Raw genomic sequence first — 60,228 nt, forward strand, 5'->3', positions numbered from 1 at the left:
AACAGCAAATGCATCCAACGAGTTTGTAGTCATACGCTTGATGTAATCATTGCGTGCTAGGAATATTGGACCAAATACTAAACTTTTGACTACTTTAATACACATATAAGTGAACTAGCCCCAATACTTTTAGTCCCCTAAAATGTGTATGGATGAAAATACAATCCAATAAAAGCTGTCAGTCTGCACTTTAAACTCATAGTCATTGTATCATTTCAAATCCAAAGTTATGGAGTACAGAGCCAAAACAACAACAAAATTGTCACTGTCCCAATACTTTTGGAGCTTGCTGTATGTGCATGAGACGTGCATGTATTAGAATGGCTCAAAGTCATATCACGACCACATCAAATCATTTGGTCCTTACAGTATAGTAATCCAAATCGTATCAGAATGGTTTACAAAATGGTTGGAGGTCAAAATGGAAGTGATATGGCTCTCCGTTCGGTTCAAATATATAAAGCATGTTTTTGTTTGTTTGGACCAAAAAAAATGCACAAACGAAAACAGAAAAATAGAGGGCCTCGCGGCGTCGTTCTAGTTTGTTTTTGTTTTCACAGCACAGCGGAGTCAACGAGGGTTCACAAGTATCTGTGAGGCTGCGCTGTCACATTTCATTATGTCTCTCTCGTCCCCTCTCTCTCTCTCTCTCTCTACTGTACTCCCCCAGTAACATCAGGCGTTCTCTCTCTCGTTCTCATCGCTCTTTCTCTCTCGTTCTCTCTCTCTCTACTGTACTCCCACAGTAACATCAGGCTTTCAATTCAATTCAAGGGGCTTATTGGCATGGGAAACATATGTTTACATTGTCAAAGTAAGTGAAATGGCTAAACAAAAGTAAAATAAACCAAAAAATGTGAACAGTAAATATTACACTCACAAGTTCCAAAATAATGATGTCTATATACAGTGTTGTAACGATGTGCAAATACTTTATGTACAAAAGGGAAAATATATAAACATAAATATGGGTTGAATTTACAATGGTTTTTTTCCTCACTGGGTGCTCTTTTCTTGTGGCAACAGGTCACAAATCTTGCTGCTGTGATTGCACACTTGATATTTCACCAAAAAGATACTCTCTCATCGTCACTCAATGCCTAGGTTTACCTCCACTCTACTCACATCCTACCTTACCCTTGTCTGTACACTATGCCCTGAATCTATTCCACCATGCCCAGAAATCTGCTCCTTTAATTCTCTGTTCCCAACGCACTAGATGACCAGTTCTTATAGCCTTTAGCCGTACCCTTATCCTACTCCTCCTCTGTTCCTCTAGTGATGTAGAGGTTAACCCAGGCCCTGTAGCCCCCAGTAATACACCTATTCCCCAGGTGCTCTCATTTGTTGACTTCTGTAACCGTAAAAAGCCTTGGTTTCATGCATTTTAACATCAGAAGCATCCTCCCTAAGTTTGTTTTAATCACTGCTTAAGTACACTCTGCCAATCCTGGTGGCCTAGTCGTGTATGAATCCTGGCTTAGGGAGGCCACCAAAAATTCAGAAATTTCCATCCCCAACTATAGCATTTTCTGTCAAGATAGAGCCGCCAAAGGGGGCGGAGGTTGCAATCTACTGCAGCGATAGCCTGCAGAGTTCTGTCATACTATCCAGGTCTGTGCCCAAACAGTTTGAGCTTCTACTTTCCAGAATAAGTCTCTCACTGTTGCCGCTTGTTATCGACCCCCCTCAGCCCCCAGCTGTGCCCTGGACACAATATGTGAATTGGATTGCCCCCATCTATCTTCAGAGTCCGTAACTGTTAGGTGACCTAAACTGGGATATGCTTAACACACCCCGGCCGTCCTACAATCTAAGCTAGATGCCCTCAATCTCACACAAATTATCAAGGACCTACCAGGTACAACACTAAATCTGTAAACATGGGCACCCTCATAGATATTATCCTGACCAACCTGCCCTCTAAATACACCTATGCTGTCTTCAACCAGGATCTCAGCGATCACTGCCTCATTGCCTGCGTCTGTAATGGGTCCGCGGTCAAACGACCACCCCTCATCACTGTCAAACGCTCCTTAAAATACTTCAGCGAGCAGGCCTTTCTAATCAAACCTGGGCCCGGGTATCCTGGAAGGATATTGACCTCATCCCGTCAGTAGAAGATGACTGGTTGTTCTTTAAAAGTGCTTTCCTCACCATTTAAATAAGCATGCCCCTTTCAAAAAAATTTAGAACTAAGAACAGATATAGCCCCTGGTTCACTCCTGACTTGACTGCCCTTGACCAGCAAAAAAACATCCTGTGGTGTACTGCATTAGCATCGAATATCCCCTGCGATATGCAGCTTTTCATGGAAGTCAGAACCAATATACACAGTAGTCAGGTTAGCAAAGGCTAGCTTTTTCAAACAGAAATTTGCATCCTGTAGCACTATCCAAAAAGTTTAGGGACACTGTAAAGTCCATGGAGAATAAGAGCACCTCATCCCAGCTGCCCACTGCACTGAGGCCAGGAAACACTGTCACCGCCGATAATCCACGATAATCGAGAATTTCAATAAGCATTTTCTACGGGGGTAGCCATGCTAGGGGTAGCCACGCTTTCCACCTGGCTACCCCTACCCCGGCCAACAGCTCTGCACCCCCCACAGGAACTTGCCCAAGCCCCCCCCTCCCCCGCTTCTCCTTCACCCAAATCCAGATAGCTGATGTTCTGAAAGAGCTACAAATTCTGGACCCTTACAAATCAGCTGGGCTAGACAATCTGGACCCTCTCTTTCTAATTATTATCCGCCGCAATTGTTGCAACCCCTATTACTAGCCTGTTCAACTCTCTTTCGTATCGTCTGAGATCCCTAAAGATTGGAAAGCTGCCGCGGTCCCCCCTCTTCAAAGAGGAGACACTCTAGACCCAAACTGTTACAGACCTATATCTATCCTGCCCTGCCTTTCTAAAGACTTCGAAAGCCAAGTTAACAACAGATCACCGACAATTTCGAATCCCACCGTACCTTCTCCGCTATGGAATCTGGTTTCCGAGCTGGTCATGGTGCACCTCAGCCACGCTCGAGGTCCTAAAAGATATCATAACCTCCATCGATAAAAGACAGTACTGTGCAGCCGTCTTCATCGACCTGGCCAAGACTTTCGACTCTATCAATCACCACATTCTTATCGGCAGACTCAACAGCTTTGGTTTCTCAAATAACTGCCTCGCCTGGTTCCACCAACTACTTCTCAGATAAAGTTCAGTGTGTCAAATTGGAGGGCCTGTTGTCCAGACCTCTGGCAGTCTCTATGGGGGAGCCACAGGGTTCCATTCTCGGGCCAACTCTTTTCTCTGTATATATCAATGATATCGCTCTTGCTGCTGGTGATTCTCTGATTCACCTCTACGCAGACGACACCATTCTGTATACTTCTGGCCCTTCTTTGGACACTGTGTTAACTAACCTCGAGACGAGCTGCAATGCCATACAACTCTCTTTCCGTGGCCTCCAACTGCTCTTAAATGCAAGTAAAACTAAATGCATGCTCTTCAACTGATCGCTGCCCGCACCCTCCCACCCGATTAGCATTACTACTCTGGACGGTTCTGACTTAGAATATGTGGACAACTACAAATACCTAGGTGCCTGGTTAGACTGTAAACTCTCCTTCCAGACTCACATTAAGCATCTCCAATCTAAAATTAAATCTAGAATCTTCCTATTCACAACTAAGCCTCCTTCACTTATACTGCTAAACATACCCTTGTAAAACTGACTATCCTACCAATCCTTGACTTCGGCGATGTCATTACAAATTGGATGTAGTCTATCACAGTGCCATCCGTTTTGTCACCAAAGCCCCCATATACTACCCACCACTGCAACCTGTATGCTCTCGTTGTCTGGCCCTCGCTTCATATTCACTGCCAAACCCATTGGCTCCAGGTCATCTATAAGGTCTTCGCTAGGTAAAGTCCCACCTTATCTCAGCTCACTGGTCACCATAGCAACACCCACCCGGACCACGCGCTCCAGCAGGTATATTTCACTGGTCATCCCCAATGCCAACACTTCCTTTGGCTGCCTTTCCTTCCAGTTCTCTGCTGCCAATGATTGGAAACGAATTGCAAAATCACTGAAACTGAAATTCCCTCACTAACTTTAAACATCAGTTGTCAGAGCAGCTTACCGATCATTGCACCTTGTACACAGCCCATCTGTAATAAGCCCACCCAACTACCTCATCCCCATATTGTAATTTATTTTTGCTCTTTTGCACCCCAGTATCTCTACTTGCACATCATAGTCTACACAGCTACCACTCCAGTATTAATACTAAATTGTAATTATTTCGCCCTATGGCCTATTTACTGCCTTACCTCCCTAACCTTTCTACATTTGCACAAACTGTATATAGATTTTTTCTATTGTGTTATTGACTGTACGTTTGTTTATCCCATGTGTAACTCTGTGTTGTTTTTGTCACACTGCTTTGCTTTTATCTTGGCTGGTCGCAGTTGTAAATGAGAACTTGTTCTCAACTGGCCCTACCTGTTAATAAAGGGTGAATAAAACATTAAAAAAACTCGCACATCATCATCTACACATCTATCACTCCAGTGTTAATGCTAATAGTAATTATTTCGCCCCTATGGCCTATTTATTGCCTTTCTACATTTGCACACACTGTATATTGAGTTTTTCTATTGTGCTATTGACTGTAAATTTGTTTATCCCATGTGTATCTGTGTGTTGTTGTGTTTTGGCACACTGCATTTGCTTATCATTGGCCAGGTTGCAGTTGTAAATGACAATTGTTCTCAACTGGCCTACCTGGTTAAATAAAGGTGAATAAAAAAAATATGAGTTTATCAAAATTGGATTTGTTTATTTCTCAAATTCTTTGTTGGTCTGTGTAATCTGAGGGAAATATGTGTCTTTAATATGGTCATACATTTGGCAGGAGGTTAGGAAGTGCAGCTCAGTTTCCACCTCACTTTTTGTGGGCATTGTGCACGTAGCCCTGTCTTCTTCTTCTCAATAGCAAGGCTATGTTTTTAGTCTCTTACTCTCTCTCTCTCTCTTCCCTCTACTATTCTCTTTTTGCTCTCTCCCTCCCTTTCTCTCTCTTTTTCTTTCCTCTCTCCCTCCCTCCCTTGTCGCTCTCTCCCCCTTTATCTCTTCCCTCTCTCCCCTCCTTTCTTCCCTCTCTCCCTCTCTCCCTCCCTCGCTCTCTACTGTACTTCCCAGTACCATCAGGCATAAAAGCTGTTATATCGTATTCCTCCCATTCACTTCTTCTCATCCTCTTCTCTTCTCCGCCGTCCCTAAAACACTCACTCTTTCAACAAACCCTCCTTTCTCTTTACAAACTTCCCCTCTCAACTCTTCAGACCTCTCTCCTGCGCTAGCTTTAGCTCTAACTGAGCCATCCCCTCCTCTCCTCCTCCAAGCCTCTCTCCCCCTCCTCCTCCCCTTACCCCTGCCAGTTTGTCTTGTGTCCTGTCTGCCCTGGGGGGTCGTGACCCCATTGACCTTTGGGTGACTTCTGCTGGGTAGCTTCTCAGTCATCTGCAGCTGTGGTCCTGCCAAAATCGGGATAACCTATCACACTGTCATCACTGTTGAGAGAGGCAGGGGCGGATCAGGGCAAGGCATGGCAGGTGAATTGTGTGTCTGTGGTGTGTGTTTGTGTGTTTATTCATGTCCACATGTGTGTGTGTATGCGTAATGATTACTTATCAACAGACAAATAATATAAATATAAAATATAAACTAGCTGACAGAAAGTGAGTGAGTGCTACGTATTACAGTGTAAATGGGAAGTATTCAGATACCTTGACTTATTCAGGTTCAGACCCTCCCTCATCAATTTACACCCCCCCCCCCCAAAAAAAAGCAAATATCACATTTACATAAGTATTCAGACCCTTTACTCAGCTGAAGCACTTTGGCAGTGATTACAGCCTCGAGTCTTCTTGGGTATGACGCGACAAGCCTTGCACACCTGTATTGGAGAGTTTTCCCATTCTTTTCTGCAGATCCTCTCAAGCTCTGTCAGGTTGGTCATTGCTCCACAGCTAGTTTCAGGTCCTCTCCAGAGATGTTCCATCGGGTTCAAGTTTAGGCTCTGGCTGGGCCACTCAAGGACATTCAGAGACTTGCCATGAAGCCACTCCTGCGTTGTCTTAGATGTGTGCTTAGGGTCGTTGTCCTGTTGGAAGGTGAACCTTTGCTCTAGTCAGAGGTCCTGAGCAATCTGGAGCAGGTTTTCATCAAGGATCTCGCTGTACTTTGCCCCGTTCATCTTTCCCCCGATCCTGACTAGTCTCCCAGTCCCTGCCACTGAAAACATCCCCACAGCATGATGCTGCCACCACCGTGCTTCACTGTAGGGATGGTGCCAGGTTTCCTCCGGACATGATGCTTGGCATTCAATCCAAAGAGTTCAATATTGGTTTCATCAGACCAGAGAATCTTGTTTCTCATGGTCTGAGAGTCCTTTAGGTGCCTTTGGCAAACTCCAAGTGGGCTGTCATGTGCCTTTTACTGAGGAGTGGCTTCCGTCTGGGCCACTCTACCATAAAGGCCTGATTGGTGGAATGCTGCAGAATGGTTGCCCTTCTACAAGGTTCTCTCATCTCCACAGAGGAACTCTGGAGCTCTGTCAGAGTGACCATCGGGTTCTTGGTCACTTCCCTGACCAAGGCTCTTCTCCCCTGATTACCTCAGTTTGGCCAGGTGGCCAGCTCTAGGAAGTGTCTTGGTAGTTCAAAACGTCTTCCATTTAAGAATGATGAAAAGCCACTGTGTTCTTGGGGATCCTCAATGCTGCAGAAATGTTTTGGTACCCTTCCCCCAGATCTGTGCCTCGGCACAATCCTGTCTCAGAGCTCTATGGACAATTCCTTCGACCCTCATGGCTAGTATTTTGCTCTGACATGCACTGTCAACTGTGGGACCTTAAATAGACAGGGTGTGCCTTTCCAAATCATGTCCAATCAATTGAATTATCCACAGGTGGACTCCAATCAAGTTATAGAAACATCTCAAGGATGATCAATAGAAGCAGGTTGCACCTGAGCTCAATTTTGAGTCTCATAGCAAAGGGTCTGAATATTTATGTAAATAAGGTATTTCTGTTTTATTTTTTGCAAACATTTCAAATAAACTGCTTTCGCTTTGTCATTCTGGGTATTGTGTGTAGGATTGATGAAAAAAAGTATTTAATACATTTTAGAATAAGGCTGTAACGCAACAAAATGTGGAAAAGGGGAAGGGTCTGAATACTTTCCGACTGCACTGTATACTGTACATTGACGTACTCTTCCCAAACAAACCCGTAGCTATCTGGGGCATTAGTCCTAGTTTCATGACTATGATAAGCCAGCCAGCTGCAGTTGGCAATCACCAGATGCTCGCCTTGTGCCCTGGTCCATCCATAGCCTGCTGCCTCCATACAAAGCAATAAACAACTTGTAATCACACACACACCCAGATGACAGATGCTGGGTGGAGTGTGTGTGTCCTCAATCGGCGCATCAGATCGTTATCCCCTACACCCAGTGAGTTCTGTATTATCACCACAGACTATCAACACACAGATTCTGCTGCTCTTGTGGCTGCACTGTCCCTGCCCCATCCCCCATCCCTCTGTATCTCTCTCTCTCACTCTTCCTCTATCTCTCTCTATATCCCTCTCTCTCCCTCTTGCCTTCTGCCCTCTCCTACCCCCTGTTTCTCTCTCCATCTATATCTCTCTTACTCCCTCTCTCTCTCTCGCTCTTCCTCTATCTCCCTCTCTCCCCATCTCGCTCTCTCTCTCTTTCTCTCCTCTTTCTCTCTGTCTATATCCCTCTCTCTCCCTCTTGCCTTCTGCCATCTCCCACCTCCCATTCATCCCTCCATCTATATCTCTCTTACTCCTCTCTCTCTGTCTGTCTGTCTCTCTCACTCTTGGGCATAAGATACATTACATCTGTGCTTGTAAATAGACGTATAACAACACGTTGATATTAGGGGTAAATCTATGGGCAGGGCCGGGGAAAGGGCGGGATTGGTTAGGATTCCAGATGATTGAGTAATGGAGAGATTTGAGGATAAAAAAATAAAGTTGTTTTGTTGTGAGCAGTCTGAATACATCAGTGGGATGGATGTTGAAATGATAGTTCAGCGATTGACACGTTTAGATATTTGTCAAGGTAAGGAAACCAAATATCGAAAAACATGTAAAATTGCTGAACTATTTCTTTAAGGCTAGCTGGCCCAGAAAAGACATGATGGTGATAATAAACAAACAGTTCATAAAGTTCATTTTCTCCAACAATGCAACTTCTCACCCCTGATGTTGAGTCCACATGGTATCCAATGAGTGAGGTCATAAACAAGACATGGTAGACCTGTTATTAAAAATAGAACATGAAAATGGGTTCATTTTCAGTGTCCTACGCATCATCCCTGAGCCATAGGCTACATCAATGACTTATTATAATAACAATATTATCTGTATATTATTAACTAAAGAATTATCCATCGTAGCCACGTTTTTTTTCTAGTCCAGTAGTAACATATCTCATTCCATTGAAGTCGGTTCTGAAATCGCCAGATAGACACCCAGTGTTGATTCCGAACGTAAACATTCAAGCAGAGACAGTCGCTAATATATGTTTTGCAATATAATGCCAATGTTCAGACTCTCAAAAGGACGTACGAACCCAGTGTTTAAAACACGTGCTGATCAAAAGCAATCATATTTGCAATATTTTACAAAGATCGGTGTGTCAGGATGGCCGAGCGGTCTAAGGCGCTGCGTTCAGGTCGCAGTCTCCCCTGGAGGCGTGGGTTCGAATCCCACTTCTGACATTTCCTTTTGCGCTAATTCTGAGAAAAGAGATCGAATGATAGTGCTAATTTCTCGTATTTTTTAACCTCTATTCGTTTCATTGCACAACATTTATTCGTGTTACATAATCAACATAAAGATGAGAAATCAATCAATTAACATTTTGTCTTGTGCAATAACTATTGCAATAATTGGTGTAGACCAATATCTTCACCAGGCTGTCTGAATAAATGTTTGTATAGTTATAATCTTATAATTCGTTTATTTGAACATATTGATGTAAAAAGTATTTTCCTATATATATATTCTTCATGTTTCAATAAACAATATGTATAAATAAATAATTATACAACTAACAAAAACATCTGAAAGCAGCAACAACATGTATATTTATTTTGCAGCAATCAATGTAAATAGAGTCTTATTTCGTATGCAAAAATATTAGATGAGTTGGTCGAATAGCCTAATTGTAAAACTAAACCATTTTATGGAACTTCTAGAAATTGGCCATGGACAACCTCTAACAATTGTTATAATGGCACGCCTTTTATCAACTACAAAGGTGTAGAACCATGAATAGTTCTGAAATAATTCTGAACATGTTTTATCAAAATATTTTCCTCATAATTTCCCCCAACGTGTATAACCTTGTGATCCTTCCAAAGCGATATCATTTTCTTAAATTAATTCCATGTTGGTTATGGCTTTAAAATAATGAATCGAATGTGTCACAATGGTTTGCTTGATAAAAATAGATAATGCTCTAATGCATGGAATCAGTCTTCACAACGATTCAAAACGTTCAAATGGAGCGAAATAGAACGGTGGATGGGTAGATTTTTTCGATTGACATTTTGGCGCACAACAGGTAAGTGTAATAGTGACTTTGTGACTATATTCAACTGTGCTAGCCTTTCTTTGTGTTAAATGTTACCAACTCATTAGTGATTCAGGAAAAACATAATATACCAGTTTTTAATAACTAGCCTACAGGCAGGTCAACTAAGGTTAGGCCTACACCTCAATACGCTCTCTCCACCTATTTGTTCCACCTATTTGTTTATGCGCCCAGTAGTGCTCCACAAGTCTTTCACTGGGATAATGTCCCCTAGCTAATGCCAACAGACAGCGATGATATTATGTGACAATTTCACCTTTACCACCCTGCTGTAATTGATGTAACAATGTGCCACGTATCCACGGTGGCCAGGAAGGGTGGAGTCACTCATAATGCCATCGTGATCAAAATCACATTTATCAAACCATAAATGTTTGTTATGGATCTAGAACCTATGTGTTAAAAAACAAAAACATTTTGGCACATTTACAATGGTTTATAGTGTAAGAGATGAGGTAACGCATGTTTGATAAATTAAAAGCATGAGTGTTTCATAGATGGTCATAATGTTTTTTCAAAGGTAGCCTATTGGTGTGTCCCACTCCTCTAGTTTTTCTGTTATATTTGTGCCATGGTTATTGTGGGTCTGTTTGTAAAGTAATGACGTTCACAATACGTTTTGTTTCAATGTAGCTACGCTACCCAAGCCGCTGCAATCCATTCTAACAAAAACCTCACACACAAAAAACTCTACCGGAGAGAACATAGGCTAAGTGCTGCAGCGTCCCACCATACCCCTCTCTCAGGATAACGAACGAGACCACCCAACCAGTTTTAAAGTAGCGCCATGGGTCAGTCTATCAGTGCTGGAAAATCATTTTACCGCTGAAAAGTATGACAGAGTCAGTACGGTTCTTTTGGGGTTAATTGTTGCTGAATTCAGTCTTTCCCTTCACAATGCTGGTATTTATTACATGTTGTTTTATTATTAATCCGAACATCAGGGCTGGAACTGAGGTCTCTGCCCTCAACCAGATATAGGCCTGGTCCCTGTGAAGCTGTATGCTGCTAAAAACAACATTATCCACTCTAGGGATTATGAATAAATAACAACGGGGGAGAATAGTCTGAGTAATTGGTTGTGTGTGTGTGTGTGTGTGTGTGTGTGTGTGGTGTGTGTGTGTGTGTGTGTTTGTGTGAATAATTGAGAGTTCCTCTTCCCAATCTATGTCATGTCATTTCCAGGATGATTTTTTAAAAGTTTTTAATGGCAGATCTCTGTTAAGACTGCAAACAGAGGTCAAGGTCTGTGTCCCAAATAGCACCCTATTCCCTATCTAGTGGACTACTTTTGACCAAAGCCCAATGAGTCATGTAGGGAATAAGTTGCCATTTGGTTCGTACACAATATGTTGCTCTACTGTAATATGAAGATACCAGGCATGGTTTCTCCTGACAGACACACTTTGATTTTACTGTAGATTTACAAAGACAGTGTCCCCGTTAGAGATGTCAACTGGAGGAAACAATTTCTTACTGAGGCTGGGGATACTTCAGGTGTTTAGTGGAAGAAGGTGATCTTTTAAGGACATGCAGAGATGTCACTGATGACAATGTTAGGATGGAAGAATCCAGTGTAGTTGTCCTAACCTTAAAACGTGGACCTGTGTGGCTCAGTTGGTAGACCATGGTCCTCACCAATACCAAGGTTGTGGGTTTTGACCCTCATGGGGAACCAGAAGAGGGGGAAAAAAAATGGATGCACTCACCACTTTAAATCGCTTTGGATAAGAGAGTCTGCTAAATTAGGGTTTCTAGGTCTGGTTTTTGCCCTAATACTACACAGCTGATTCAAATAACAAAGCTTGATGATGAGTTGGTTATTTGAATCAGCTGTGTAGCGCTAGGGCAAAAAACTAAAACTCACACCCAGGAGGGGGGACCCAGGAGGGGGGGACCCAGGAGGGAGTTTGGGAAACCCTGTGCTAAATTACTGAAATATTGCACAATTGTAGTTTTTTCACTACTGGTATGAGTATGTGTGAACAACTCCCCATCTTGTATCACTTCAAGGCAAGACTTTCGGTTCTCTTTTCTACACACTGGGTTTGTGGGAACTGGGGTGTGTGTGTTTGTGCTGGTCAAAGGCGGAGTAAGATCTTGAGTCAGAACAGAACAAGGAGACTGTTGTCAGGGAGTCAGAGAACCAGACGCTACAACCAGAGGCTAGAACCAGAGGCTATAGAACCAGAGGCTATAGAACCATATGCTATAGAACCAGAGGCTATAGAACCAGAGGCTAATAGAACCAGAGGCTATAGAACCACAGGCTATAGAACCAGAGGGGAAAGACCCGGAGGCTAGCTGGGTAATCATGTCGTTCCAAGGGGGAAAACAGCACCGCTGCAGGTGAGACTGTCACGATTCAGGGGTGTTATTAAATTGGTATATCAACCATTCCAAATTCCATACCTTACTTACAGCTTTTGTTGTTTGAAATAGGTCTGCACTGGAGGGTAAATGAATGTGGTAGTGAGAAAGGTGCATGGACTTATTTAGACAAATACTTAAGTGACTATCTGATATTTCATGTGAATTATGTAAACATTTGGATATCCCTAGCCTTGTGTAAAGCTTTGCTTGATGACGACAAAGCCTATCCATTATTGCAGGTACTGTATATTGCTAATGCGCAGGCCAGTCCCATAAACTACTGTATAGCCTATGTTCCATTTCAATGTTTTGCATAAAGTAGCATGTTAACCTTCTGGGTAGGAAAGGTGTTAATAATGCTTCCATTATTTATAATCCTGGGTGGTTATGGAAATGGCATGGTTCAGATCCCTGTTCAAAGTGAGACTTCCGGAATCTCTTCCTGTATTCTCACAGAAGGTGGAGCTTCCTCTTTAGGGTCTGTAAAGTACTACAGAAGTAAAACATCTTCATTTGATCACCCTTTGCAGGAAATGTTAAACTTGTAGTGTATTTGAGGTTTAAAAAGGCTTCTGACGTTTGTAATTTCCACTTTGAAATTTCAGACTTGATTTCCCATATGAAAACTGTATCAAGCCATACTAAAATGCCCATTCATTTAATCCACATAATAATTCACATTGCAGAATTATTTTACTGCTGTAGCAAACTGGCTCAAATTAAGATCCTACATGTAACGGCTGTTGCAGGGAGTAGACCAAGGTGCAACGTGTTGAGTGCTCATCATGTATTTATTTTAACTTTATTTTAACGCAACAGCTAAACAGTTCTGTCAGGTAAGCAACACAAAACAGAAAATTAACCACCCACAAAACCCAAAGGAAAACAGGCTGCCTAAGTATGGCTCCCAATCAGAGACAACAATAGACAGCTGTCCCTGATTGAGAGCCATACCCGGCCAAAAAAAACTAAGAAATACACAAAACATAGAAAACGGAACATAGAATGCCCACCCTAGTCACACCCTGGCCTAACCAAAATAGAGAACAGAAACCCTCTCTATGGCCAGGGGCGTGACACTACATCTGTAGTGAAAACCTGACTCATTTGGATTCTAATGTCTGTCTTCCTCATTTATTAACCACTTATTCATGATTCAGAGCTGTAATAACTGTACATTTTGTTTCTGGAATGACTTATTCTCAATTTTCTCAGCTTCTGGTGGAGAAAGCAGTTGCTCCTCTGAGATGAAGGAGATATTCAGGTATCTTCAATAGCATCTGTGATGCCCTAGTGTTCCTCTATTGAACCCCCCTCCCCTCCCAATGATCTTATACTAATAACTCCAAGTACTTTGTTTATTTACTTTCTTATGCAATAAAAAGTAAGTAAGATGTGACCTGATTTCTCTGTTCATGTGTCTGTTTGTTTGATCTGTCCTGTAGTGTGAGATTCTGGAAAAGCAGAGGGATGAGGCCAGTCAGAAGCTGTCTGAGATAGAGGAAGGTGAGCTGCACCAATCAACATCCTTGATTATATGGTGGGAGCTCAGCTTTCCAATGAGCTTCCGTAATGAGAATAAATGCGCACATATTGTAGGAGTCTATTCATCCAGCAGCGCTCTCTCTCTCTCTCTCTCTCTCTCTCTTCACAGTATCCTCTCAGCTGTTGAAGGAGATGGATGTTCTAGAGATGCAGTTCCAGATTGAACGCTCCTGCAGGGAGAGTGCAGAGGCCCTCGCTGTCAAGGTGGGGTGTATTATGGTTACTGTAGTTCATCATGCGACAGCGTTGGAACTCCAAAGAATGTCTCAGTGATGTCATCCACTAAACCAGTCAGTGTCCCACTTGGGTGTGCAAGTTTTGTGCCAGCCCATTACTAACACAGACGAGTCAGCTAATGATTAAGGGCTCGATGATTAGTTCATAAATTGAATGACTACTAGGCGGGAACGAAAGCCTGCACGCCCTGTGGAATAAAGAACCCTGCTCTTAACAGATATCTTTCTCCTTGAACACAAAGGTGATCAAAGAGAACAAGGTTCTGAAGAGGAGAAGCCAGGCTCTGCTGCCACTCCTCCCTAAGCTTCCTGAAAACATGGCCACCATGACCTTTGACCTGGAGTCTGACCAGGTGGTCGACCCCAACCCTGATGGGGACAGCGGTGAGGAGGCTGTGCTGCAAGAACAGGCACAGATCAGAGGTATAGAGACACTGAGATCCACCATACACAACAACTACCATCCTGAACACATACTGTATAACCTATGAACATGAGTGAGAGATATCAGTATACAAGGCATTAGAATTGAGATTTGAAAGGATTGTTTTTGTACTTTTACCCGACCGACCAAGAAAACGTAAAGAGACATAAGATACCTGCTCATCTTCCTCTCACATTTTCCTTTCTCCTTCCTTCTCCTCCTCTTTCGCTCTCCCCCTCTCTCTCTCTCCCCTCCCCCTCTCTCTCTCCCCACTTTCTCGCTCTCTCTCCCCCCCCACCCTCTCTCTCTCCATAATGGTCAGAGCTGCAGGCCTCAGTGGAACAGCTGCTGGGGGAGAAGATGCAGTTGTGTGAGCAGGTCGATTCACTGAAGAGAGAGCAGAGCCAGCTCGAAGAACAGGTAGCTAGCAGTGTGTGTGTGTGTGTGTGTGTGTGTGTGTGTGTGTGTGTGTGTGTGTGTGTGTGTGTGGTGTGTGTGTGTGCGTGTACTAAGTAAAACTTTATAAGTATTAATTGTTTCCTACTCTTCTACATGTTCCACTCAGTTGGCCCTAGAGATTGGGGTGAAAAGGCCATACTGAAGAAACTGTCCAAGCAGAACAAGAACATGAATAAGATGAAGAGAGGTGAGACCCCACTCAGACGCATCAGTGTTCCTCATGATAGACGCTCTATTCACCTACATACCAAAGTCACATTCAATGTTTTATGTGTATGTGGGTCCATAGTATCCCAGCTAGTGACAGAGGAGTTCACAGAGATCAGTCAGAAACTGGAGCTGGAACAGGGCCTCAGAGAGCACGCAGAGGTCTTCGCTCACCAGGTATACAACCCTGTGTTTCTGTTTGTGTATTTCTGCGTTTTGTGTACATGCGTATGTGTTTCTGTTTTCTGTGCGTATGTGTTTCTGTTTTCGTGTGTGTGTGTGTGTGTGCATGCGAGTGTGCACCCATCTCACACTCCTATAGGTGGCATGCCATAGGAAGACAAGGAGAGCAGTGGCCTCAACCAGGGCCCGGGGGCAGTCCTAGTGAATGGAGGAGCATTGGACAGAGGGAGGGCAGGGCTACTTCCTCACTTCCTCATTCAGACCCTCACTTCCTCATTCAGACGGGGGGCATATTGTGGGGCGCGCGGGGAGGGGGATGGGGTAGATACCCATTCATTCTGTATTCATTAAAGAGGACAAATTAGCCAAACAAATACAAAGAGGTGTGAGAAGGGAGGGACACAGGCAGGCTGGTCACTTTGTAAACGAGAAACACACATACACACACACAACTCACGTTTCCCCAGCTGGCCCTGTTGTAAACAAAGGTGGCTATCTTTTCCTTCTTTTTTTTTACGGGCGTCTAGGAGGACAACAAAAGTAGTCTCCCCTCTTAGAGCCCCCCCTGCTTTATAATGAGCACCCATCACGGCGGCAGTTTGAGAACGGGAACTATAGCTTTAAACACAACCACGCCTTTAGCTTGACACTTTACATTGAATGCTGGCAATTGTCGCCTTTGTGCACGCTGTTCGCTATTTACCAGACAGGCACATAATGGGACGCCTCGCAGGGGTCCTTACCTGTGAAAAGGACCCCTACTGTTCTGAGACAACCACACAACTCAGCCCCCTTTACTCTTAATGCAATGCAAAGCATTATTTGTTTGATGGTGTGTGCGCGTGTGTGTATGAAGCCTCTATTTGTCTACTTTCACATGTTTTGAAAACACACTCCCCATTCATAGGTCTTCTTTCTCCGCGTGTGTCGTGCTGCATAATAATGATGTGGGCCTCAAATAGGAAATAACTTAGCTAAGCTTTGTGTGTGTGTGTGTGTGTGTGTGTGTGTGTCTGTGTGTGCATATTGTGTGGACACCAGCAGCCCTTTTCCTTGTCAAACAGCACTCCCTACTTGGTCCCTAGCTGTGTGAAAGTAGCCTTGTGCTATAGGGACTTTAGAGTGCTTACACCAGGGTAATTGGGAGTAAATATGGGACAGGTTGTTTTGTTAACTGTAATGATGATGTGTAGTCAAACACACAGATGACTGCTGTCGCTACATCTTCACTGTGTTCGACCTCATGGGAGCCAAAGGTGAAAGTGACTCACTGACTTTCAATTCCTAAACTCACTGTCTCTGACTGTAACTATTTTGTTAAACCTAGTTTCACTATCATTTGACCATTTACAGCTTCATACCACAGCTTTATATATGCTGCTGGAAGAGAATTTGTATGGGATTCCATATTCATTTAATTTGACTTCATACCGCCCTTTACACTAGTCAAACCTCTGATGACTGTATGCTGGTCATAACTCTTGTACAGTCCAAAACAAAATATGCCAAAGCAAATGAATGATTGACAATTGATTGATTCATTGACTGACTGATTGATTGATTCATGATTGATGGATTGATTGACTGACTGACAGGTGTTGGTGAAGCAGAAGGAGACCCAGAGGCAGAGCATGGTGCTGCAGCAGAGTTCAGAAACCAGTCTCCAGCTCCAACAGGCTCTGGAACAGGTGGCCCACATCAGCAGTACCCTACAGGACATACAACACTACTACCGAAACCAGGTAGATGGGGGTTGTGTGTGTGTGTGTGTGTGTGTGTGTGTGAGAGTGTGTGTGTATGTGTGTGAGAGTGTGTGTATGTGTGTGTGTGTGAGTGAGACAATGTTTGAGTCTCTTTGAAACTTCAGTATATTAGGCCTCCTGAGTGACGCAGTGGTTTAAGGCACTGCATTGCAGTGTTGCAGTGTCACTACAGCCTGGGGTTCGATCACAACCGGCCGTGACTGGGAGTCCCATAAGGCGGCGCACAATTGGCCCAGCGTCATCCGGGTTTGGCTTTACTTGGCTCATCGCGCTCTAGCGACTCCTTGCGCCTGCAGGCTGACTTCAGTCGTCAGTTGAATGGTGTTTCCTCTGACACATTGATGTGGCTGGCTTCCGGGTTAAGCCATGTTTCGGAGGATGCATGACTCGACCTTTGCCTCTCCCGAGCCTGTTGGGAGGTTGCAGCGAGAGGCAAGATTGTAATCACAAAATGGGGAGAAAAAGGGGGTAAAAAAAGAAACTACAGTATATTTGTTGGCATATAATACCTGAGTAATGCATCTGAATAGGTTACATTTAAATGTATAGGTCTAGGCCTCCCGAGTGGCACAGCGGTCTAAGGCATTGCATCAAAGTGCTTGAAGCGTCACTACAGACTCAGGTTCGATCCCAGCCGGTTGTGACTGGGAGACCCATGTGGTGGCGCACAATTGGCCCAGCATTGTCTGGGTTAGGGGTGGAATTTCCTTGTCCCATTGCGCTCTAGCGACTCCTTATGGTGGGCCAGGCGCCTGCAAGCTGACTTCAGTTGCCAGCTGGACAGTGTTTCCTCTGACACATTGGTGCGGCTGGCTTCCAGGTTAATCGAGCAGTGTGTCAAGAAGCAGTGCAGCTTGGCAGGGTCGTGTTTCAGAGGACGCATGGCTCTTGACCTTTGTGGTGGAATTATTGTAATCAAAAGGAGAGACTTTTAAGATTTCTTCAAAACAATCAAACTTCATTATTTAATTACTGCAGTAATGGAGCTGGTTGGTAATCACCCCTGGAGGTAAAAAAGAAGAACTCAAAGAGCTGGTTTGAGCCACAGCATTTTATAGCAAAGTCCATCCTCCTTCAGTCTACATGACACACAACAGATGTATGGAATGGGTCACAAGGTTAAGATTTGTATGAAAGATACTTATAATATATCATACAGACAGTATCTGCTGTAAAAATGTGTCTGGCCCCCAACTCCAGGGAGCCATCTCTCCCTGGTACCGTATAGAATAGAAACATTAACTCATGCTCTGGAATGCGGTATCCCCAAAGACATTGTAAATCTTCCAAAGGCCCATCCTCAGTAGAACACACATAGATGAGTGTTCTAACAACCGCTTATTCTGTTGAATAAAACAACCATTTAATTCAATAACAGCATTATAACATAATCTTGTAATTTCCACCATACCTTCACCTCTCTCGAGTCCGTAGGGGAGTTGCAGCGATGGGACAAAACTGTAACTACCAATTGTGGAGAAAAGGGGGTAAAATTACAACAAAACCCAAAAAAAGTCAGTAAGTCTAATACATGTCACTGTACATGACTATCAAAGGTGAAACCGACCCAGTATGCTCTGGAAGAGAGCAGTGTTCTATCTGAGCTGCAATGTGTCAGAGGCCAACTGGAGAGCAGTGAGGAGGAGAGGAGGACCACGGACACCCAGCTCAGGGAGGCTCAGAACACTGTCACCCAGCTTCAGGGGGAAGGTACATTTACAGATGTAGTTTGGTCACAGTGAGCATAGGACACTGATGCACAATTCAAATAATTAATTACCGTAATTTCCGGACTATAAGCCGCTACTTTTTTCCCACGCTTTGAACCTCGCGGCTTAAACAATGACGCGGCTAATATGTGGATTTTTCCCGCTTTCCAAAAAAAATACTAATAAAATACACATTCTGTGACGTGCTCAGTTTTTTGGCGGCATGAAGCTTTCATTAGACCAATGACATTGCCGAACGGGTTAAGGTCAAACAACTTTTTTGTTTACTGTTTAGATTAAATCGAGCGCGCTCAAACTTCCCATCATTCTGATTACGGTAGTCATTTTGTCACCTTCATCATGGCAAAGACACGGAGAAATGCATATGATGCAGCTTTCAAGTTGAAGGCGATTGATCTGGCTGTTGGAAAAGGAAATAGAGCTGCTGCACGGGAGCTTGGTCTGGAGCAATGACTTTCTTGGTAGGCTACTGTTTACTGCAATTTTTTTTTTTTGTTACAAGCCGTGTTTCATTAAAGCCTATTTATTTTTGTTACAAGCCGTGTTTCGTTAAAGCCTATTTATTTTTGTTACAAGCCGTGTTTCGTTAAAGCCTGTGTAAAGTTAATTTGTTTCAATGTACCGGTAGGCACCTGGGGCTTATAGACATGTGCGGCTTATTTATGTTCAAAATAATAATTGTTTAAAAATTCAGTGGGTGCGGCTTATATTCGGGTGTGCTTAATAGTCCGGAAATTATGGTACAAAAAAACAACACTATAACCGTCTGGAGTTTAATTTCTCTTTGCCCCATTTTCAATATTCAAACAAATGCTATTTTACGGTATTCAAATATGACACAGTGTTGTGGTTGGTGGTACTTTCTCTTCGTTTTAGTGAAACAGCTCGAGGACAGGCTGAAAGACGCAGAGAAAGACCTGGTTTCAGAGAAGGACAACTCAACCCCTGCACTTCCTCCTCCACTACCCCCTCCTCCTCCACCACCCCTGCCCCCACCTCCCTCCAGTACTGCTGTTGAGTAGGTATTTTATATATCTATATGCTATAAATACATAACCACTATATTAGCTGGTAGAGGTATCCTATTTCAAACAACTTGTACTTATATTGAAAATGAAAACTTGTAGACCTTTGTTACATAGCAAGGTGATGGTAGTACCCATAGGTACATTTGATAAAATAATTTGCTTAATTTGATTAAACAAATGACTTCTGCAACACTTTCTCTTCTTCCTCTCTTCAGTCCCTTAGTCATCCTGCGCAACAAGAGGAAGGAGTCAGCCAACAACATTGATAAGAATAGTGAGTGTTCTTACCATGTTATGATTACGCATTTCCACCCTCTTCAGAGGACAAAAATAAACTTTGTTATTATAGCTTTTTCTTTTGTTGTTACGTGTACATTCTACACGCATTTTACATCCATGGCACTTGTTTTTTGTTGTTGCAGTAGTTACTGTCGTGACTTTACTTTCATTAATCTGACATGACAGTTAGTGGATTAAATAAATAACAATGTTTAATTGTTACCCCATTAAATTAATCATGTATCAATTAACTAATTAAGATTTGGGGCACCACGGAAGAAGTTGTTTAGAGAGTTACCATCTCCCAAATTAAACTCTATAAGATCTTTACCTATAACGTTAATAAACAGTCATCTTTTAATCATTACCTCTTACCAAATACTCATTCTGAAAGATCCTAACCTTCTTGGATCTGCAAAAAACCCAGCCTTGCGCATTATTCAGAAGTACACAAATTGGTTTAATCATTTATTTACTAGCTAACTAAATAATCACAGGATACACACACACTTACATGAGACAAAGGTCCCTAGTGGACTGACAAGATATGACAGCTTGTTACAACATAGATTAGAGGGGGGGAGAGAGAAAAAAGGACACTTATTGTGGATACATTCAAGGACTGTCTTCACATTAATCATATATCTTGCACACGAACCACCGCCCGTTTGGAATAAGAAATCATGAATGTATTTACGTGTGAAATGCCTTTGTTCGTCGTTTATCTCAGTCGGAACCAAACCTTCTCTGAAATTTGTTGGCCTTCCAACTGTATGGCTCTGATTGTCCAAAAGGGATCTCCCCTCCCCTTTCCCATTTTGTACTGTTGTTCACTCTGGATGATAACCAGCCATGTCGACGGTTCCAATTGGTGATGAACGTAGTAGGATAGTCTCACTTAGATGAGCTTTTCTCAATATCTGCCTTAAGACAGCTAATCAGCTGGTCCAGTGATTGTCTGAGGTGAGCTTCTCGACCCTTCCTCCTCGTGTGGGTATTCAGGATTCGGACCACGATGGACATGAGCTGCAACTCTTCGTCTCTCTGGTCCAAAGGAAGGTGAGTTCATTTCTTCACCTCGTGTTGAGGTTCAAAGAGTCAACCATTCCAAACGTGTATCTCTCCGCCTCATGTTTCCTGGTCTAAGGATTGATTCTTCTTTCAAACCTTTATGCACTCTTAGTAAAAAGGTGCGTTCAGTCATTCTGTCAAGCTCACTGACCTCACTCGGGGTGTGGCTACTTAATGTGCAAAGGATATCAAAAAACGATTATCTCATTAGAAAACTAAAATCACATTCCTATCTTAACACAAATACCTTCATCACTTTCATATTGTGTTCACAACATATTGGATGAAAATGTAATAACATTACAAAATGAAAAACAATATGACATTCGTTTTCCATAGTTCCCCACTGACCACTTCCCACATTGTTATGTTAGAAATATTGTTCCATTATCACTTTTTGGATGTTAGAGTTTTGGGCAGGCAAAACTGTCTGTGAACAAAGACATTCCTTTGGTTGATACTAAAGAATCTCCCTCTCTTGTAATTTACGACCGAGTGTGAACGGTCGACGATCCAGCAGCTCCCCCTTTCCCCTCTGTGGGAGAGAGAGAGGCCTGGTTACTGTCACAATCTCGTCAGTCTGATCTGACCCATTCTGATCTTCACAGGACATTCATGACATTACATAGCAAGAATAAAGTAATTTGATATTTCTATATACTGTACATTGCATCTAGATAGATATTACTTATTCATTATACATTGTTTTTTCAGTCCTAACTATTATAGAACATGAACTTTTAAACGTACCACTCAGCTACTCACAGTCCATCCCACCTATCTCCGTAAACCGCCGTCTTTAGATTTCCATATTTTTCTGTTTCACATCAATTCTAATTTTAGATAAATGATTCGATTTTTCAGCCATTCCTGAACCTGTGACCAGATATCTAATGATTCTGTCTCTTCATAGCAAAATTTGCAGAGCTAAGTTGGTTGTATGCCCCATAACATTCTTTTTGTGGCAAGAATTTTGTATAATCAATTAAGTTGAAAAACTACATTTTCAATCAAGCGTTGTTTTGCGTATCAGTTCATAAACCATGTGCACGGTTGAAAATCTCTTCCCAACTATTTGCAACCTCTATGGCACTGCATTCAACATTTTGGTCCGCAAGTAAAACTGACATATATTTTTAGATATATAAAAATAATTGGGGCCAATTTTGGTCTTTAATAAAGGGCAGACAAACAAGTTCCCTACCTTCTCCCCCGTCCACTTGCCTCCTCCATTTTTGCGATAATGGTGCAATCAGTTGGTTGTAGTTTTGGATAGAGCAAACATTTTCATATATGTTTGTTAACTGCACATGTGACATAACTCTACCTTTCCTATTCATTATATCATTAACAAAGATATTTCCTTTTTTATTTTTCCTCATAAATGTTTTAGTTTTTATAAATTATTATATTTGAATTTAACCATATTATTTGTTGTAATATTTGTTCTGTATTTTCTGGAGGATGAAACTGGAATTGTAACCAGCTTTGTATGATTTGTTTTAGAAAGGGCGATTTTTTGAAAAAGGTTCCATTTTCAATTAACTGAAAGTGAGAGGTTGTAATCTCAATTCCTCTCTGTAGATCCTCAAGCTCTGTCAGGTTGGATGGGGAGCGTCGCTGCACAGCTATTTTCAGGTCTCTCCAAAGATGTTTGATTGGGTTCAAGTCTGAGCCCTGGCTGGGCCACTCAAGGACATTTAGAGACTTGTCCCGAATCCACTCCTGCGTTGTCTTGGTTGTGTGCTTAGAGTCATTGTCCTGTTGGAAGGTGAACATTCGCCCCAGTCTGAGGTCCTGAGCTCTCTGGAGCAGGTTTTCATTAAGGATCTCTCTGTACTTGGCTCTGGTCATCTTTGCCTCAATCCTGACTAGTCTCCCAGTCCCTGCCGCTGAAAAACATCCCCACAGCATGATGCTGCCACCACCATGCTTCACTTTAGGGATGGTGCCAGGTTTCCTCCACACGGAAGGTTCTCCCATTTCCACAGAGGAACTCTGGAGCTCTGTCAGAGTGACCATCGGGTTCTTGGTCACCTCCCTGACAAAGGCCCTTCTCCGCCGATTTTTCAGTTTGGCCGGGCGGCCAGCTCTAGGAAGAGTCTTGGTGGTTCCAAATTTCTTCCATTAGAGAATGATGGAGGCACTGTGTTCTTGGGGACCTTCAATGCTGCAGAAGTGTTTTGGTGCCCTTCCTCAGATCTGTGCCTCGACACAATCCTGTCTCAGAGCTCTATGGGCAATTCCTTCGACCTAATGGCTTGGTTTTGCTCTGAGATGCACTGTCAACTGTGGGACCTTATTTAAACAGGTGTGTGCCTTTCCAAATCATGCCCAATCAATTGATTTTACCACAGGTGGACTCCAATCAAGTTGTAGAAACATCTCACGGATGATCAATGGAAACAGGATGCACCTGAGCTCAATTTCGAGTCTCATAGCAAAGGGTCTAAATGCTTATGTAAATAAGGTATTTCAGTTTTTTTCTTTGTCATTATGGGGTATTGTGTGTAGATTGATGAGGAAAATGTTATTTTAATTTTAAAATAAGGCTGTAACGTAACTAAGTGTGGAAAAAAGGAAGCTGTCTGAATACTTTCTGAATGCACAGTATTTAGACCATAGACATGAATTAGACAATATATTTATCGTCCAATAGCATATTTAAAATGATCCACCTTCCTTTCGGATCTGTTTTGACAGTTTGCACATTCGGATCAAAATTGTTATTAATTAATATCATCACCACTTTTGAGTTTCTTTTCCCATGACAGAAATATAAATCTCCCTCCCAGTCTTTTTTCCATACAACCTAATCTGTAATTGTAGAGTGAGTTTCCTGTAAACAATAGATATTATATTCCTTTCTTTTAAGCCAGGTAAAGACTGGTCGTCTTTTTTTATAATCTGCTGAGCCATTACAATTACAACTAGCTATACTTATTTCACACCTTACCATAATGAGATACAAGTTTAACTTATACTTACCATAATATATGCCTGTAAATTTACTATCAAAAAGCACCATTGTGTTCTAGCTGCTAGACGCCCTGAATGTATCCATACTTACCAATACTACCAACAACCCCTCCGTCAATGTGGGCAAGACAAAGGAGTTTATCGTGGACTACAGGAAACGGAGGGCCGAACACGCCCCCATTCACATCGATGGGGCTGTAGAGTGGGTCGAGAGCTTCAAGTTTCTTTCATCACATTCCCAGTGGGTCAGAAGTTTACAGTACATACACTCAATTAGTATTTGGTAGCGTTGCCTTTAAATTGTTTAACTTGGGTCAAACATTTCGGGTAGCCTTCCACAAGCTTCCCACAATAAGTTGGGTGAATTTTGGCCCATTCCTCCTGACAGAGCTGGTGTAACTGAGTCAGGTTCGCAGGCCTCCTTGCTCGCACACGCTTTTTCAATTCTGCCCACAAATGTTCTATAGGATTGAGGTCAGGGCTTTGTGATGGCCACTCCAATACCTTGACATTCTTGTCCTTAAGCCATTGTGCTTCACGGTTGGGATGGTGTCTTCGGCTTGCAAGCGTCCCCCTTTTTCCTCCAAACATAACGATGGTCATTATGGCCAAAGAGTTCTATTTTTGTTTCATTAGACCAGAGGTCATTTCTCCAAAAAGTACGATCTTTGTCCCCATGTGCAGTTACAAACCGTAGTCTGGCTTCTTCTATGGCAGTTTTGGAGCAGTGGCTTCTTCCTTGCTGAGCGGTCTTTCAGGTTATGTAAATATTGGACTCGTTTTACTGTGGATATAGATACTTTTGTACCTGTTTCCTCCAGCATCTTCACAAGGTTTTTTGCTGTTGTTCTGGGATTGATTTGCACTTTTTGCACCAAAGTACATTTATCTCTAGGAGACAGAACCTGTCTCCTTCCTTAGCGGTATGCCAGCTGCATGGTCCCATGGTGTTTGTACTTGCGTACTATTGTTTGTACAGATGAACGTGGTACCTTCAGGCGTTTGGAAATTGCTCCCAAGGATGAACTAGACTTGTGGAGGTCTACAATTTGTTTCTGAGGTCTTGGCTGATTTCTTTTGATTTTCCCATGATGTCAAGCAAAGAGGCACTGAGTTTGAAGGTAGGCCCTGAAATACATCCACAGGTACACCTCCAATTGACTCAAATGATGTCAGTTAGCCTATCAGAAGCTTCTAAAGCCATGACATCATTTTCTGGAATTTTCCAAGCTGTTTACTCTGCTGCTCAGTGTATGTAAACTTCTGACCCACTGGAATTGTGATACAGTGAATTATAAGTGAAATAATCTGTCTGTAAACAATTGTTGGAAAAATTACTTGTGTCATGCACAAAGTAGATGTCTTAACCGACTTGCCAAAACTATAGTTTGTTAACAAGAATTTGTGGAGTGGTTGAAAAGCGAGTTTTAATGACTCCAACCTAAGTGTATGTAAACTTCCGACTTCAACTGTATCATGGACCAAACACACCAACACATTTGTGAAGAAGGCACAACAACGCCTCTTCTTCCTCAGGAGGCTGAAAATGTGTCATGGGCTCTCAGATCCTCAAAAAGTTATTCAGCTGCAACACTGAGAGCATCTTGCCTGGTTGCATTACTGCTTGGTATGGCAACTGCTCGGCATCTGACTGCAAGGCGCTACAGAGGGTAGTGCGTCGGCCCAGTATATCTCTGGGGCCGAACTCTCTGCCTTCCAGGACCTCTATACCAGAGGATGGTAAAAAAACTCCAGCCACCAATGTCATAGAGTGTTCTCTCTGCCACCACACGGCAAGTGGTACCGGAGTGCCAAGTCTGTGACCAAAAGGCACCAGAACAGATTCTACCCCCAAGCCATAAGAATGCTGAACAGTTAATCAAATGGCTACCCGTACAATTTACATTGACCACCTCTATTATTTTTTTATTTTTTGAATTTTTACCCCCTTTTTCTCCCGAATTTCATGATTACAATCTTGTCTCATCGCTACAACTCCAAAAACGGGCTTGGGAGAGGCGAAGCTTGAGTCATGCGTCCTCCGAAACGTGACCCGCCAAGCCGCGCTTCTTAACACCCGCTCATTTAACCCGGAAGCCAGCTGCACCAATGTGTCGGAGGAAACACAGTTCAACTGACAACCGCAGTCAGCCTGCAGGCACCCGGCCCGGCACAAGGAGTTGCTAGAGCGCGATGAGCCAAGAGAAGTAAAGCCCCCCCCGGCCAAACCCTCCCCTAGCTCGGACGACGGTGGGCCAATTATGCCCCACCCTATGGGACTCCCGGTCACGGTCAGTTGTGACACAACCTGGGATCGAACCCAAGGCTGTTGTGACACCACAACACTGCGATGCAGTGCAGTAGACCGCTGCGCCACAGATATTTCTTTATCTTAGTTGTTTTGCACTGACTCTTGCACTGGCTCTACGCACCCACTCACACATACTACACTGACACTCCAACACACACACTACATATGCTCAAACACACAGAACACACACACATGCATATTGACGCCACACACACACTCACACATAGACACACTTTCACACTCTTCACATAAGCTGTTGCTACTCTGTTAATTATATATCCTGATTGCCAAGTCACTTTTACCCCTACCCACATGTACATACTGTATTACCTCAACTACCTTGTACCCCTACACAGTGACTCAGTACTGGTACTCTTTGTATATAGCCTCGTTATTGTTTTTATTGTGTTATATTTTTTATTTAGCAAATATATTTCCTACTTTTTAACCCTGCACTGCTGTAAATGGGCTCGTAAGTAAGCAATTCACTGTAAAGTCTACACCTGTTGTATTCGGCACATGTGACCAATAAATTTGATTCGATTTTGATTTGATATTGAAGGCATGTTTAGGAGGTAAATTAAGACCCTGGTTCTGATATCAGCAGTTCTATTGTTCAACACAGCACAGCTCAAGTAGCATATTTATTGTGTTGTGTCCCTTTCTCCATCAGAGCCAGATCCTACTTTGGACATGAAGTCCCGAGCGGTGGATGCGATGATGGAGAGGATAAAGAAAGGCATTGTCCTGAGACCCACTCAGAGACCACAGGTAGGGCTAGATAGTGCATGTATAAATCAATCAATTAATCAACCAATCAGTCAATCAATCTACAATTACAGTGGTGAGACATCTGACATTTTGTCTCCTATTTCAGGTCGGATCAGAAGATGACCGTGCCTGGAGGGTGAGCACTTTTGATACCTTTCTTATTATAATAATTGTTATAAAAGACTGTTGATTTAGTTAATATTAAAATGCTTTTAATTTATGAATCTTTTAATCACAGGACCAGAGGATTGAGAAGAGAAAGTCAGCCGTGCTGGAGCTGAAAGGAATGCTGGTAAGATGGGATCAGAAAAGAATTGGGAGTCCCATAGGGCGGCGCACAATTGGCCCAGTGTCGTTCGTGCTTGGCCGGTGCATTGTAAATAAGAATGTGTTCTTAACTGACTTGCCTAGTTAAATAAAGGTTAAATAAGAACGTCAACAACAACAAAAAATGTAAAAAATGTTGGCATTTGCAATTCTACAAGAGAAGTGAGTCTAATAGGTCGACGGGATTAATAATGTACCCTGATTGGTTTACTGTACTTTTGAATTCTTCTTTTCTTTGACCTGATTGGTTTAACCTCCTCCTCACCTATCCTGATTGTCGACTGTACTACCTCTGCTAGGACACCATGAAGCACCAAGGCCACAGGAGGGCATGGTCACGGAATAGGTTGAGCCGAAACGTGGGGGAGGCAGAGCTACAGATGGTGCTACAGAGAAGGAGACGGGCCATGGCGGATGGACAGGACACCCCCAGCTCCGCCCCCTCCATTGCCATAACCCCTACCAAAATACAAGGTGCAGTAGCATCTCCATCCTTTGTTTTAGGGATTCGGGGACAGTCAATCAGTTTGGCTTTTTAAGGGTTGCAGTGTCCTTTCTGGTTATTGTTTTGTCCACGGGCACTAAATTGACGGTACTACATTAAAAGATGGACTGGCCTGGTCTTGGGTGGCTTGAAATGGTTTTAGGTCAAAGTTGGTTAAAGAGAAAGATTGATGCAGATGATAACAAACAAGGGACCAGGAGGACATATCATTAGCCTACCCAGGCTACATTTAGACAAGCAGTCCAATTCAGATTTTTATTTTCACTACTTGGTCATTTGATCAATCAGATCAAATCTGAAAAAGATCTGATGTTAAAAGATGTGATCGATCAAAAGACCAATTAGTGGGGAAAAAAACAGAATTGGGCTGCCTTTCTAGACGCAGCCGTAGTGATGTTTTTCACTTATCTACAATATTTAAAAAAAATTCAAATATAAAAAATTGCTTATATACCATATGTCTTTCCCCCAGGCCCCCAGCCGGGCGGTCCAGCAGCAGGAGCACTTCCCTGGGCAGGAGAGAGTGGCAGCACCCCTGTACTCCGGAGGCTCCAGCAAAACAGAGAGAAGAGGAACTCTCGTATCAGAGAATCAAAACTGATCATCTGCCAGGAGAACATCTGAAAGTTGGGAAAACGGATGGCTATTTTTGGGATACTGTACCACAGTGTTTCCCAAACCTCTCCTTGAGTACCCCCAGCCAGTCCACATATTTGATGTATATGTGGAACCTTTGCTTGTAATAATAATAGTAAGTAAAATGTGAGTGGCTTGGGTTAAGGCTTGACCTTAATCTTTGGGTTTTGGGGACCCAAATGGGTGCACATTTTTGTTTTTGCCATAGCAGTACACTCCTGATTGAAATAATCCAAGCTTGATGAGTTTATGACTTGAAACTGCTGTGCAGTGCTAGGGAAAACAATTACATTTGGATCACCAAGACCAGGATCAAGAAACACTGGGTTAAGGGTAGTAAGCCAATGGCAAAGACCTTTCTGTGGCAGTAAAAATGTACAAGGATATTCTACTTGTGCTGGGTGTGAAAAATATTTGAATGGCAATGTGGCCCTTTTTAATAACCCATCCATGAATTTCTCTCAATTCACATTCAATGTTGCAACGAGAAAAGCAAAGAGTGAGAAGAATATGGTTCTGCATTGATGCTCTTATCGTGGAATTCTTGGTGCATTATTGTCCTGATGCTCTGAATGCTTGTCTCTTTTTGTATAGGGGTCACTTCACTCTAATACCTGCTATGCTTCAGCTATGTAAAAAAAATACTTCAAAGTGGAAATAATACAATATTTTATTCACATCACGCCTCAGTTGCCATTTGTAAATGGAAAGCACACATGCAGTACCAGTGAATAAAAAATACACATACCACCACCAAATGATTTCTACTGTTTCATTTGAAGAGTGGAAAGCTACCTTTCCTCTCATTCTGCGCTCTGGACCTCCGTGTATCTAGAGACCTAGCGCCTTAATTAGCTCACACAACAGAGGAATTGTGTCGGCTGCCATTTAGGCACTTCATATACTTGGGTTGCCAAGGTGTTGAGGAGCTAAGAGCACTCAGGTGATCTTAAAGGTCCTCCAGCTTCTGAAAGTGTCTGAAATGGAGGCTGTATGGATGGCAGCTTTTTGAGTTCACACTTCCACACACCCCTGCTCTTTGTTAAAAGCATTTGAAAAGGAGGGGATTACTTTCACACTTTGACACCATTTTAGTTTCTGCTGCATGCTGTTCTGTCATTATATATTTATTTAATTTACCTCCTTTTAGAAAGGTCTGCTTTTCACTTTCAGCATACATTTTTCATAGTTATTTTTGCCCCTCAATCTCAAAGGTGTAGGATTTTTAAATAATGTTGCTACTCCCGTGTGTGGGTGTGTGTGTGTGTGGTGTGTGTGTGTGTGTGATGAAATCAACAGAAATAAAGTAGCTTATTTATTCTACTATATGTCTACTACCGTCTCACTATTAAGATTCTACTGTTATTTCATCATTTACAGCATACCTGGAAGACCAACAGGTAATTGCAGCACATTCATTTCTGATCATTTATTCCAGCTCCAGCTGTAAACTACAGAGCGCAGGCAGCTCCCCCTCTGTCCAAACGTACTGGAGTTCCTCCGACCATAACTGGCGCTGTAGCCACAGGGGCACACTGGATCCTGGAGACTGCAGCGCTTTCCTCAATGTCCGACTGCCAGTGGGAGGAACGTTGACCAACCACTAGTTAGCTAAATTATTTCATAGCACTTACTGTCACTTTTGTTTTTAAGATATTATGTGTGGTGTTTTACATGAAACGAGATGTGGTTTATTTATTTACTAAGTTGGCTGTCGTTGGTGATACAGATATCTTTCATCACACTAGCAATTGGTGAGTTTACTTTTTGAAGTTGTTAGCTACAGTAGCTAGCATCGCCACATTACCTTCTTTCACACCCAGCCTATTGATGCATGTCAATTCGGCCTGGGCTCGGGGTGCAAGCAAAGTGACAATCAACAATATGGCAGAATAAACTTTACTAACTTGCCAGTTAGGATAATAGTAGCAATTTAGTTAACAATGCTATGCACATAACGTAGTGTGGCAAATTCACATAGCTCACACACTAGCTGTAGCTAGCTAACAACCAACTAGGTAGCTAACGTTAGTTGGGTGTGATTCACAATCCAACCAAGAGAGTTAAGCAAATCTACTTGTTTTCACGTGCAAAGTTAATCATTGTAATCACTACAGTAATATCTTGGCTCACCTGCGGCGTTTCATCCAGCCTGCAACTGGTGACAAAGCTTACCCAATGTTAACTACCTTTTGCTGGTCCATACCTATTGCTGGTTGTTGTGCAAGGGGCCACTAGTAACTAACTAGTTAGCGAGTATCTTTACCACAACACTGCTATTTACAAAATCGCAAACTAACGTTATTGTAAAGCCAATCGTATTACGCAATAGTTGGATAGAAATGTCTGGCACGTAACTGTCCGACGGTTAACGTTACTCCTATATTCCAAGCAGAGTATGCGAGCGGAGTTGAGTGGTCGTAAATCCCGCTTGCACACCGCTCCATTCATCGAAATCACAATTTAGCCAACACTCATCTATTTTTTGTGACTACCTGGACCTACCATTTCGTTTTGAAGTATTGAAACCAAACCATGTGACTTGAAAACTATTTTGAAAGACGTGAGAAGGTGAATGTAAGAATCGCTCATAATTTCAAGTAGGCTACATGTCGTATTAAAGAGCATATACAGTGCATTTCCACATTTTGTTACGTTACAGCCTTATTCTAAAATGTATGAAGAAAAAAAATCCTCATCAATCTACACACAATACACCATAATGACAAAGCGAAAACAGGTTTTTAGAAATGTTTACAAATTAATAATTTAAAAAAATACCTTATTTAAATAAGTATTCAGCCCCTTTGCTATGAGACTTGAAATTGAGCTCAGGTACATCCTGTTTCCATTGATCATCCTTGATTGGAGTCCACTTCTTGTAAATTCAATTGATTGGACATGATTTAGAAAGGCACACACTTGTCTATATAAGGTCCCACAATTGAAAGTGCATGTCAGAGCAAAAACCAAGTCATGAGGTCGAAGGAATTGTCCGTAGAGTTCCGACACAGAATTGTGTTGAGGCACAGATCTGGGGAAAGGTACCAAAACTTTCTGCAGAATTGAAGGCCCGCAAGAGCACAGTGGCCACCATCATTATTAGATGGAAGAAGTTTGGAACCACCAAGACTCTTCCTAGAGCTGGCCTCCTGGCCAAATTGAGCAATCTGGGGAGAAGGGCCTTGGTCAGGGAGGTGACCAAGAACCCGAAGGTCACTCTGACAGAGCTCCAGAGTTCCTCTTTGGAGATGGGAGAACCTTCCAGAAGGACAAGCATTTCTGTAGCACTCCACCTATCAGGCCTTTATGGTAGAGTGGCCAGACGGAAGCCACTCCTCAGTAAAAGGCACATGACAGCCCGCTTGGAGTTTGCCAAAAGGCACCTAAAGGACTCTCAGACCATGAGAAACAAGATTCTCTGGTCTGATGAAACCAAGATTGAACTATTTGGTTTTAATGCCAAGCGTCACATCTGGAGGAAACCTGGCACCATCTCTACGGTGAAGCATGGTGGTGGCAGCATCATGCTATGGGGATGGTTTTCAGCGGCAGGGACTGGGACGCAGGAATGGCAACGCAGGAATGGCTTCGGGACAAGTCTCTGAATGTCCTTGAGTGGCCCAGCCAGAGCCTGGACTTGAACCTGTTTGAACATCTCTGGCGAGACCTGAAAATAGCTGTGCAGCGACGCACCCCATCCAACCTGACAGATTGAGAGGATCTGCAGAGAATAATGGGAGAAACTCCCCAAATACAGGTGTGCCAAGCTTGTAGAGTCATACCCAAGAAGACTCGAGCCTGTAATCGCTGCCAAAGGTGCTTCAACAACGTACTGAGTAAAGGGTCTGAATACTTATGTAAATGTGAGATTTCAGTTTTACATTTTTATACATTTGATACATTTCTAAAAAACGGTTTGTCATTACGGGGTATTGTGTGTAGATTGAACAATTTAATCAATTTTAGAATAAGGCTGTATGAAACATTACAAAATGTGGAAAAAGTCAAGGGGTCTGAATACTTTCTGAATGCACTGTAAACACACTAAATAGGTCAGGAGCCAGACAGGGAGCCTAAGATGTAACGAAAATAAATTATTAGCCTATATTATTAGGCTCTGTCTACAGTGCCTTTTGCATGAATTTTTAGTAACAGGAGTTTGGCCAGAGTCTGTGGCTTCAGGCTCATGTGTTGGTGCTTGGAGAGCAGGCTAGCAATGAAGAATATCCTCTCCGCTCTTGCAGTTACTGGGGATGCTAAAACACCCTTTGGGCCTCTAATGGCAGGCTGGGCAGAGATGCAGTGTTTTATTTAACATTTTTCTATAGGTAGGCCTAAAGGGTTATGCAGAATAACCCAATCAAAATGGAAAACACCTTATAAGTGGAAATAACGCCAGGCCTATTGGGCCAAAATCAATTATGGGCTATTGTATAGATAATAGAACAAGAATCAACAACTTTTAAGAGATCTGATTTTTAGTTTATAAATACTTTACTACAATGACTTAGTTAGCTACCCACCTCGTTCCTTTCTTTTAGCATTTGCACGTAGTAAGTAAACCATCATGCTTTCGGGATATGCGTGTCTTCAGATTCCACAATGATTCTTTAGTGGACACTACATCACTACACTCCCTCTCTTGCTCTTGGTCCTCATCTTTGTAAGTCACCTTGATTTTGCACCTGTGTGTTTTATCAGTTTCTTTATGAAAATATTTAGCGAACACCATGACAGTAGCTAAAGCAAGGGGCTATAGCAGCACACAAGTAGACTACAAATGCATGCTGGGCCAGGCATGCCCTGAGCCCGTGAAGTGAACGAAATTGGAGTTGCCGAGAAGGCCGACGCTCCAGCCTTTGGGAATCTGGCTCCGCACTCCATTCAAATTGGGCACGCTTCCTTCCAGCTCCGCTCCGCTCACATGCTCTGATTCCAAGGACCGATGTTTGTTTAAAGGCGAATTGGCTCTGGAAGCCAAAACAGCCAAATACTCCCATCTGTGTGGGAACCCTAACCCTATAAAGGTGTGTAGTAATTTAAATAGAAAATATATTTCGCGCTGATATGAAGATACACTCCTTTATGTTTCCAAAACCGTACCGCAAACGATGCGTGTTCAATGTTTTGAGAAAACTCGGAAGATACTATTGGCAATATTAGTGATATGGGGGAAAAAGTCGATAGTTTGATATCGGGTTATTATTTTTGATGATCGCAATACCTTTTAGACTAGTGAGAATTGCAATACATATCGCATCGGCACCTAAGTATCATGATAATCTTGAGCACCCTGGCAAATCCTAGTCAATAGGCGCTAAAGCAGTTGGTGTCTATGAATGAATGGGGTGGAAGTCATCTGGCTTACGCCCTTGTTTAAAATCAGTCTACTAGGCTAGTAGGTTTAGCTGTGCAGATGGGTTGACAAATTCTACATATTTTTGGACGTGTTAAATGCATGTGCATCTGTAAGCTTAGACGATAATACTAGTTTGAAAGTCAAGTGAGTGAACTTTTGTCACAGGCTGTTTTAGTTTTATCCTAAAATCCAATCTGACTGGACAGCTGCCACTTATTATCCGGCGTGTCTATTTTAGCAACTAATGTCATCAGCAATAATGTAGTAATCACTAATAACCGGTATATGAATATAGTCCATGTGGATTTAATGCGAATGTGCGTCAAAACAGCTCTTGAATCTCATGTTCAAACAGTGAGTGAGTTTGCACTGCAGGCAGCGAGGTGGTAGAACTAAGAGAAGGGAGCTGTCCGATGCGGGATAAAAAAAGAAATAAAAATGTCTTTCTGTCATGCCTCGCTATGAGTTCCACCGGCACTTGGGCATAGGGTTCAAAAGTGCACAGCGCTCTGTCCAGATTTCCTCACTCTGTGTTTAGAAGGCCAGGTGGGCATGGAGTACTTTGCCTTACGTGACGAGATGCAGATCCTTCATGTGTGTGTGCTGTCACCCCCTTCTCTTTTGACATAATTGTTCTGACTTGTTTTAGTGCATTTGCCTCAAGTAGCCTTTTCTGGAAGCATGTTAGTAAATGTCTGATTCTGTCTAGGCTACCTTCAGTTTTTCAGGGGTTATTTTGGGTCTTGTGTGTGTATATGTGTTTGTTTGTGTGTGTTTACTGCCGTGAATGTTGTTTACTTATTCATCAATCAATCTCATCCCTTGTATGTCACAGCGCGGTCTATGGACAAGCTGGTAAATGCATTTTGTTGGTTGTTTTTATTTTATTTATTAGTACGTCTCTCCTCCCCCCACCAGCTGCTGGCCTGTATTATTTGGCAGAACTAATAGAAGAGTACACAGTTGCCACTAGTCGAATAATAAAGTACATGATACTGGTGAGTAGTTTCTCTTGGATGATATCTAACACAGTGAATTTGACCGATCATTTCCCTGAACACTTCGGCCTACAGTGTAAAAATTCAAAGAGCTACCTCTCTACACTAACCGATCAGTCTTACAGTCTAAATATCTTGCTCATCTACTTGTACTTTCATCTCTTCTGAACAACTCTCCCTTCTCCCCTTTTTTACTTGTTAGGTGACCTAGTATTCCCATATGTCCTAGGCCGCATTCAAAATGTGCACTACTTTTGTCCAGAGGCCTATGAACAAAAACATTGCACTATATGGTGAATAGGGTGGCATTTCAGATGCGTCCTATACCGCAGAGGGGAGTAGTACCACTAACACCCCTGCTCTGTGTACTGTACTTTAGTTCTCTACAGGTGTGCTGACGGGCCTGTACCTGTTTGAGGGCTTCCCATGGCTGATGATGGGCTGTGGTCTCTTCACCAACCTGGTGTACTTTGGCCTCCTGCAGACCTTCCCTTACATACTGCTGAGCTCACCCAACTTCATCCTCTCCTGTGGTGAGCATCGGAGGCGGGCGGCCGCTGAGGCAGGAACAAGTGTATAGCAGCGATAGCTTTTCTAGACGTAAACGCCAATCGATAATATGCAGGGCCTGGGGGTTTCTTCCCCGATCATGTGGCCTAATTTAACTGTTTTAAAATACACTGTATTCATCCCTCCTACATCTTTGTCTTTCTCTCCCCCGCTCTCCCTCTTTCTCTCAGTATTGGTGGTGTTGAATCACTACATGGCTTTCCAGTACTTTGCTGAAGAGTATTACCCCTTCTCAGAGGTAAGCCTAGGACGCACACACACACACGCACCCCCCCCCCCCCCACCTCTGAGGTAAGCCTAATCTGTGTTGATTACTCCTGAGCTCTTATGAGCAAAGTATTTCAGGGTACATAATAATTGATTTACTTAGCAAATGACATAATGGAACTATACGAGTGATGGTTGAAATACTCAGGGTTGGGTAGGTTACGTTCCAAATATAATCATTACAGTTACTAGTTACCTGTCCAGAATTGTGATCAGTAACATCATTTATGGATTACACAAACTCATTAACGTAATCAGATTACTTGCAGTTACTTTTGGATTACTTTCCCCTTCATAAGAAGAGTTTTTTTTGTAATCAGTTACTCCCCAACCCTGCAAATACCTCACCTAGGGCAAAGACAGTTGCCAAGTGTAATGGGAATATTTAAAGTGAATGAAGTTAATATTCAAAAACAGAGGGCTCACTGATTTATTACTGTATTCTCTGAACACTGATTCTGTTGCGCGTGACAAAGTCACTGCTTTTTGTTTCGACCTTCACACAAGCATCTCAGGCCGGTGTTTACACAACAGCCGTCTGCTGCTTAGGACCTAGTAGTTACAGGCTATATGTTTTGCTATGATCAGGAAAAACTCTGAGCCCTAGGCGTAAACTCTAAAGGCAGAGTATTTCCGTGTCAGGAATCACTCCTAGCCCTGTAGCTCCTCTCTTCACCTCCGTCTCTCCTCCACTCCGTGTCTTCTTCTCCCTGAAGGTCCTGGCGTACTTCACCATCTGCCTGTGGATCGTCCCCTTCTCCTTCTTTGTGTCGCTATCGGCGGGGGAGAACGTGCTTCCGTCCACCGTGCAGCAAGGAGGTGAGCTCTTAAGGCTAAGTCTGAAATGATACCCAATTTCCTGTGTAGTGCGCCGCTTTTGACCAGAGCCTCATGATACCGATACTTGGTCCTCGTAGGGCACACACTTAATTACAATGAAAAACGTTTACCGGGAAAATACGTTTTTCCTATAAAACTAGTTCAGTTAAATGTAGTTTTCTCCCTTCTGGACCCCACCCAGATATAGCATGTTCAGGTACCATTCCCCCCCCCAGTTGTTCACCTCTTAGCCAACCAGGTTATTTTACTAAAAATGATTTAACTCTCTTTCTCAACAACTTATCTGGTTAGATAAATTCAACACATTTCAAATGTATTTTTCTCCTCTCTATCCTTCGCCAGATGACGTGGTCTCAAATTACTTCACCAAGGGCAAGAGAGGCAAGAGGTCTGGCATCCTGCTCATCTTCTCTTTCCTCAAGGAGGCAGTGTTGCCTAGTCGACAGAAGATGTACTGAGGCTCTACCCGGGGGGGTTGGGGTGGTCGGGGGTGGGGGTGGTAGGGGTACAAGGGTATATTTGGGAAGGGACGAAAGGAGAGGGGGAAGAAGAGCTCATCGTAGCAGAGCAGACGAGAGCTTCCCGCTATTGCTACGGACTAGCAGCAGTGTGTTTACAGGACTTGTACATCTCTCATACTCGCTCTCTTTCTCTCTAGCTCTGTCTGCATCTGAAATGGCACTCTGTTGCCTATATAGTGCACTGAATAGGGTTTCCATGTCTGTCTGTGATGATGGTGACTGCAAACAAAGAACTGAAGGCCTCTCTGGCTCCTGTTCTCCAGCTACAGTAGGCGTCTCAAATAGGCTGTCTTCTGCATCAGACTATTCTGTTCTGTTTTTTAAAGGTTTGTTAATGAAACTGCGTTGGTATGAGTCACCTGGGCCGTATTCATTAGTGCACACCGTGGCAAAATGTTTTGCAACAAAACTAAAACGAGTGTTTCTTATTGGACAAGTTCATGTTGCCCCCTCTCTGTTTTAGTCAGTTTTCTTCTGTTTGGGGCCTAATGAATACGAGCCAGGTGGAGGGAGGTTGAAGAGGGGAACAGGGTTGGCGTGAAACGAGGCCAGACCTGATCGCTTGTGTGCGTCCCAAAGGGCACCCTATTCACACTACATGGTGCAGAGTCCCATGGGCCCTGGTAAAAAAAGTAGTGCCCTATGAAGGGAATAGGGTACCATTTTGGGAAGCAGCCCTTGTGTTGTGTGCTGGATCGCTAACTCCCTACTAGTATGGGGTCGCCTACTAAGCCAATGTTTGTACGTGGCCACATAGGAACAAATGAGTTTTTATTTTGTATACGTCTTTACTGTTCAACAATCATCAATGACTCCATGGCTCTCTAACTGCTCATTCTCTTGAACCATTCAAAATAAGAAAAAAAAGCTTAAATAATACAAGGGATTTTTTTTGTATGTCAATTGATAAAAAAAACAGAAACAAACTAACATGCCCACGAATACTTGTGAATCTGTGATAAGGTAGTAGACGTGCAATCATTTTTGTACGCTTGTTATGGGGGGAGTTTGGCGAGAGAAACTGCTGAAGTGATGTGTAGCAATGCTATTAAAGAGGCAGTTATATGGTGTGAGACTCATCACTGATTGTGTGGAAGATAAATGGTGTTTTCGCTGGGTGTGGAATTATTGGATCCCTTGATAAAGATGAGTAAAAAAACGAAAGTAAAAATACAAATACTGAGCTAAATTAAAAATGTGTTCATACTAGATGATGTGGTCTCATTGTTTGACAAGTAACACAAAAAAAATCACAATTATTGCGTGCCCTGTTTTCAATACTCCAGCACCCTCCCCCTTTGCGAGGATAACGGCACAGACTTTTTCTAAATGTTTTATGAAATTGGAGAAGGCATTGGGAGGGATCTTAGACCATTACTCTATAGAATCCTTCCAGATCCTTGGATCTCTTTCGTCTGCGCTTAAGGACTACCCTCTTTCAATTCAAACCACAGGTTTTTAATGGGGTACGAGTCCGTAGACTGAGATGGCCATTGAAAAATTTGATTTTTGTGGCCAATTAACAATTTATTTGTGGATTTTGATGTGTGCTTGGGGTTATTGTGTTGCAAACATGTTTTTGACCAAAATGTCCTGATACTTGGTCAAGTTTATGATATCTTTAACCTTAAGTAGGGCCGCAAGACCAGTGGAAACAGCCCCATAACATCAAAGATCCACCACCATATTTTACAGTAGGGATGAGGTATTTTCTGCGTATGTATTTTCATGTCATCTGACCATAGCAACGCTTGGAGTTTGCTAAACGGCGTTGTCACTTGAATTTCAACCGGTGCAATGGTCATATGACATGAAAATAGAGCTCTTTGGGCACGCCCACCAGCGGTGGGTTTGGCCTTCGAAAGAACAATGCAGAACATACCTCATCCCTACGGGGAGGATCTGGAAAGATTATGTATGGAAGAATAGTCTAAGATCCCTCCCAGTGTGTTATCCAATCTCATAAAACATTTTAGAAAAAGGCTCAGCGTCGTTATCCTCGCAAGGGGAGCGTGCTAGGGTATTGAAAACAGGATCCAATCATTTTGACCCATATATTTGTGTTGTTGATTTTACTTGTAAAACAAAATCTCTTCTCTGAGCAATTGTATTAGTCATAATAGGCTCCCGGGTGGCGCAGCGGTCTAAGGCACTGCATCTCAGTGCTACTGTAGAGGCGTCACTACAGACCCTGGTTCGATCCTGTATCACAACCAGCCGTCATCGGTAGTCCCATAGGGCGGCGCACAATTGACCCAGCATCGTCCGGGTTAGGGGGTCGGCCGTCATTGTAAAATAAGAATTTGATCTTAACTGACTTGCCTAGTTAAAGGTTAAATAAATAAAAAATAGCTAATTTACAGTATATTTGATACACTTTTTTTGCTCATCTTTATCAAGGGATCCAATAATTCCGGACCCCACTGTCAGACTTAATCAAGGATTGGCGGTGAGGCAGTTAACATTTTACATTAAAGTCATTTATCAGACACTCTTATACAGAGCGACTTACAGGAGCAATTAGGGTTAAGTGCCTTGCTCAAGGGCACATCGACAGATTTTTCACCTCGTCAGCTCAGGGATTCGAACAAGCAACCTTTCTGTTAACCTGGTGTGAGACTCAATATGTGAACGGTTATGTGGAATTATTTTCCTGGGTTGTGTTTCACTGGGTATGAATTGTTTAAACACTTCTAACAGAAAATAAGTGTTGTTATTGGACTCATGTTTAGTCATTTCTCCGTTCCAAAAAAATGTATCTCCCACTACTGAACTGAACTGAACATGACCCCGCTTTTGCAAGGTACTCTATATTGATTGTGTGCTTTCACTATACGTGTATGGTCTGGGGCTAGCAGCAGTTGCCGGGGGGGGGGACGAAAGGTTGAGCAGAGGTCAGGACATGCCATGGCTGGGGTGTGAAGTGATTCTCAGGAAGTGTGAGCGTTATGATGACAAAGTAAGCGGACAAAACCACAACTCCCCCCTCCACCCCCTACCTTCTTTTGACAAGCTCTCACCTGCAGACCCAGACTAGACCCTGAGGGAGTGTCATCAAGACAGCAGGCCCCTGTTTGTGACAAGTGACACAGGTTACTGTGGTCTCAGCCCTGTGTCACCCCTCCCTTAACTTCACGCAGGAGACCGAGGAGCTCCAACGACAGAGAAGTAGCTGGAGACTGGTGAACTCAGCTGTTGTTCCACTTGTGCAGAGCCAGTGTGACATTGGGATGGGGGAGCCCTATAATGACACAAAAGCACTTAATTGGGACAGCAAGCCCAGAGTGGAAAGTTTCAGGGTAGTCCTTATTTCTCCTGTATTCAACAACATACATAGATGTAGTCCCGTGTGGCTCAGTTGGTAGAGCATGGTGTTTGCAATGCCAGGGTTGTGGGTTCAATTCCCACGGGGGACCAGTACAGGGGGGAAAAAATTATGAAATGTATGCTTTCACTACTGTAAGTCGCTCTGGATAAGAGCGTCTGCTAAATGACTAAAATGTAAATAGATAGTCATATACTAATTACAATACCCATTTGTATCCATTTTCGGGAGTTAGCTCAGACATTGCTAAACAATCCTTGTACGCCTTTCATAATCTGGCAATTTTTATTGGACGAGAATATACAGTATTAATGCCACCAGTAATATTTCTCAAATATCACACCTTTTAATAATAATAATATAATAATACTCCTGATATGCTAAATCTTATGTTTTGCAGAACACCACTGTCCAATCGCCTGTGATACTTTGTGACATAGTAGAGTCAGTACAGTGTCTCCATTACAGTAAAGACTGGGAGAAAGTGGATCTCCACCACTCCTTAAGGTAGAAGTTGCACCCAACCACAGATCTAGGATCAGATTACCCTACCTGCCATTCTAACCTTAACAATTAGAGGGATGAAAGAAATCTGACTCTGGATCATTGGTTAGGGGCAACTTCTACCTCTCCATCCAGTCAGTAGTGGCCAGGCTCCAGCTCCTCAGCCAGGTGCATGGCCACCTCTGTCCAGGGAGGTGTTGGGTCCTGGGGAGCAGCCGAGGCGCGGCAGGTCAAGCACATGGTTGGGCTGGAAGTGGTTGGGCGAGGTGATCCTTGATGGGAAGGCAGCAGAGAACAGCCCCCTCTGAAGGACATCCCAGGGCAGGTTGGGGACCGACTGGGGGGACCCGTCCCACTTGGCGGTGTACTGGGGACGTCCATCCCCACGGGCCCTGCAGAGAGTTACGCTGCTCCTCAGGTCGGGCTCTGGAGGGGACCTCTCGGGCTGGCTGCTCAGACGCACCCCCTGGGGCCGGGAGACAGAGGCCGGCGGGGGTTTGGAGGGGTTGGGGGAGATGTTCCAGGCCTCCCGAGGCGGGGCCCCTGGATGCTGCCTGTGGCAGGCCTTGGTCCTCTGGCTTTGTGGCCTCTGGCCTGGGGAGAGGCAGTGGGCGTGAGCCTGGTTCCACGTGGCCCTAGGCTCGGCCCAGAGGAGGGAAGGCCTTTCTTATCGGCCCACGCCGTGACCTTCTCTTCCATCAACTTCTGTCTCTCCACCTGAGGGAGGTCACCATAGAAACATGGACACGGCGGAGAACCAGGTAACAATCGTTAGGAAAAAAGTAATGATTCATTTTTGATTAAATTCAAGGGTTTGGACTTTTTAACATTGATAAATGTTAGATCTATGTAACTTCCTATCAGGAAAATAGTAACACAGCATTGGTAATAGTAACAGTAATAATAACTGCGTTGTGTTTTTCCACACAGTAGATTAGACAAACCTTCTCTATGTTCTCGGCCCTCCTGTGCATGTTGAACAGGTCCTGCTGAAGGTTCTGCAGCGCCTTGCGCCTCTCCATCTCCCTCTTCTTCTCGCTCTGCCACATGGAGTCCTTCAGAAACCTGGCCGCACACAGTCAGTCACACATACAGTCAAGTGAAGTGCCACTCCTGCTAAGAAGTAAGCGGAGTAAACAAACTTGTCTTCTGATAGGTGGCGCCACTCGCCCCTCAGCTGATCTGCGAATGTCTCTCTGACATGGCTGTACTACCTGGTAAGTACACAACCTGTTACCACTACTACTACACCCCACCTTTCAAACAAACACACACATCTCTTTCTCTATACCTCTATTTCTGTCTTTCTCTCTCACTCTCTCACTGACTCACACACACACACCTGGCGATCCTTCTGTGGCACCAGATGCGTGCCAGGTCCAGTGGCGTGTGTCCTCTGTTGTCTCGTGCACCAGTGTCTGCCCCCGCCTGCACCAGGGTCTTGGTACACTCCCACAGGCCCTCGGTGGCAGCCAGGTGGATGGGGGTCAACCCCGTGTCAGTGGCTCTGGAAATGAACCCAATACACGACTCTCTTAAAGTCCATCACCACCACCTTCGTCTTCACTGTCATTATCACCGTCATCGTCCATTCTAAAGGTCACGCTCATTATAGACGTGGGGGTAATGTTGTCAGAGCAAGAGGTGACGACGTACACGTTTGGCAGGGCTCCATGCTCCAGTAGGTAGGTGAGGCAGGCATGGGAGTGGGGTCTGCTCTTGGCAGTGAGGACCATGTGGATGGGTCTGCGGCCCAGGGGGCAGCTGGCGTTTATGTCCACCGCTTGGGATGCCAACAGCAGCTTCATACACTCCAACTGCCCATGTAGGCCGGCCACGTGGAGCACCGTCAGACCCTAGTGTGTGTGTGTGTGTACATATAGGTATGCAGCGAGCACGGTGCACTCAGACAGGCACAAAAGGGCAAACGCACATGCTCAGACAGACACAGACACTCAGCAGGTCAGTACAGCCACAGAAAACATGTTGGAATGCATAAATGTAAACAAATGACCAGCACTTCAACAGGTGGAGTTATTGAATTGACATCGAGTCAAGCCGCCGACACAGTGCTTGATTCACCTGATTCACCTGTTTGTCGAGCTGCGCTGGGGACAGCGCCCGCTTCAGGCTGAGTCGCAGCCAGTCACGGTCCCCCGAGGTGGCCGCCTGGAACATGTCGCTGTCCGGCGGAGCCTTCACCAACCGCCGCACCAGCACCACCCCACCACCTACCCTGGGCTTACTGGAGGAGCACATTATCCAGTCACTCAATAACAACAATCAGTCCAGGAACAGGTTGAGAATAGGAATAAAAAAGTTCGTCTTTAGTTTTTCAAATTATAGTTTGATAGTATTAAATAAACTAGTAAGCCCAGGCTCTGGTTAGTCTAAACGTCTGACAGCATTAAGGCGACTCCTTGCCCTTGAGCGGTGCGCTACTTCAAGTTGCGCTATAAGTTCTGATACATTACAGGCACGAAAGCTTGGCTACAATGTTACAGTGTTTCAATGGGTTAAATGTATAGCTACAAAGTAGTCTAGCAAATCAGGATACAATTTTACCACGTAGTAGCCATCTTTGGGTCGATCATTTTCAGCGTTTGTTTATATGTTCCATGGTTGCTATGGTTATTCTTCATATTGTTCCACTGTTTTTAAGCGCAACATCTCAACGAAAATATAATTAATTATATTTATATTACTCAACAACCCAAAACAGAACATTGCAACAGAACGATGCATGACAGATAGAAACTGTCCTATTTAGAATCAATTTGATTGGAACACTTACTTTATCTTTCCAGAATTCAGAAGTTGTCCTTGTAAAAGAGAATTAATTGAAAACATGCGCATTGTTAATGTTCCAATCCAAGAATATAGACATACTTTCGAGTTATAGCCCATGGCCCATTATCGCAGTCCAGCGTGGAAGGCAAATAAATTATGTCAATTTTACTGATGCTGAATGAAACGTGTGTGTGTGTGTGTGTGTGTGTGCATGTAGAGGCGTGGCCAAGAAACCCCTCGGTTAGAAGGAATCCGGGCCTGATCCTATTGCTTCTGTTATTGTTCCTCACTCACGTAGCCTACAGACGACTGGGCTTTGTTTTGTAACGGCTATGAAATGTGTTGAATTAAACAAATAGCCTAGTTCAAAGCAATGGCAGTTCTAGCATACTTAAAATAAATATATACTGTATATATCTTGCACCTCTTAGTGCAAGAGTGTCACTACAGTCCCTGGTTCAAATTTAGGCTGAATCACGTCTGACCGTGGTTAGAGTCCCATAGGGCGGGGCGCAATATGCCCAGCGTCGTCTGGGGTAGGCCATCATTGTAAATAAGAATTTGTTCTTAACTGACTTGCCTAGTTAAATAAAGAATTACCCTTTTGCCTTCATTAGGTAGGATGGAGTGTCTCGTGTCATGGAAATGGATACTTCCATAGAACCAATGGGATTCCTATAGTTCAAGCCAAAGCCCTGGGCAGAGGCATTGACAATGCATTGGCTGGAGCGCGTGTTGTCATTGACAGTGTATGGGTCTGAGGTTTCGGAGCAAAGTAAGTATGAAATCGGTCGATTCTGATTCTGTATGGAACCAGTACTGGAGGCCTGCCTCGCTGAAACAACCTGGACTCAGGGGTAGACGTAACATAGCAAACGAAAATGTGGGACACCCAAATGAGAATGGTCTGTTATGTTTGGTATGGTCCATCATCTATTTCATATTATGAATTCTAATTTGTTGTGGGAAACTTCAGCTTGGTGGCTTACGCTAACATTAGCTAGGTGGCTAACGTTAGCTAGGCTAGGGATTAGGGGTTAAAGTTAGGTTAGCTAACATGCTAAAAAAGTAGTAAGCGGTTGCTAATAAACTAAATGCTAAAGTTATCTGTGATGATATTCGAACACGCAACTTTTGGGTGGCTAGACATTCGCGTTATATGCCTACCATCCACCCCAACCAACCACCCTCCTTTCATTTTAGTAACCTTCTGTCTTATGTAACCATACCAAACGTAACACTAAGTCATTACCAAGAGTCCATTCTCCCCAATTAAGGTGCTACCAACCTCCTGTGGTGTATGCGTGTGTGCGTGATCGTGCATGCTAAGGTGTGGGCGTTTGTCTATGTTTCTGTGTGATCAATGCTCTCATCAGTAGGGTTGCCTAGTCTGATCATTGATTATTGACCGAGTCGACTCTGCCTATACCCGGGAGAGATGGACCTTGGTTAAATCTGATAATACTTTGCAAAGTATGTGTCATGGCAATACTGTACCTTCACATCAAACCTGTTTGCTGTATTAACTCACTTTTTGTTTATAAGTAGGCCTACGTGCCCTGCGTGTAACGTGTGTTCCCCTGTCCAGTGATAGCCATTCAGAAGAAAGACTCCCTCTGTATCTCATGCTTGGTCAGGAGAAGCCATACTGTATCATCTATAAAAATTGAATTCGATGGATACCTGTTCTAGGAGTTCTATTTCTATGGTGTGAGTTACTGTGTGTGCCTGTGTGGGTATGTGTTGTGTGGTTCCAAGAGTTACTGTGTATGGGACTGACTGTCGTACAGGTTCAAGGTCAGGCCGGAGATGATTCTGCTCCCAGCTTGACCCTGGAGTCTGCCCGCCAAATGCATCCCTGCCTCAGTGACTTCCCTAGCCTGTCCTTGGCCACATGGTGGGGGTCGTGTGGAGCACTTAGTGCGGTGTGTGTGTGTCCGTGCGTGTGTGTGTATGTGTGCGATGTTGTGGACTCATGTTTGCTCCTAGCAGAAGTCTCTGGACAGAGACCCTTTCATACAGTTTGTCAATTTCTGTTTGGCTACACAGATCAGATGCTTGCTTGAGTGGTGTGTGTGTGTGTATATGTGTGTATGCGTGTGTGTGGATGACAAATGCTTCAAAGCCTCCCTCCACTGACTATCTATATAACCCCCAACAGGTTGATCTCTCCAACACTGTCGCACCATTCGATCTGATCTGAGCTATAGTTACAGCTTAGCAAAAGGCCCATCAGAGCTGTTCGACCCTGCTTAAGGCAGGAGTGAAAATGAGCTCATGTCCCCGAAGCTTGAGAGGCTCGCAGTGGCCAGCTGTGGTGCTTTGCCATTGGCTCCCCCTTTTCATCCGATCATCAGTCTGGTCCCTAAGAGGCGGAGTTCTGAGCTTTGGGTGAGATCACTGAGGGAAGATCGGCCAATTAGTCATTCAAACTCAACATTAAAGCAAATACTATGTAGTCAGTCCGTGCTCATGCAAACACGTTTAATCACACACAAACAGACTCACACAGACTCAGTACCCTTCCCATCCCCAAGCACTCATGCTCTCACTGCTGGTCCATTTGAGAGACACAAAGCCAGTGTGGAAATGTGACTGCAGTGAAAAGATGGGCAACAGCCTAAGGATGTATTCGTGCTGATGTGGAGAGTGAGAGCTAAAAGGGACAGGGAGGAAAAGAGAGAAAAGAGAGAGAGAGAGAGAGAGAATGACAGTGAGATGGAGAGAAAGAGAAAATGAGAGAAAGAGATAAAGAGGAGAGAGTATGAGAGAGAGATAGAGAAGATGAAGAGAGCTTCATAGGCCTCACAGCGCCTTCATATTTTATGAGCCACCTCGTGAGGACCTCATGCCCTGGGGGCCTCTGAGCTATGTTAGTGTAAGTGCGCTGATGCCCTCGCTCCTCTCTCTCTCTCTCTCTCTAAATTGCTCTCTCTCTATCTTGTTCTCTCTCTATCTTGTTCTCTCTCTATCTTGTTCTCTCTCTCTACTGCTCTCGCTATCTCTAATCCTCTCTCTCTCTCTCTCTCTCTCTACCCACCCCCCTCTATCTCTCTCTTTATCTCCCTCTCTCTCTCTCTCTCTCTCTCTCTCTCTCTCTCTCTCTCTCTCTCTCTCTCTCTGCTCAGCCAGGCGGCAGTGTGTTAATGCATCCTGGCACATTCTGCAGCTCGGAGTCACAATGTGGCCGGGCTTTAAGCAGTGACCGTACCACGACCTCCCTCAGCCTCCACGCACTGTCACTGTACGAGGAGGGTGAGACACGGGGCGAGGGGGGTGAGGCGAGGTGAAGGGGGAGGGAGGGGTGAGGGAAGGGGGGGGCACAGGCAGGGAGGGGGAGGGAGGTGACTAGAGGAGAGAGGGGGAAGCACAGGAGAGAGAATGGCAGTGAGATGGGGAGAGAGGGGTGGACGGTGTTTCTGTCTCTGTCACCCGGCGGGTACTAATCCAACACAGTGCCAGCGAGACGAATGAAGGACCGCGAACTGAGATATGGAAATGTGTGATGCGATGCAATGGCCTGGCTGTTACATTGTAAGCTTTCAGCGCTTGTGTAACCATGTATCTCCATGAGTGCTGAACATTACATTAGTTAGAGGAGCCAAAGACATGGAATATAATGTATTAATTGTAAAAAATGAAATATTTTGGACCGTTGATGATCAAAGGTCTCTTCCAAAGGACATGCACTGTATTTGTTTTACTCTGTCTCAGTGAGTGGTGTGTATAGTATACAGTGTAAGTCACTATACACTCTTAAAGAATAAAGGTACTATCTAGAACCTTAATGGGTTCTTTGGCTGTCCCCATAGGAGAAACCTTTGAAGAACCCTTTTTGGTTGCAGAACCCGTTCAATAGAGGGCTCTACATGGAATCCAAAATGGTTCTACCTGGAACTAAAAAGGGTTCTATCTTATGAGGGCCGCTGAAGAACCCTTTGGAACTCTTTTTTTCTAAGAGTGTAGAAAAGAAAAGCGGAGGCCCCTGCTGGGATCCTACTATAAGATGCCTCTGATGCACGCCGTCGTCTCTCTCGGTCCTCGCAGGATAAAGATCTCATCTGTTGGGTCCTGCTCTCTCATCAAGATAAACATCTCATATGTTGGGTCCTGCTCTCTCATCAAGATAAACGTCTAATCTGTTGTGTCCTGCTCCCTCATCAGGATAAACATCTCATCTGCTGTGTCCTGCTCCCTCATCAGGATACACATCTCATATGTTGGGTCCTGCTCCCTCATCCATGAGGTCCCTGTGAAGAGTTTGCCATTATCCTCCCATCTCCTCTCTTCTCTTCTCCTTTCCTTTTCTTTCCTCCCCTTCCTTTTCCTTTCCTCTTTCTGTTACTTTCCTGTCCTTCCCTCTCCACTCCTTTCCTCTTTCATTCTTCTCCTCTTTTCTCTGCCTTAGCTGGAGCACCCAGGAGGGAGGAAAAGAGAGAGAGACAGAGCGACAGAGAGAGAGGGCAATAATGAGGGAAATAAGATAATAGCTGAGGCGAAGCAGATTTAAAGAGCAACCAAGAAGGCCGATGGCGCTGGGTTAATGAAGAATTGAAGGAGTAAATGAAGACTGCAATATAATGGACGAAAGAGGCAGGGGTGAGCCCCAGAGAGAGAGAGAGAGAGAAAACAGAGAGCGGGAAAGGACATGAGTGTCACGCCCTGGCCATAGAGAGTTTTTTTTATTCTTTATTTTGGGTAGGCCAGGGTGTGACTAGGGTGGGCATTCTATGTTCCTTTTTCTATGTTCTTTATTTTCTATTTTTTGCCCGGGTATGGTTCTCAATCAGGGACAGCTGTCTATCGTTGTCTCTGATTGGGAACCATACTTAGGTAGCCCTTTTCCCTCCTTGTGTTGTGGGAAGTTGACTTTGTTTATGGCACCCTTTAGCGTCACGGTTTGTTGGGTAGTGTTTATTGTTTTGTTCGGCGTCTTTTCTAATAAAATAATATGTACGCTCACCACGCTGCACCTTGGTCCTCTCCTTTCAACCGACGTAACAATGAGTGTGTGAGATAGAGATAATAATGGGACTAGGGCAGTGAAGTCAAAGATCAGGGGGTGTTCAGGTAAGAAAGATATTTCTCTGAAATGACAGGTGACCATGACATTTCTATGACATGTCAGTCCCTGGCCCCCCAGGTGAGTGGCAGGCACGATGTAACATAGTTGACGGACGATGACCCAGTGACTCTCTTGCCTATCGTCTTACAGATCGATGGGCAACCTGCACCAAACACACACACACACTACCGCCTCTCTGTGCCAAGGAGGAGAGGGTGAGGTACAGTAGCAAACAGCAGAACAGTAACACCAGCAATCTTAACCTGTAACCAGGCCCAACGTTTCCAATTCAAACGTTATTTTCCCCACAGGGAGAGTCATTCATTGTGCAGTCAGGAGTAAAAGACAGAAACATTAAATCCAGTCAGGACTGTAGGGTAAACTAGTCTCCTATCTCATTTCAGCGCTTGGCTTCTCTCCAAACCCAGCTACCTCACTAACTGTTGTGTAATGCCGACATGACGTTGCTTAAGCTGGTACTGTGCTCTTTTGTACAAGAGAGTTAAGTTTTTTTCTCTCCCTTTCTCCCTTTCACTCTCTCTCTCTCTTTTTCTTTTCTGTTCTCTTTCTCTCTCTCGCCTCTCTTGTTCCCTTTTGTGATATGATGTTGTAGTTGATATGCTTGGAAGGCTGTTCTGTCAATCTGTTGGGTGTCACTACAACCAGAAAGGCGGCCTGCCCTGAGCTGTACTGTAGTTCTGAACTGTAGTTCTAGTGTGTGTGTGTGCGTGCATCTCTGTGTACGTGTATTCCAGAGGAGGCTGGTGGGAGGAGCTATAGGAGGACGGGCTCATTGTAATGGCCGGAATGGAATCAATTGAACGGTATCAAACACATCACACATATGGAAACCGCGCATGACTCCGTTCCGTCAATTCTGTTCCATCCATTACAATGAGCCCTTCCTCCTTTCTAACGGTTCCTCTCAGCAGCCTCCACTGGTGGAAGTGCGTGCGTGCGTGCATGCGTTTATGTATGTGTGTGTGTGCGTGCGTGTATGAACACAGACACCATGACCCTGCTGAGTAGTGTGATGATGGATGCAGGGCATCTATATCCAGGTCACAGAGCATTTCGCCTCACCATGGGTTCACCAGAAGGGCATATCATGACTGCAGAAAACCCCATTGCATTCATATATCGGGATTGACAATGTAGGAGCCATTTTGGCCTTCTTATTTATGTGCTCATTTAATGTGTTGTGTGTATATATTGTCGCTGTTCGAATACCTGAGCCATCAAGGTGAAAAAAATGTATCCTAGAGCAAGGCACTTAACCCTAATTTGTTCCAGGAGCGTCGTACTACTATGGCTGACCCTGTAAATAAACACATTTCACTGCACCTATCCGGTGTATGTGACAAGAAAACATATTTTGTATTTTTTTGTATTGCCTGTCAAGGCAGGTTTTCACTTGTTTTGTACATTAGGGGCATTCTCACATGGGGTTATGGGTCACTGGTCACATGTATATAGGTGAGAAGATTATTTTAGTCACGATGCTGTGAATGGCAGACCTGGGTTCAAATCATTTCAAATTCTTTAGCTGTGCTTCATTGAGCTTGCCTGTTGCAATGGAACCAATAGAAATCCCCCAAAGTGCAAACCCCACCTACTTGGCAGTCCAGGCATGCTAAAATAAAACACTCAAAAACACAGGAAGGGTGAGGTGGAGAGGAGAGATTACCCCAAAGAGAGAGTCTGTCTCAGGGGGATTGACTTGATCCTGAGGGGTTGGGACAGGGAGAAGAGCCAAGACCAACTACATACCTACTCAGCTGAGGCTAGTCTCCAGAAAGAAGGGAATCAAAGGCTATGGTCTAGCAACTTTGTGTGTGGCTGTTTGTGTCTCCAGAGTATACAGACACTTCAGTCACCTAATTAGACACTTAATAATTTAGCGTGGCGGCTCTTCCTCTCTTCTCCTCCCAGGATTTGGGCATGTGAGTGTTTAGTTTGAGTGACACTTTTAAAATGAAGTCTTATTGTACAAATTGACTAATTTCAGTTCTTGATTTAAAACTGCAGTGACTCAAACTGGAATCGACTCTTATCAAATCATTACAGGAGCTGGAGTCTGATGTAACCCCCGTTCTGTGCCCCTCTAAATAAAATAAAAACTCTTGAGGACTAAAAAAAACCTTTAAAATCAGTCAGATGACTGGGATCGGTAACTGAATGTAAATGTGAGGCCATGATGCAGGATTGTCCCCTTATGAGCCATCCTTACCTGACTGGGCCATTGTGGTGTATCCCTTAGCCCCCTGCCCCTACCGGAGGGGTTACCACAGAGAGAAGTGAGATTGTGATGCGATGTGGCACGTAAGGGGGCTCCTTTGGCATTTAGATCAGGAACAGTAGAGACATACTGTACTAACCTGCATGGTTCCATTGTCTTACGTCAGATCTCGTCACTCCTATGTGACACTCGTCCTTCAACCGATTTGTCTTGTAGGACGCGGAACTCATCCTAAAATTTGTTGATTCCCAAGCGAGAATTTGCCATTCAAAAATTAAAACATAGTTCCTATTTTTTTATATCTCCTCACTCTTGTATGACTCTATGAAATAGGCAGAATAGCTTGCTAAATTATTACACACTGTCACGTGTGCTCCCTCTCTGGCCTCTAGGTCACCAGGCTGCTCGTTATAGCGCACAGCTGTCACAATCGTTACGTGCACCTGCGCGTCATCAGACTCACCTGGACTCACTTCCCTGATTACCTTCCCTATACAGTTGAAGTCGGAAGTTTACATACACCTTAGCCAAATACATTTAAACTCAGTTTTTCACAATTCCTGACATTTAATCCTAGTGAAAATTCCTTGTCTTAGGTCAGTTAGGGTCACCACTTTATTTTAAGAATGTGAAATGTCAGAATAATAGTAGAGAGAATTATTTATTTCAGCTTTAATTTCTTTCATCACATTCCCAGTGGGTCAGAAGTTTGCATAGACTCAATTAGCATTTGGTAGCATTGCCTTTAAATTGTTTAACTTGGGTCAAACGTTTCGGGTAGCCTTCCACAAGCTTCCCACAATAAGTTGGGTGAATTTTGGCCCATTCCTCCTGACAGAGCTGGTGAAACTGAGTCAGGTTTGTAGGCCTCCTTGCTCGCACACACTTTTTCAGTTCTGCCCACAAATGTTCTATAGGATTGAGGTCAGGGCTTTGTGATGGCCACCCCATTACCTTGACTTTGTTGTCCTTAAGCCATTTTGCCACAACTTTGGAAGAATGCTTGGGGTCATTGTCCATTTGGAAGGCCCATTTGCAACCAAGCTTTAAATTCCTGACTGATGTCTTGAGATGTTGCTTCAATATATCCACATAATTTTCCATCCTCATGATGCCATCTATTTAGTCCCTCCTGCAGCAAAGCACCCCCACGACCTGATGCTTCCACCCCCGTGCTTCACGGTTGGGATGGTGTTCTTCGGCTTGCAAGCATTCCCCTTTTTCCTTCAAACATAACAATGGTCATCAGACCAGAGGACATTTCTCCAAAAAGTATCCAAAAAATCTTTGTCCCCATGTGCAGTTGCAAACCGTAGTCTGGCTTTTTTATCGCGGTTTTGGAACAGTGGCTTCTTCCTTGCTGAGCGGCCCTTCAGGTTATGTCAATATGACTCGTTTTACTGTGGATATAGATACTTTTGTACCTTTTGTTTCCTCCAGCATCTTCACAAGGTCCTTTGCTGTTGTTCTGGGATTGATTTGCACTTTTTGCACCAAAATACGTTAATCTCTAGGAGACAGAACGCGTCTCCTTCCTGAGCGGTAGGATGCCTGCGTGGTCCCATGGTGTTTAAACTTGCGTACAATTGTTTGTACAGATGAACATGGTACCTTCAGGCGTTTGGAAATTGCTCCCAAGGATGAACGCCTCTGCAGAGGTGTCCGGTCCGCTCCTGATCCCCGGGATCGTCATTTTGGTTGACGTCCTGTGGCTGGACCCGCTCACTGGAGAGGGAGTACTGTCATGTGTGCTCCCTCTCTGGCCTCTAGGTCACCAGGCTGCTCTTTATGGCGCACAGCTGTCACCATCGTTACGCGCACCTGCGCATCATCAGACTCACCTGGACTCACTTCCCTGATTACCTTCCCTATATATGTCTCTCCCTTTGGTTCCTTCCCCAGGTGTTATTGTTTCTGTTCCAGTGTCATGTCTGTGCGTTGTTTGGTATTTAGTTGCATTCATTTATTTAAACACTCACTCCTCCTGAACCTGCTTCCCGGCTCTCAGCGCACTTGTTACACACACGTCGTGACAGTGATTTAATACTTTGCAATTGAATTTGCAAAAAATTTGAAACGAAGTGGTGGCTACCCACTGGGCACACACTGATTGAATCAACGTTGTTTCCAAGTCATTTTAATGAAATTATGTGGAATAGACGTTGAATTGACGTCTGTGCCCAGCATTTTGTATTTGTATTTATGAGGGATCCCCATTAGCTGCTGCCAAGGCTAGCTGCTGTTCCATAAGGTGCATTTTTTGTGATTCTAGTGCTTGTATCAGTTACCTGATGTGGAATAGTGTCATGGCTCTATGTAGTACTGTGCGCCTCCCTTAGTCTGTTCTGGACTTGTGAAGAGACCTCTGGTGGCATGTCTTGTGGGGTATGCATGGCTGAGCTGTGTGCCAGTAGTTTAAACAGACAGCTCAGGACATTCAGCTTGTCAACACTTCTTAAAAACAAGTAGTGATGAAGTCAATTTCTCCTCCACTTTGAGCCATGAGAGATTGACATGCATATCATTAATGTTAGTTCCCTGTGTACTTTTAAGGGCCAGCCGTGCTGCCCTAGTTCTGAGCCAATTGTAATTTTCCTAAGTCCCTCTTTGTGGCACCTGACCACAATACTGAACAGTAGTCCAGGTGTGACATAACTCAGGACATTCAGCTTGTCAACACTTCTTAAAAAACAAGTAGTGATGAAGTCAATTTCTCCTCCACTTTGAGCCATGAGAGATTGACATGCATATCATTAATGTTAGTTCCCTGTGTACTTTTAAGGGCCAGCCGTGCTGCCCTAGTTCTGAGCCAATTGTAATTTTCCTAAGTCCCTCTTTGTGGCACCTGACCACAATACTGAACAGTAGTCCAGGTGTGACATAACTAGGGCCTGTAGGACCTGCCTTGTTGATAGTGTTAAGATGGCAGAGCAGTGCTTTATTATAGACAGACTTCTCCCCATCTTAGCTACTGTTGTATCAAGTTGTATGTTTTGACCATGACAGTTTACAATCCAGGGTTACTCCAAGCAGTTTAGTCATCTCAACTTGCTCAATTTCCACATTATTCGTTACAAGAGTTAGTTGAGGTTTAGGGTTTAGTGAATGATTTGTCCCAAATACAATGCTTTTAGTTCTGGAAATATTTAGGACTAACTTATTCCTTGCAACCCATTCTGAAACCAACTGCAGCTCTTTGTTAAGTGATGCAATCATTTCAGTCGCTATAGTAGCTGAAGTGTATAGTGTTGAGTCATCCGCATACATAGACACACTGTGTAATGGCTGTCGTTAGAAGAAGGGGACCAAAGCTCAGCGTGGTAAGTGTTCATAATTTTTTAATACTGAGAACACTAGAACAAAAATAACAACAACGAAAAGCCAACAGTTCTGTCAGGTAACAGATAACAAAACAGAAAACAACTACCCACAAACACAGGTGGGAAAAGGCTGCCTAAGTATGATTCCCAATCAGAGACAACGATAGACAGCTGCCTCTGATTTGGAACCATACTCGGCCAAAACAAAGAAATACAATACATAGAATGCCCACCCCATATCACACCCTGACCTAACTAAACAGAGAAAAATGGCTCTCTCAGGTCAGGGCGTGACAGTAACCCCCCCCAAAGGTGCGGACTCCCCCGCAAACCTGAACCTATAGGGGAGGGTCTGGGTGGGCATCTACCCTTGGTGGCGGCTCCGGTTCGGGGCATAGCCCCCACTACGACCGCTGATCCCTCCGCTTTTGTATTGCCGGACTGTGGATCGTCGGAGGAGGAACCGGACCGTGGATCAGCGCCGGAGGCACTGCACTGCAGACCGCCGCTGGAGACTCCGAACTGCAGACCGCCGCTGGAGGTTCCAGACTGGGGAACGACGCTGGAGGTTCCGGACTGTGGGCCGTCTCAGGTGGTTCCGGACTGTGGACCGTCTCAGGAGGCTCCGTGCCCTGGATCGTCACTACAGGTTCCGCGCCATGGATCATCACTGGAGGCTTCTTGCCATGGATCATCACTGGAGGCTTCTTGCCATGGATCATCACTGGAGGCTTCTTGCCATGGATCATCACTAGAGGCTCCGGGCCATGGATCATCACTGGAGGCTCCGGGCCATGGATCATCACTGGAGGCTTCGTGCCATGGATTATCACTGGAGGCTCCGGGCCATGGATTATCACTGGATGCTTCGTGCCATGGATCATCCCTACAGGCTCCGGGCCATGGATCATCACTGGAGGCTTCGTGCCATGGATCATCCCTATAGGGTCCGGGCCATGGATCATCACTGGAGGCTTCGTGCCATGGATCATCACTACAGGCTCCGGGCCATGGATCATCACTACAGGCTCCGGGCCATGGATCATCACTACAGGCGCCGGGCCATGGATCATCACTGGAGGCTTCGTGCCATGGATCATCACTGGAGGCTTCTTACGTGGAGCTGGAACCGGTCTCACCGGACTGGGGAGACGCACAGGAGACTGGGTGCGCAGAGCAGGCACAGGGTATACTGGGCCGTGGAGGTGCACTGGAGGTCTGGAGCTTATGGCGGGCACAACCCGCCTTGGCTGGATACTTGTTTTAGCCCGGCAAGTGCGGGGCGCGGGCACAGAGCGCACCGGGCTGTGAATGCGCACCGGAGATACAGTGTGCATCACCGCATAACATGGTGACTGACTGTTCACATGCTCCCCAAGGTAAGCACGGGGAGTTGGCTCAGGTCTCAAACCTGACTTCGCCAATCTCCCCGTGTGTCCCCCCAAAACACTTTTTTGCCGCTGCCTCTCGGGCTTCCGTTGTTGCCGTGCTAGTTCCTCATAGCATCGCCGTTCTGCGCCCCTGCCTCTATTTCCTCCTTCGGATGGTGATACTCCCCGTCCTGCCTCCAGGGTCCTCTCCCGTCTAGGATTTCCTCCCAGGTCCATTCATCCTGACCACGCTGCTTGGTCCTTTGGTGGTGGGTAGTTCTGTAATGGATTTTGTCGTAATGAGAAGGGGACCAAAGCGCAGGATGGTAAGTGTTCATAATTATTTAATACTGAGAACACTAGAACAAAAATAACAACAACGAAAAGCCAACAGTTCTGTCAGGTAACAGATAACAAAACAGAAAACAACTACCCACAAACACAGATGGGAAAAGCCTGCCTAAGTATGATTCCCAATCAGAGACAACGATAGACAGCTGCCTCTGATTAGGAACCATACTCGGCCAAAACAAAGAAATACAATACATAGAATGCCCACCCCATATCACACTCTGACCTAACTAAACTGAGAAAAACGTCTCTCTCAGGTCAGGGCGTGACACACTGGCTTTACTCAAAGCCAGTCACATGTCATTAGTAAAGATTGAAAATAGTAAGGGGCCTAAACAGTTGCCCTGGGGAATTCCTGATTCCATTACGTTGGACAGGATTCCATTAAAGAACACCCTATGTGTTCTGTTAGACAGATAACTCTTTATCCACAGTATAGCAGGAGGTGTAAAGCCATAACACATACATTTTCCAGCAGCAGGCTATGATCGATAATGTCAAAAGCCGCCCTGAAGTCTAACAAAAACAGCCCCCACAATCTTTTTATCATCAATTTCTCTCATCCAGTCATCAGTCATTTCTGTGAGTGCTGTGCTTGTTGAACGTCCTTCCCAATAAACATGCTGAAAGTCTGTCAATTATTTGTTTACTGTAAAATAGCATAGCGGAATGACTTTTGCTTCCCTCAAGGCCTGAGGATACACACTTTCTAGTAGCCTTAAATTGAAGATATGGCAGTGGCATATCGGAGTGACAATATCATCCGCTATTATCCTCAAGAATTTTCCATCCAGGTCACTCCTACGCGATGCCAGTGGGTAGGTCCTGCTAAAATTATGTGAAACCACGTCGGTCGCCATGACTTGATCAGCTGCTTAGCCAACTTGTTGTAGCTTGCTTACGAACATAACTAGCTAGTTATACCTTTACTGACAAATAAACAGCTTGCTTAGTTTGCCCTGAAGTTGTAGACACTCTGTCCCAAAATGAAGAGGGACTGTTGTCAGAAAACAGTCCGTAGATCAGAATGTTTCTCCACAATTGCTACTAACGTTGGGGTCAGCTGAGCGCAGCTGAACTGACAGGAGGCTATGACTCGTGGCAGAACAGGCAGCGCTAGCTGCTTCTTCATAACTCATTCATTGTGGTAAAATAATGTTGCTAAATGTATCTAGCTTATGGAGGAAACATTTGGTGTTCAGCCTTGAGTGTGTGCACTAGGTTAGCTTCCTATTCCTTTCAGTGACTGGCTTAGAGCTACGTTAGTCAACTAATGGACAAATTTAAGCTAGCTTGTTGTCGTGCACATTGTTAAACTCCAGAAATACTGCTCCGTCAAGAATCAAACTTCTTAGCTAGATGTCAAATTTAGCAACTAAGACTTCTTGAGCAAAAAAACTTCACAATCAATTACAGATGTATTGTTTTAGGTTATATTCATTTTACTATTTGAAGGTTGTAATTGGGTTCATTAGACAATGTCACCTACATAATATTTTCGAATGTCATGGCAGCCCATTGTAGCCGGACTACTTTCGAGTTATCCCATTACCCTTTGCGAGATATGAGACAGATCGGAGCAGGCCCACTACACTATGCATATCCACTACATTATACTGTGCTGCTCAGGTAATGGCTCTTCAGTTTTCTGAGAGGTGCTATATGACGGGTCCCGTGTGGCTCAGTCGGTAGAGCATGGTGTTTGCAACGCCAGGGTTGTGGGTTCGATTCCCACGTTGGACCAGTACGGAGAATTTTTTTTAATGAAATGTATGCATTCACTACTGTAAGTCGCTCTGGATAAGAGCGTCTGCTAAATGACTAAAATGTAAAATGTATAAAAATTCTGAAGAACACGAGCAGAGTGTGAAACCATTCTGAGAGGGTTACAAGATCAGCTCTTTAAAGGAGGGCTCGGGGAGACTGTTAAAGTGCCTCATCTCTCTCCTCCTCATCTCTCCTACCTTTCTCCGGACTCAACTGTTCTCGCTCGTTTCCTCTCCTACCGACTCACCCCTTTCCTCCCGACTCACCCCTTTTCCCTTTCTCGTCCTCTCTCATACCCCCTCATCCTCCCCTTTCCACCTGACCCCACTCCTCCCCTTATCACCTTATACTAGGAACAGTACAATATTGCAAGGACCTTGCTGACATACAGTATATCTATGCTTTGTGAGTTTATTCTAGCTGTACTCTCCGTGACCCCCCCCCATTAGCCGGTTGGAGAAATCAATAGGGATCAATAACACAACAGGACGCCAGTCTAGGTCTGTACCTGTTTGTGAGTGATAATGAATGACAATGAAAACCTGTGAAGGAAAGGAAGACGAGACCACCCTCCCCTCCTCTCTCCCTCCCTTCTTCCTTCTCCCTGCTCCTCCCTTCCCTGTCCCCTTCAGCAGATGCAAATGTGGCATTTATACCGGTGAGATTGTGCTCTTACGCTTTTAAAGGAAGTGACATCTCCCTCTCTCTGCAGCAGCCTGTGCAGGCTTTTAAACCCTACTCCTTCATCGTGTCTTAACGTGGATTACACCAGGCCCTAGAGCACTGATCCCTGCTCTGCCCTCCACTTAATGGACCGCTCGCTCTCTCATACCCATCCCTCTTGCTTTAGCTTCTCCTTTAAAGCAGAAACATGTATTACTTTTCCTCTGTGACGATGAAGGAGCTCTCTCTCTCTCACTATGCTTTTGACTCTGGTGATAAAACGATATGCTCCTCACCTCACAATCTCCATATCCCTCCCTCTCATTGGCCTCAAATTCATTCCTTTGATTACTAACACTTATTCAAGCTAATTGTAATTCAAGTAAAAGGTAGCTTTATGTATTCAAATAATGTGTAGCAAAGGTAATTCCCATATATCTATCCAACTTAATTGAGAAAGAGTTCACCCTTTCCCATAGATGTGTTGTAACAGCCCTATTGTGGGAGTGACCGAGTCTGACTGTGACGTGACTCTAGCTAATGGACTGAGGCTACATGTTTGGATGCATGAAGCCATCCTGCCGTTTGCAAACTTTAGGTGGCAGGGTTTAGTAGAGAGCGCGCACAAACACAAACACACAAGCCTGGGGGCAAGTGATTAGAAGGATGAACAACTGGCGCTCTATTCACACAGCCACTCAGATCATTTTTGATCTAGAATTGGTACAATCTCCAAGCCTTTACCTCCTTAATGACATGCTAAATATTACTCTTGCCTCAGACAAGACAAGTTTGCTGATAACTACTTCATACTTTGCAAAGAAATGTATTCCTTTGTGTTGGGAAAATGAAAACCCACCCGCTTTTCACTTGTGGGTAAAAGAAGTTGCAGATGTTTTTCCATTCGAAAAATGTACAATGGACTTAGAGTATAGCGGTCCCACATTCTTGAAAGTATGGGTTTCTTTACTGTTTTTTTGGGGGGGGGAAGATTTTTAAAAGGTGTTGGGCATCCTGAGACCCAGCGAGTATCCTTGCTTCACAGAAGAGAGGGAAAGGAAATAATAATAATAATAAGAAGAAGAATTGTACTAGTTGATCTGGAAAAGCTCTGAAAATATAACTGTTTTATGAAAATGTATCTGCTGCTATTTGTCTCCAAGTTATAATGCTAACTGTACATTAGCTAACTGCATTTGCTGCTGATAATGGTACCTGTTGCTATTTGTTATTTGATTTAGTTTAACTTATATAATGTATGTTATCCTATATTATTATAATTCTTTTGGGGGAGTCTTTATAATTGTCTGGGAAAAAAATAATTTAAAAAGTATAATATTAAAAGGGTAAACAACAGAGAGTGAACTGTTCATCTCCCTGTCCTCCTCCTACTCCCCCGTCCTTCTCTGCCTCCGCCTCCTTCTTTTACTGCTCCTCCACCCCAGCCCGGATTGCCAGCAGTGGAATTAATTAGCTGATGACATACATAACATTGGCTTCAAAGCACTTCAAGGCATTTTCTTATAACAGGCTGCTGTGTAACTCCTTCTGATGATCATGAATGTCGAGCCAACCGCATCCAGCTGCAGTCCTCTAACACTCAGACCTGGGTTCAAATACTATTTGAAATGATTTCAAGTACATTATATGTGCTTGATTGAGCTTGCCTGGCTTAATGGACTAATAGAAAAGTTCAAACACTGTAAATCCCACCCACCTGGCACTCCAGGCAGCCTAAAGCAAACATTTCAGCATTTGA

General features: G+C 44.0%; 3 protein-coding genes and 1 non-coding gene across 5 annotated transcripts; 3 read left to right on the forward strand and 1 right to left on the reverse strand.

The window, feature by feature from the left end:
- The first annotated feature begins 8,729 nt into the window (after window positions 1–8,729).
- trnal-cag (transfer RNA leucine (anticodon CAG)) lies at window positions 8,730–8,812 on the forward strand. Its single transcript has one exon. It is a non-coding gene; the product is annotated as a tRNA-Leu (tRNA).
- A 3,649-nt stretch (window positions 8,813–12,461) lies between these two features.
- Window positions 12,462–28,756, forward strand: LOC115199248 (shootin-1-like). The gene is made up of 17 exons (XM_029761870.1): window positions 12,462–12,483; window positions 13,311–13,327; window positions 13,509–13,569; window positions 13,718–13,812; window positions 14,087–14,267; window positions 14,591–14,698; window positions 14,846–14,914; window positions 15,017–15,111; window positions 16,713–16,859; window positions 18,437–18,590; window positions 19,487–19,628; window positions 19,854–19,912; window positions 26,952–27,049; window positions 27,156–27,185; window positions 27,288–27,341; window positions 27,676–27,850; window positions 28,354–28,756. Exons 1-17 carry the CDS (start codon window positions 12,462–12,464, stop codon window positions 28,503–28,505), a joined length of 1,659 nt encoding a protein of 552 aa, XP_029617730.1. The 3' UTR covers window positions 28,506–28,756.
- Window positions 28,757–30,180: 1,424 nt separating this feature from the next.
- LOC115198430 (protein TEX261) lies at window positions 30,181–38,154 on the forward strand. Of its 2 annotated transcripts, none has more exons than XM_029760357.1 (6): window positions 30,181–30,271; window positions 34,798–34,877; window positions 35,257–35,410; window positions 35,618–35,685; window positions 36,431–36,533; window positions 36,897–38,154. In XM_029760357.1, exons 1-6 carry the CDS (start codon window positions 30,202–30,204, stop codon window positions 37,010–37,012), a joined length of 591 nt encoding a protein of 196 aa, XP_029616217.1. In that variant the 5' UTR covers window positions 30,181–30,201; the 3' UTR covers window positions 37,013–38,154. The 2 variants fall into 2 exon arrangements, with proteins under 2 accessions (XP_029616217.1, XP_029616216.1); XM_029760356.1 differs by having other exon boundaries at window positions 30,182–30,271; window positions 34,775–34,877.
- A 2,910-nt stretch (window positions 38,155–41,064) lies between these two features.
- LOC115199249 (ankyrin repeat domain-containing protein 53-like) lies at window positions 41,065–43,838 on the reverse strand. Its single transcript, XM_029761871.1, is given in 7 exon segments — window positions 41,065–41,555; window positions 41,558–41,621; window positions 41,849–41,969; window positions 42,247–42,411; window positions 42,561–42,760; window positions 42,996–43,149; window positions 43,699–43,838. Coding segments are annotated over 7 exon segments (1,257 nt in total). The 5' UTR covers window positions 43,761–43,838.
- Window positions 43,839–60,228: the final 16,390 nt, after the last annotated feature.

This window comes from Salmo trutta, chromosome 8, assembly GCF_901001165.1.
Source record: "Salmo trutta chromosome 8, fSalTru1.1, whole genome shotgun sequence".
NCBI lineage: Eukaryota > Metazoa > Chordata > Actinopteri > Salmoniformes > Salmonidae > Salmo > Salmo trutta.

Bases quoted from the DNA above. Each gene is read 5' to 3' on its own strand.
- LOC115198430 (XM_029760356.1), top strand. From the start codon at position 30,192: ATGAAACGAGATGTGGTTTATTTATTTACTAAGTTGGCTGTCGTTGGT. The intron at 35,686-36,430 runs GTAAGCCTAGGA...TTCTCCCTGAAG, and splicing joins AGTATTACCCCTTCTCAGAG to GTCCTGGCGTACTTCACCAT. The intron at 36,534-36,896 runs GTGAGCTCTTAA...ATCCTTCGCCAG, and splicing joins GTCCACCGTGCAGCAAGGAG to ATGACGTGGTCTCAAATTAC.
- LOC115199248 (XM_029761870.1), top strand. From the start codon at position 12,462: ATGGTTCAGATCCCTGTTCAAA. The intron at 27,050-27,155 runs GTAGGGCTAGAT...CTCCTATTTCAG, and splicing joins GACCCACTCAGAGACCACAG to GTCGGATCAGAAGATGACCG. The intron at 27,851-28,353 runs GTGCAGTAGCAT...TCTTTCCCCCAG, and splicing joins AACCCCTACCAAAATACAAG to GCCCCCAGCCGGGCGGTCCA.